The 72089-nt window shown below is 41.3% G+C and overlaps 4 protein-coding genes and 1 long non-coding RNA gene across 9 annotated transcripts in view; 2 read left to right on the top strand and 3 right to left on the bottom strand.

Annotated features, from left to right (window-relative positions):
• nras (NRAS proto-oncogene, GTPase) overlaps positions 1-1999 on the bottom strand; it is a 6045-nt gene extending 4046 nt beyond the window's left edge. Inside the window, exon 1 of the mRNA XM_076275664.1 lies at positions 1742-1999. The gene's annotated coding sequence lies outside the window, so the exon portion shown is untranslated. The remainder of the gene's footprint in view (positions 1-1741) is intronic.
• A 451-nt stretch (positions 2000-2450) lies between these two features.
• On the top strand, positions 2451-5197 carry rassf11 (Ras association domain family member 11). The gene is made up of 3 exons (XM_076276329.1): positions 2451-2523; positions 3352-3455; positions 3542-5197. Exons 2-3 carry the CDS (start codon positions 3353-3355, stop codon positions 4996-4998), a joined length of 1560 nt encoding a protein of 519 aa, XP_076132444.1. The 5' UTR covers positions 2451-2523; position 3352; the 3' UTR covers positions 4999-5197.
• Positions 5198-5835: 638 nt separating this feature from the next.
• On the bottom strand, positions 5836-25564 carry csde1 (cold shock domain containing E1, RNA-binding). 5 transcript variants are annotated; one of them, XM_076276325.1, is made up of 21 exons: positions 25491-25564; positions 22275-23043; positions 20554-20872; positions 17993-18191; positions 17569-17735; positions 16541-16627; positions 16057-16154; positions 15729-15810; positions 15323-15451; positions 14880-15005; positions 14216-14431; positions 13832-13972; positions 12673-12846; positions 11229-11336; positions 10607-10782; positions 10347-10459; positions 9993-10112; positions 9601-9776; positions 8560-8723; positions 8055-8187; positions 5836-7722 (listed from the first exon to the last, which is right to left on the bottom strand). In XM_076276325.1, exons 3-21 carry the CDS (start codon positions 20674-20676, stop codon positions 7675-7677), a joined length of 2580 nt encoding a protein of 859 aa, XP_076132440.1. In that variant the 5' UTR covers positions 20677-20872; positions 22275-23043; positions 25491-25564; the 3' UTR covers positions 5836-7674. The 5 variants fall into 5 exon arrangements, with proteins under 5 accessions (XP_076132440.1, XP_076132438.1, XP_076132439.1 ...); XM_076276323.1 differs by lacking the exon at positions 20554-20872 and adding an exon at positions 19063-19277; XM_076276324.1 differs by lacking the exon at positions 20554-20872 and adding an exon at positions 19063-19277 and having other exon boundaries at positions 17626-17735.
• A 607-nt stretch (positions 25565-26171) lies between these two features.
• Positions 26172-27003, top strand: LOC143114485 (uncharacterized). The gene is made up of 2 exons (XR_012984928.1): positions 26172-26535; positions 26631-27003. It is a non-coding gene; the product is annotated as an uncharacterized LOC143114485 (long non-coding RNA).
• An 8042-nt stretch (positions 27004-35045) lies between these two features.
• Positions 35046-59483, bottom strand: LOC143115146 (uncharacterized). Its single transcript, XM_076277053.1, has 26 exons — positions 59405-59483; positions 57545-57679; positions 57290-57435; positions 56233-56428; positions 54336-56119; positions 53909-54065; positions 51314-51370; positions 50999-51063; positions 48613-48774; positions 47491-47580; positions 46991-47140; positions 46536-46643; positions 45908-46043; positions 43205-43315; positions 42973-43014; positions 42798-42877; positions 42383-42495; positions 41737-41920; positions 41095-41179; positions 40696-40841; positions 40523-40598; positions 39556-39704; positions 38805-38890; positions 38599-38668; positions 37901-38019; positions 35046-37684 (listed from the first exon to the last, which is right to left on the bottom strand). The coding sequence occupies exons 2-26, from the start codon at positions 57666-57668 to the stop codon at positions 37549-37551; spliced, it is 4572 nt and encodes a 1523-aa protein (XP_076133168.1). The 5' UTR covers positions 57669-57679; positions 59405-59483; the 3' UTR covers positions 35046-37548.
• Positions 59484-72089: the final 12606 nt, after the last annotated feature.

Here is a 72089-nt window from a genome sequence, read left to right as displayed (position 1 = left end):
ATGCTGAATGACACTTTTTATTGTCATTGTCATTTTTTGAGGGAAAATATTTCTGTCCTTTAGATGAGCAGCTTCAAAGATGGATTTCGTACCATGGTGATGTACAGCCTATAATTTTATTATAGTCTTGAAGAGAACGCCTGTGCAAATAAGTGGTGGTAGAAAGTAAAAATGCAAATTAATGAATACATCCACAGATCCACACTGTGGATGTCTGCAGGTACATATGCACCAAAAGTGTCCCATGTGGCCCCTGGGTGCTTGAGGTGGGGGGTGGGATGTCCACCACCACAGTAGAGGGGACATGCCAAGGGTCTCCCCAACCCCTCATATCCAAGTCTCTGGTTCTTGGATTAGCTTTCAGTAATAAATCACACATTAACAGCTTTAAAAGCTGTCTCACTGTTGCCTCACAACACTGTGTGCTAAATAAACTGGCGTGACTCAAAACCAGCTGTTTTTTCTCAAATTATACAACCCCAACTGAAAGGGTTGATATGAATATGGAAGGAATAGCCTAATAGAACCTATAAAATGTAATTGCTTCCCTTCTGTGATGTAGGATTACCACTATTAAGTGGTATGAGATTTTAACCAATTACTTACAATTAGCCCATTTCACAAGATGGGGCCGCTGTGTAAATCAACTTCCTGTGGAAGAGCACTGTCCCATAGACAGCAAAAGAAAAGTCCACAGGAAAGACAGAAACAGGAAGACGTTTTACCCTGCCAATTAAGGTTATCCTTAACATCAATAAGGCCGGACACCTGGACACTGTGAAATTGGTCTGGTTTCATTGATTTGAAATTATTTCAATCATGAGGCAATGACTTCATCACGTAGTTTTGCCATCTGTTAGTACTCTGTTATTAAGTCTAATGACCTTTCAAACTTATCGTGAGAAATAAACTAAGATCTTAATTAACAAGGGACATCGGATTTTTTCCAACGTCGAAATTTCTCCGTTTTGTCCATGGAAAAGCGAGCTTATCTCTGCCTAAAGTACAGGATTTTTGCACCCCCTCGTGGACCTCCTTAAAAACCGATACGGTTCCAACTGATGGTGAAAACGTGACATATTCGCTTCTAAATTACGCTCGTTAACTTTGTATCAACTCTGGTAGCTAACAAAAATCTGAGCACAGGTCATGCCATGGTCATTCGTACATCAGATAAAGTGAACGTTTTGATATGACTTGCCAGTAAACGTTTGCATGTTGTGCAACTTGATTAACACAATTGACACTAGCACGTCCTTTGCTGGTGTGTAGTAAATGCAGTGAAGCCATTCAAAGAGAGCATTGGTTATGAGGTTTGCTGAACTAATCGTTTTTTCATTTTGAGTTGAACTCTACATCGAGTGCAAAAATGTTAGATGCATGGTCATCTCAGCTAACAACTGCCATTTTCCCCAAACACGTGTCCCAGAGACATAATGTGCCAGATACTTCGACCAAACAAATTTCGTACAGTCGACAAGTTGGTTTGCGAATGCAGTCAGCTGGGTTCGCATAATCCAACTGCTAACGTAAACTGAAGGGACTAAGTACCCGGTCAGGGTTAATTATTTAGGGCTTAACGTTACCTCAGTACCACATTAAGTAATGATTACGTGTGATTTAAGTACTGACTGCAGGGGATAGAAACAACACCAATCCTATTAACTGGTGCTTAAATACTCAAATAAATTACTTTTGTAAGAACACACCACTCGGGTGCGGAGCGGGGACGGAAACTCACCTCGTCGTCCGTCTTCGACGTAACTAGCAAGCTAGCTAAATATACAAATTAGCTGGAAACAAGTGGTGAGTGAGAGAGAGCCAATCCGTGATTCCACGACAACAAATCATGTATATTAGCAAACCGATAAAGAAAAGCAAACGAAGTACACGAGAACCCCCCCCCCCCGAGTAACCTTAATAAAAATATTTATGTTTTCCCCGCGAGCACAGTAGCCTTCGCTTCGTTAGCTAACCATGACAGTCTGTCACTTTTGACTTGTTTCGTTTAACTTCCTGGCTGGTTCAGGCAGACACACCCAGCTAGGTTAGGTCATCAGCGTCAGCTCTGACACAACACGTCACACCTCACTATAAATTAATAAGTTTGTCTCGCCGTTGACTTCACCCTTGTACTTATACACGAAAAGATAACATGCATTTATTGTGTTCCCTAAACAACCCCCCAGAAAAGTAATAAAGACATTGTCGGCAATACTGCTTAGACTTGTTGCTGTTGTAATAGCCTAACCAGAGCCCGTTTAGACATTCTGGCCTTACATAGACTTCAAGTTCAGTAGGCCTATGTAGTGCAGCCAAAGTAAGCTAAGTGTCTGTGTGACGCTATGGATGCAAATTTGTAAGCTACGTTCCGCTCCGATAGCAATCATGTCCTCTGAGGAAGAAATGCGAAAACACCCACACTTTAAATAAATATTGGCGACATGCTCTGAGGGATTGAAAAGTCGACCCGTTCATTAGGAAACTGTCTCTGCTGCAGAAGAGCGCGCTCGCAACAGCAAGGTAGGCTACGTCTTTCTTTTTGGTGCAGCAATAAGAGCAGTCATTGTGATGTTAGGGACATTTTAAAGTAGCCTAAATAATATATTGTTATATACAATCAAAGTGGATAGTAGGATAATACTACCAGCAATCTAAAATAAGAACTTTTAAGTGATTAAGTTGTTGCATTGGCCTTAAAAGTCAAATGTCCTATTATAACAGGCCCATTAGGCAATTTGCCTATGCAGAAACAGCCCCATTCAAGACAATTTGACATTACAATACAATTGTGACATACATCACAATTGTGATTTTATCGCAATAACCTTATAATTCGTTAAGTTGTTAATTTCAGCTTCACAGTTTAAAGCAGACCTAATAAGTTGCGGTCTACTCATAGCCTGTTTGCAATGTAATATTATACAAATGGATATAACTAAATTAATGTTGCATACTATTTTAATCAAGCAAGCCTGGCCCAATGTACAATCTGATAAAACTAATTACACTTAAATGAGGGAAATTTGTCTCAAGCATTTCCCTCTCAGTGTAGATAACAGTATTCCCTCAGGCCACAGTGACCTAAATGTCCTGGAAAATAAGTTTAAGCAACAACATTTAGTCACTTAACTTAAGGAGATAAGAAGAACTAGACCACCAAGAGTCTTCTAGGATGATTGGTAAAAAAAAAAAAAAACTTTAATTGAGAGAAGCAGGAGAAGTTGAGTTCTCACACAAAATTATTCTACTTTAAATGATACTTTGTTAGCCGTTAATGAAGACTTGTAGCTTGGATGTCTAAAGCCACTTCAAGGAAAACCCCCAAAAATCATATTTTTTCCCTTTCAGAATGGAAATAAAAGTGTCAGTGGACGGAATTCCACGTGTAGTCTGCGGGATCACAGAGCAAACAACATGTCAGGAAGTTGTTATAGCTTTGGCTCAAGCTCTAGGTAAGCACTGATATTTGATGGTTCCACTTTCCTCAGCCTTTTGGTTTAAAGATTCTAACCCGGGTCAACCATGCAATTTCTCTTAGCACGCACTGGCCGCTACACACTGAAGGAAAAGTTCAAGGAGTATGAACGCAATGTAACGCCAGAAGAGCGTCTTCTGGAGTCATTAAGGAAATATGGCGAGCAGGTGCGCGAGGTTCAACTCACGCTCCACCACAACGGGCCCTCTCTGGGTAAAGCAGGCCCTGGTGTTAACACAGTCCAACTGAGGGGAGGCCGCTACCAAAGTGGGGGTGGTGCCCAAATGAGGCGAGCCCACATAGGCCACGGGCACCGGGCCAGTGAGGGGAGAAGCCTGAACCGCCAGAGCCTCCCACCCCTGTCCCGCCTGAGGTTCCACTCTGATTTGGCAGCTGAAGAGCCCAAGAAGCCAAAGAGGAAGTCCCTAACACTAATGGAGGAAGCCCGGGGATGGCTGGAGAGCCTGGGCCGCAGTGGTAAACAGCAGTCAGGGCTCAGGGATAAGGCCAAAGGCACAGATGACAATAGCTGTGGTGGCACTAGCAGCGACAGGGGGAACAGACTCTCTCAAAGCATCTTTGACCCGACAGCCCAGGTAATTCCCCCTCTGCCTTTGCCACAAGGGAGGAATAGGAGGGAGAGAGGCCAGGCGTATGATGTGCCAAAAGTCATTAGTTGCCTTGGGACTCAAAGCAGTAAGGATCAGGTGGCTGACAAGAAGAGGGGAGCGGAGGCCAAGGCACAGAAGAGCAAGAAGAAAGGACTGCAGGCCAACCTGCCTTTCCTGAGAGTGGAGGAATTGCACATCAAGGCCAACCAGGAGGTCGAGGATGAGAAAGAGGAGCTGAGGAAGCTTATCCTTCGCCAGCAGTCCAGTCTCCTGGAGCTCCAGACGCAGGTAGACACAACAGATGGTCAGATCAGTGAGCTGGAGGAGCAGCAGGCAGAGGAATATGCTGCCCAGCAGAGCGCAGAGGCCCAGCTATGTCTGCTTGAGGAGGAAGCCGAGCAGCTGGACTTCTGGGAGAATGAGCTGAAGGCCGAGGAGGTGTTCGAGAGGGATCTACTGCAGCAGTTTCTGGAGCTGAAGGCGGCGGCAGCCGAGTGCAAGGCTAAGCTCCAGGAATACCAACGCAAGCTTGAGGGGCTCGACCTCAGCTCCAGTCTGGCAAACCTTTTCCCACAAAGTGAGGTTGGTCCAAAGCAAGACGGTGCAACAGAAAGACCAAACAGTCACACCAGCCACTCTACAGTACGACATGCTGTGCGCAACACAGAAATTGGTGAGCACACTTGTCCAAAACAGAGTGTGGAAAAGTCAGAGGGGCCGCCAGTGGCCACAAAGCCTCCTGTCTTTGTCGCCCCGGTTCAAGCTACAGACTCTAGGATGAGCGAGAGGAGCCAGCTCAGGGAGTGGTGGGCAAGATGGTCCGCTGGTCAGGGATCCACAGCAGGGACAAAACCCAAAGCCTTCCATCGCTCAGAGATCACCATACAACTTAACAGCACCCGGGTGTGAGGGGCAGGTGTTCATGGACACACAGATGTTGTACAGCTCAAGTTTAGGTACAGAACACGCTTTGCTCGGGACATCTTGTGAAATACTCGCTTAGAGAAGGGTATGTATGGATTTGCCTATTGCCTGTACACTAAAACCTGACTACACCTTTAAGAAATAATAAAAAAAAAAATAGGTAGCACACCTTTTAAAACATTTAAAGTATACTTACATTTATTCCAAGAATACACAGTAGATATCCCTGGTGTGACCTGTGGCATACCATAGTTTAACCTGAGTCATACCAGTGAATTGTGATTGTGCAGCAGGTTAGCCCTTCAGCAGGTAGTCACACTGGTGTGATGAGAAATATCTGGGTTCATTGAATTCAACATGGAACTTTAGAACCTTAAATTGTTATGGAATGGAATCTTTGATAGAATTTTTAAAACTCCGCTGCTGAAGACATGTCATGGTGTCCCGCTCAATACTTTTGGTACTTGTTTGAGGCAGTGCTGCCTATTGCACTTTTAAAAGGAACACGTCAACCTCTTGGGAAAAAAATGCTAAAACTTAATTGATTTTCCTCATCAGTGTACCACACCTCTGCATGTTAAACAAATCTGTTCTGTCATACATGGGTCCCACATAATTTTCAAGTCATAAACATACATTTACAAACTTAATTGACAAAATGTGTTATTTTTACCAAATGCACAAGTTTATCACCAGTGTAAATGCCACGTGACATTTTAAATAAAATCTGATAAGAAATAAAATAAGTATAACTGAAACACAAACCTCTGTAGGAACCATTGGGCAGACCAGATATCAAAAGCACTGGCGACAACACCTTCATTCTTTTCATAAAACGTTTATTTCAATTTTTTTTCATTCAAGACCATTAACAAAAGTATATAGGGGAGACCCCATATGCAGTTAAACTGGAGCTCAACATTCTCCAGCTTAAATTCAACTGACAGACAGCTCCATGTGTCTTCTGAAGCACAGCAAATCCCCACCAATGCCTCTTTAACCACACTTACTGAAATCCTTATGATTTTGGTGTATTTTCTATATGATCTTCAGCCACCCATTCCTTTGTTATTCCTCATTATCAAAGTCATGTTGTGATGTTTAGATTTCCCACTAAGCGAAAGCACACATTACATACAGTATATTTTTCACCAACCAGAGTGCATACTTGTGTTATTTCTACTGGAAACAGAAGCCATCCTATGATTGTTTTTTTGTTTTGTTTTGTTTTATTATTTTTTTGCGGTTGGCTGGAGTTTGAGGATATATCTAATTTTTTTGTTGTCGTTTCGTTTATCATTTTAGGCACCTTATTCTTACTTTAGTTATTTTATAAGCAGACATTTTGAGTTTAAATAGAACAGAGAAAGCAAAAGATGTGCAAAGAAAAAAAAAAAGTACATTGTATAAAAGTACTGATGAATAAAAGATGCCATTTGGAATTCTGCACCTGGGAAAGGAAGGTCTGGATAGGGGAACCTGGGAACACCTAAAGGCATCAGAATGTTCCAGAAATCCAACCAAAATCAGAAACTCAAAACCAAACTGAAATGAGACGATCGGAAAAATATAATAATAATAATAATAATAATAATAATAATAATAATAAATCAAAATAAATCATTCACATTGTTTACAAAACAACAAACATGAGCATTGACCTCATGACACAGTGCTTCCAGGTCAGGGGTCAAAGTTGACGAGGGTCAAGGGGGTGTTAAAAACTGCTCTAAAAACTGAGCAGGGAGAACGCGGCTTCCTATGCATAGAATCTCACGCACAATCGCTTTGCTTTGATTGATCTATGAAAACACCCAAATATGGGATATTAGTTACAGGTGAAAAAAAATGTATAGAAAAAAAAAGAGAAAGAGAAAAAGGATGATTCTTTATCTTTATCAAACACATACACGCGCACATAAAACTGACAGGTTTAAGCAGGTGCAGATTTCCACACATGGAATCAGATGAGTTTAGGTTGAGAAGAACACATCACCAGAGGAGACTACATCACCCAGAAATCACAGAGGGAGCAAAACCCCAGGCAGAGCAGTTTGTCTTGCTTTCGTTTAGTTTGTTTGTTTGTTCGTTCGTTCATCTCACGAGACAGGTCTCCATTCACATTTCTCACCCCTCTCATTAACATTTCTAAAACACCATGTCCACAATTCACTCACACAGACACACTCACACCCAAAAACACTCAAACACACACATGCGCGCGCGCACACGCGCACACACACACACGCGCGCACACACACACACATATACATACACACATGAAACTGAATCTCCATTAGAGCACAGTAATAAGCTCTGCAGTTTGCTAGTAGACCACACATAAGAGAGGGAAGGCTAAAGAATTTTGAGGGGGGGGGTGGAGAGGACTGAGCTCCAATGACTGGACAGGGACAGGTGTTATGCATGCCAATATGCCAAGCATCTGTAGTGTGTGTCTGCAAAATGTCAGGCTGGTGTGCATGTGTGTGCATGTGTGTATGCAAGTCTGTATGTGCATGTGTGAGTGAGAGAAAGAGAGAGGGTATATGCACACAGACACTATATATAAATGACTGCCAACCCAAACCCTGTCCTTAGCCCGATTGCTCCTCTCCAATGATATTGGTTGGAAAAGGTAAGTAGGGGCGGGGAAAACAGTCCTCAGTCGATGACACCAGGCTGACGTGGCTTCCTCTCAACACTGAAGCCCTGATGGGAAACAAGCAGAAGTACACGTGTAAGAGCCTTTGCTCTCACAGGGTGCCAAATACAAATGACAGGCAAAGTGCTAAGTCAAGCAACGAGCAAATGGTCTCATGCATAAATGAAAGCTATGATGTAGCGTGTGGAAACATCGAATTGACCCACCAGTGTTTGTGCTTAGGATCTTGCTCATGGCATTAAATGATCACATACATATTGCCTGTATTTTTTTAATTAGCTTAGGTACACCATCCACAATCAACTAAAAACGGTGTATGCCGTGTATACACTCTGAGAGGCTGTGCCTTGTCACGGGTTTTTGCACGAGTAAATGTTACCTTTGAATTGTCAGGTCCACGGGGTTGCCTAACGATGACTAAACGTGGGGCACTGGTGTCGTCCAGAGTGATGCTCTTCAGGCGGTTTACCAGGCGCTCAGGGCGGGGCGTGGCCACTGGTTTGGGGCCCTCACTGTGTGGGTGTAGACAGACCAAATATCAACACAAGCACCAACCAACAGTCGAATCCATACAACCATTTATCCTTCATCTAGTCATGCATTTATTAAATCAATCCATCTGTAAGTCCACTTAACAACTAACTAATAGTAAAGCATGGCATTGTACCAATTTTAACCTTCATACTGATGGCAAAACTATACTGCTAAAGCCTCAAGGGCTGATTATACTACAGCTGTAGGACCAAAACCTCATAACACTTAACACTTAAAAAGACAAGACATGACAAATCTTGATTAAACATTAAATTACCATGATCGAGGAGAAAAAAAAAAAAGAAAAAAAAAAAAAGACCTGGAGGAACCTTTTTTCCAGCCTCCCTCACCTGACTCTGCGCACGTTGCAGGCACTACACTTGCCGGTGCGCTGGTTGAGGATGACCGAGAACTCCACCTCGTCTCCCGCCTGCAGCTCAAGGCCGTCTTGCACCTCCTTCACGTGGAAGAAGAGCTTCTTGCTCTCGCCGACCTCATACGTGATGAAGCCAAACTGCAACAGAGGCAACATAACATCAGAAAAAGTCACATTATCTTCCTTGGGCAAAACAGAAGGAACTAGCCACATTTACATGGACACTTAATTCGATTAGAAGCGGAATAACTGTACAATAGGAATAAAAATTATCATATAAACACTTTAATCGGAATAAAAATGCCTGATCCGATCAGAATTTTAATCGGAATGAAAGAGGTGGTGTAGTCCGTTCCTATTTCGATTGAACAGCCATGTAAACGGTCAATTGGATTGCCTGCTGTATCTTCAAGGAAAAGTAGGCAACAACAGCTATTCCGATCAAAGATTTAGCTCGAGAGCATCGGAGATCGGAATAGACCGTACCGTAATCGGAATGACAAAAAAAAAAAAAAGTGTCCATGTAAACGTGGCTAATGTGCTGAATTCTTATATATATGTATAAGTATATATACTCTTTTGATCCCGTGAGGGAAACTTGGTCTCTGCATTTATCCCAATCCGTGAATTAGTATGAAATATGAAACACACTCAGCACACAGTGAGGTGAAGCACACACTAATCCCGGCACAGTGAGCTGCCTGCAACAACAGCGGCGCTCGGGGAGCAGTGAAGGGTTAGGCTTGCTCAAGGGCACTTCAGCCGTGCCTACTGGTGGGGTTCGAACCGGCAACCCTCCGGTTACAAGTCCGAAGAGCTAGCCAGTAGGCCACGGCTGCCCCAAACCAAAGAACAAAAGAAATTGGGTTATTACAATAAATATGGCAACTTGTTAGCCTGTATAATACCATGCAAAATTGTGATGCAATGTAATCACATTACATAGATCCACACATGCGGCCTCGTACACTTTTATACACACGCGGAATTCGGACAGTATAAAGATCTCCGGTACCTGATCTTTAACACTCTCCACTAGAGCTAGGCGCTGAGGAACGATGTGGCAGGCCATCTTCTGCCCGGTCTGGGCCACTGTGCAGAGCTGGAACTTCACCATCTCCCCTTTCTGCAGGCAGTCGGCTTTGCTGGTCATGCTAACGATGCCAAACGGATAGCTTTGCCCCTTAGTGCCTGGGAGACACACAGTTCCGCTAAAGTTTTGTCATACAGCAACACATTGCATTTATATAGCACTTTTTCAAGACAGCCAGGGGTTGTGACTTGATTGAGGCTGAAGGGCCATTTATTTTTTTGCCATTATCGCTACAGTTATTGTTCTTGGTGTGAATGGCCCTTAAACAAAATCTACAGGAGTTGTTTGAAGTGAGATGAAGTAGGATGCCTTACCTTCCTCAGTGACCTCAATAAGCCCCTGGTACTCAGTCTGAGATGGGTCCACACTTCGCAAGGGGCGAGTCACTTTACCCAGTAACACTGTTGTCCCCACGTCCTCCCCAATACTGTTAACTGTGAGGGCAGAAAGACCAGAACTCAGCAAAGGCATGAACACAGAACAAGAAAACTAGACAGAAATACATTGCAGGTTATGAAGAAAATCACAATCCAGCTATAAAGTGGTCAATAAGGCACTAGACATTGTGTGGGAGATTACAGCGGAAAAGAACAGAGAGGACTGAGTGAGTGAGGCAGGTGGGATTCTGGGACAGCGAGAATGCAGAAAGAGCTTTCAGCTCTCCTTACCAGGAGCCACTTTGGTGACCTTCTCGGCGCTAACTTTGTTTCCTTTTCCCTTGGACAGAGTGTATTCCACCGTATCGCCCAGTTCCAAGCTATCCACGTCGCCACACATCTCACTAAACAAACAAAATTAGCATTACGACCACCATCACCTCACTAAGACAACAGTAATACTAGATATGACAGATTTATATTTCTTTCCAAGATAAGCTCATGCACAACTTCACATGGGAAGTTACTAAACATGAACAAGTATTAAGTACCTGTAATGAAAGAAAATCTCCTGGTCATGATTGGCCGTCTCAATGAAGCCGAAGTTGTCCTTTAGGGTGGCGACGTAACCGAGCAGTCTCTTGGAGTTGACCGAGCGGTTGAGAATCTTGATGGAGACGGCGCTTTGCAGACCAGTTCGCTTCACTTCACTAATGCTAAACTCCACCTGCAACATAATTCCACCAATCAGATACAGTCAGCCAAAACACCGCTTAGGAGACATCAAACAAAGAAAGAACATAATGCACTGCTAACCAGAAGGTAAGGATTTGGTGCAATATCACTGGTGGACTCAAATGTATGTTGTTTATATGCATTTGGTGGATACGCTTAATATTTCCTGCTGGCACGATCAGCCAAACCACATAGACGACATACAGTAATGTGCGGCCATTAATCATGTGGCACCTAACTAGCTTGTTTGGGATATTTTGGCCACGTCGGATACCATTTTTAAAGATAGCAGCATCCCGCTCCATATATTCTTGTCTAAATTATCTAGCCAAGCACTGGTCATTGAAATGAACAGGGCTGAAACATCCTCCCTCTCTCCAGGTTTAATACGTCCAAGCTGCTAACACACATTCTTCCCAGGACTTCCCAGTTTCCTACCTTGTCTCCTTGCTGAGGGATTGCAGCTCCCTCCAGGTCTTTGATAAAGTATGCTACGGTCAGCTTCACACCGCAGTCTTCATAACCGATAATACCTTCTTCAGTATCCTGACAAAACAACAGCACAACTTCATTTCAATCGTCAGCATGTTGGGACACATCAAACAAACATTTGGTCTTGGACAGTCTGTAAACACCAGAGAGAGAAGACGGGGCTCTCTGGCAGAGTGGTGCAGGTGAGCAGCCAGCTTGTGTTTGACGGCTGAAAGTGTCCCGTAAGTACAGGTTAGCCACGACAGGCTGAACACACCAGCGGCTTTGGAAGGATTCCCACAACGCAGTTCGCACAGTCGCACTTTCACACTCACACGATCTATTCACACACCAAGTAGAGTATTAAGAGTTGTATATTCTCTAGTTGCCCGAATCAATCCCAATTGAGTGTTAAATAGTGTTAAAAAGGCACAGTGTCTTAGTTTAAAAGTAATTAATAGTATGTTACATTTTACAAAATCACACGCTCTCTAGTGGTTTGCAACTACATGGGCCATTCCCATTAGTGCATGTAACGCCATGCCACCATCTCTGTTGAGAGAGATCGCATCACAGGTATGAGCCGTGCACACACTCACAGGTCTATTACCTTGTCTACTTTACCCTTCAGAGACAAAGACAGAGAGATGGCAAATTAGAGATCTGAGCATTTCAACAATGCTGCTCTGTACTGACTGACCATGCGTGTGTGTGTATACTGTATACACAGGGTTGGAGTGTGGCTGGTTGTAATAGCCCTGCAGTGGTGAATGGGGTTGAAGAAATAGATATTGTAGCAAAGGGGCAACTTTTACACAACATACTGAAGGTAACCCATTTATGTTCATACCAAACAGTGTGAGCAGGTTCGGTTTAAGAAAATAATTTGTTGTTTGAGGGTTAGCCTGTCTACTCTTCTAGTTATAGGAAATAATGAAAGAAAAAGTAAAAAAAAAAAAAAAAAAAAAAAGCATTTCAGTGAAAGGCCTGACCAATGAAGCGGTAATAACAGCATGCACAGAGAGGCATCCTACCTTGTCTTTTTTCTAACGGAGGAGAGAAGTGAGACCCAAGAGGGAAAGGGAAAAAAGTAAAAAGTATTAGGAGTGGAGAAAAAGAAAAAAGGAAATAGAAAAGAGAAAAACGCCTGCACTGTCTTAATTATCTCATAATCCATAAAAATATATCTATTTTTTAAGTTTCTGCTGAAAGGCCTCTAAAAAGCTAACAGAAAGATGTCCTCAACAGCACGACACGGAGAGACCACAAACAGATAATACAAAGTGAACAAGCCAAGGTCTTGCTTCAAAAAAAAGAAGAAAAAAAGAAAAGAAAAAAAAGAATGAACAAACCAACAAAGAGAGACTTGAGGAAGGGTCCCCATCAGGTCCCAACCCTTCCCCCTCCTCACCTTCTCCTTAGCCTTGCTGGGGCTGGCGTTCTTATTGGCGGCGGATGAGGCCGGCATGGCCTCCTTCTCCACCTGGCCCACAAAGCGCTGCTCCGATTGGACGTGGAAGGACACGGTTCCCTTGGGCAGTTTCTTGATCCGCACGGCATGGTTCCGCTGGGCAGACAACATGTCCTACAAGAACCCCGCAATGGAAACTTTATTTTCATTAACCTAATGCCAACTCATTTTCCTCACAAACTGACATTAACCTTACATGCTTCCATTAACCTAATGCCAAACTACTCATTGAATTACCATGAGTTTGCTTTGCTGATGTTTTATGGGGTGGAAGACACTGAGAAAACACTGTTGGGTAATTTACTGCCTTATTTCTTACCTTGCTTGGCCAACTCACCCTGTCTTACAGTAGAAAAACCTGGTTTTGAGCTCTCATCATCTCACATATCCTCACAGACCTGCTTACCTTATCTGCAAGCTCCTCACTGCCTGGCCTGACCTCTTCCTGTCAAGATACGAGACTGTAAACATGTCACCTGCTTCAAAGGCATCTGAAAAACACTCTCGGTCAGGTCGTTGGGAAGGCAGGACCTTGAGCATCTCACCTGCCAGGATGCTCTTTAAGCTCTTAATGGCCCCTCTACACTGCCATGTCTACACATCAGTCTGCACCCCACAGTGATGGTGACACACTTCAAAAGCAGCTCTGGGCACAACACCGTCTATCCCAGACACAGAGGTAGGGGATCTTGTTCAAACAAGTGCCGTTCTGTGGCTGTACGTTTTTGTTTTTTTTTCCAACCAATCATGAACACAATTGATGAAACCCATTTGTCATTTAGTAACTGCACCTAGCCTAACTGACTACTGGGTTGTTACAATGGGTGCAATCTGGTGAGAATGTAGTCAGCCTGACAACCAGGCACCACACAGGCCCTTTGTGTGTACAAGAACCCTGTCCCTGCCATGGCCCTGTCTCTAGATATCAGTCCCTTCTCAAGTCCTTAGTCCCAGAGCCAGGTGTATTGGATCGTGCTCTTAAAGAGATGCCCCTGAGACTCATTACCTGAAACAGGTGACATTTCTACTAACATCACTAAAGTAAAGAGAGTAAATCTCCAGCAGGACAATGGACAATGTTCCATTCAAGCGGACTCACGGGCACAACGGTGAACTCCACTTCGTCAGAGATGTGCAACGGGCTCTCTTCCAACACCTCGCTGAAGTGAAAGAACATCCGAGCGTCCCGGTCCACACACTTGATGAAGCCAAAGCCGTCCCGCATGGCAGCGATCACACCCTGCGTGGTCAAGGTGAGGGACCAAACACACTAGCCTCAGTCCTCTAGCATCAGGAGCTTTCACGGCACTAATAAGAAGCTACAACTCCGTAAGAAAACGACAAAAAAACGGATCTACACAGGTATCGATCCATTTTAAACAAACGGATCTACACAGGATTCGATCCATTTTTAACTACAAAAATGAGACTATTTTTGATCCAGAAGATATGGAAGATTACAGGGGGGGGGGGAAAATCTTACCATCTCTCTTGACTCCTTAGTAAAATGGAAGGTATCGGGGAGGATTTCAATGTTGGTGGCTCTTTCCAGCTTGTCTCTGCGGTCCACAGAGATGTTGAAACGCACATGATCGCCATCCAGAAGGGTCACCTTGGACTTGGTGTCCTTCTCACCAAACGGAAGCTCCTTTTCAGTGAAGTTGACCCTAGCACTAATACGTCCAGGCAATGGATCATTCTGCAGAATATTAATATATTGAGACATTTTAGATACTTCAAAGGTATAATAGAGCATAACAAGGCAGAATGTGACGCTGTGGTGATTCTGAATATACTCATATTGACTATTGGCTACTGGGGCTAACAAGCAGGGTTTAACAGTGTATATTGCAAATAACAATCATTTGGTAAATTACCCGTTTTGAAACCGACAAAGCCTTTCAAACTATGGGGATATAACCACACATTCACAAATTATACAATCAGAAATTAAATGATCAAAATCCTACAGCTTTGCTAACTTAAATCTTTAAAGCAGTCACCTTCAGTGATGTGTAAAAAGATAAATGCATGGCTATTACAATATAAAGCAAATGTAATATGCCTGACTAGCCATAAACAAATTGTTTCAAACACCCCTCATGTGCCAATGGCTCTCTGCTTCATCAGGCCAATAAATACCACACCTGATTCTTGGTAGGGACCTTCGGTATGACTTTGGCGACAGTTCCATCAAAGTGCTCTATGCTGATGTCCTCAAAGATAACCGTTCCCTGAGGGAGCAGTCTCACGTCGGTGGCCACCTCCTTGCCCTGGTAATAACATTACAGAATGAAATTCAGCGTTTGGAGAAATGCTGACAATATAAAAAGAAATCCGCTATACAAACATACTAACGAAAATAGTGTTACAAGCAGCCTGCCACATTACTTGACTTTTGACACACCATATAAATTGATAATTAGTCATATTTGCGTTAGTTGAGCAAAGTGAATATACGTTTGAACTTTTTTCAGAGTTCCTTGAGAAATGTCATGCTCTTATGTCTGATGTGTAACTCTATGCTGCAGGAGCAAGATGTACAGGAGCAGGCAAGTTCACTGCACAAAGATCACATGTAGTCCCATACATTTCTCTCTTTAATGGTAAATTCCACATCATCCCCAGCCTGCAGTGCTTCAAGGTCTCCCTTGAACTCGCTGTAGTGGAAGAAGATCTCCTTCACCACGTCTCCACGCTCGATAAAACCAAACGCCTCCTGGAAAAGTGACGGAAGGGTGAAACATCAATATCAATGATGACAGATTCTAAACTACATAGGCCTAATGATTTACTCTTAAAAGTGTTTTAAACAAATAAATGAACATTTATTCTATATTTGGACATAGCATAAGATGGTAAAATACAGTAAACCATAAAAATGGCAAAAAAAAAAAAAATAGCAAAACAATGACTTCAGGAAAAAGGTTTTCAGGTTTACAATATGGCAGTGCCATATTTCTCCATGAATGTAAATGCACAAACTATGAATTTACCTTGGTAGCACAGACCACTCCCTGGCACCTCATTTGTTTCTTCTTGACCAGAACAATGTTTCGAGCGCTGACTGCGCCGGTACTGCCAACACAAAACAGGAGATGGGTTAGAGAGCACTGGTGACTGAACAACTGACCCACAGACTGACATTAGAGAGCACTGGTGACTGAACAACTGACCCACAGACTGACATTAGAGAGCACTGGTGACTGAATAACTGACCCACAGACTGACAAACTGATAGCCTGATAGATAACATTCCCCTGGACATTTCTAGAGGTGAAAGAATGAAGGACGAAAGAGTGGATGGATGAAATCCAAACATACTGTTTATTAGTCTCCATGTAAAAGCTGACTTTGTCTCCAGTGTCAAGGTGTATGTTTCCTTCCACATCGTCAGGTGTGTATGTCAGGTAGAAAACCTCCTACGAGGTGAAGGCACAAACAAATTAGCACCAAAAATTAGCTCACTCACAGGTGAAATACCATCTAATAAAAATAAATGACCTTAGACGGCAATTCTTAAATATGCATCTACAAAAAAATGCTTTATGCAAGCAATCTTACAGTCGGACTACACCAGGTGTGCAGCTGAAGCGCTCAGTTAGCGAAGCGTAAAAAATAATTTTAGAAGACTTTCAAATTTCACATCTGGTTCAGCCACTTGCATTGTTTACAGTGTAAGAACAGTTAAATGCCTGATGTAGCCTGCCTGTAAGACAGCATGTGGCGCAATATCAACATCAATGTGCCAATTTAAAACAGACAGGAGGCCATGAGATGGCCGCTGGCCACTCAAGCCATTACTCACCCCATTTCGCTCATAGCACACACTACCAGTGGGCATCTGACCTGGTGCAGACTTCCCATCCAGATGAGTTGGTATGGCTGAGACTACCTACAGACCAGAAACCACCACACAGGAAAGCATGGGTTAGACACCACAGACTACACACATACAGATGTATAAATGTAAAAAAAATATGAAAAATACAAAAAGGACAAACTGATAACGCAACACAACATGAACAATGCCACTTGATGAGCTTGATAAGATTGTCTACTCTCCACAATGATATCCAATTTGATGCCATGTGAATTTGCTTAAATCAAAACCATGCAAAGCCCCAAGTGAGACAGAACATCAAGACATCACAAAGTCCAAGACGCTCAGGCCCATTGTAAACCCAATTTAGGCTGGGGCAAATACATGGTAGATAAATTAGCTTTTTTTCCCGTCTGCATAACAGCCTTATGCAGCTTTAAACTATAGTTATCCCCCGGAGATAAAAAATACTTTATTTCTGATTGGCTGCCAGGGAGCTATTAATTATATTCATCAGAGCACCTATGAAGTAGGTTTAGTCCCGATTCCATAGCAATGCTCTTTTGAATGGTTAATTCAAAATAAATAACAAATATAGTAAACAACATTTGAACTAGGAACCTTCTCAACAATGGAATAAACTGTAACCAAGCTAACTAGCCACCATTATCACTGTCAGTAACCAAAGGTAGTACTACAACTGAACAAGTCGGCTTCTATTTAACCTGAAATGGAGGCAACCGGGGGATAAACAGAATGACTGCCTTGGAGGTGTGCGGATATACGGAATTAATGTTCTTTGCCTCCGCCTCGTCCATTAATTGCATATATCTGGACACATTGGCGGCCATTATGCCTCACATATACTGTAAGTCTGACATCAGATTTACAATGAGCCCGAAAAAACTACCAAACAGACAATCCACCACACAAACACACACACATACACTCCACATACATAAAAACACAGACAGGACAAAAAACAGAACCAAGAGTAAAATGTGTTCCTTAACTGGATGTATATAACCATGCAGCTTAGTAATGGGAGAGGCGTGCAAGTCAGGCCCCACCTGCCCAGAGATGCGCTCCTCAGGCAGCACCTCAGGCTTGATCTTTACCAACTTCACAGCTATGGGCTTGCCGGTGCGCTTGTCAAGCGACACCTCAAACTCCACATCATCTGCAAGAGGGAAGGAGAGAAACAGATGAGGGTGAGACGACTCATACTCGTATGACTCAAATGTCTGTACACCTGGAATGTGATTCATTCTGGAATATACCCAGTATATACTCATGATTAATTATTAACTATGAGCAATAAAATGATGCTTCATATTTCATCAATATTGAGAAAACAAAATAAAGTTAAGTTACATTTAAACACATAAGACAACCCACACTTCAACCAAGAACCCCCACCCGCCCCCGACTCCTCACCTCCTATCTTAAGTTCCTGTAGGTTGCCGTTATACTGGGAGCAGTGGAAGAATAGCCGGGCCTGGCGCTCAGAGCACTGGATGAAGCCGTAGGATGTCAACAGCTTCTCCACTACCCCGGTCTCCCGCATGCCCACCCCTGAGCCATTAGCAAAGGCAGTGTGGCCATTGTTGTGAAGCAAGCTCGGATCAAAGCTCATCTGTTCAAAGGAGGGAAAAGGAAGGGGTTGAGATGCTTGACAATGGGTGTTGAAGCATGTTGAAGCACTGGTCAATTTCATTCAATAGTATTATACGGTCACGGTATGAGTGGATATGACCAAATGAAAACTGGGAAATATAGATGAGGATCCTCTTTAAAATGTTTAAACTAATGAAAAAAAAAAAGAGGGTTCAGGATCTTCCCCTGGACAACACTGTGGTCCTACACCAACAATTCTCAAGGATCTCCCCCCCCCCCCCATATTACAAAAAAGGGCACACAGGATCAGCTCAAACAAAATGGAGTTAACATTTATTTGACTGACCCACAGAGCCAACAGATTTGGCCACAGATTTCCAGCACGGTCTGCCTGCTCCACACATGAACAATGCAAACACAGTTGGCTACCCTTTCACACGTCTTCATGTTGAATCAGCTCATACGGCTTCAGCCGACAAAACATGCCACACCACGCAGTTCTAGTGTGTTCACCACAAATTCAGCCATTGTTTGACATGCACGGATTATCTTTAGAGCTGCATATTACTGTTAGCAAATAATGATGCAAACAATTGTTGACACATGCAAAACCCAAACACCAGTCCAATTCAAAGACATTGGTAAGAGAAAGAGAATTAACACTAGTCACAATCAGAAGTTTCAGATTCAATTGAACACCACAACTTGCAAACACAAAGCTTTGTCTTCACACCACGGACCAGCAAAAAGACCAGTTACGCTCCAATTGATCCAAATCTCTGGGTGGAACTCATGCAGTTAGCAACCAATCGAAAACCAAACTGTTAAGCAAGGGCACTCGTGAGGGTGTCTAGGAGGCATTTCAGACCTTCCACCTCATGCCCACTTACTGATCTTGGGAACGTGGCAGTCCGCTGCCGCTTTTTGCCCCCTGCTGCCCGGGGCGTATGGCAGGACATAGAGGCCGAACGAGGGATGCGCATGGGGGTGGTGGGCATTGCAGGGGCAGGGGCAGAGGTGGTGGGGGATGCCGAGGCATGGGCAGAAGAACGGGATGTAGGCGGTTCGGAAGAGCCCCGCTCCATCTTCAATACTGGGGCAAGTTCTGGAAGGCACGGTCAAGGTGGGGCAAGGTGGTCACTTTACAGGACCTCATACTTTTTCACATGCGAAAAGCTGACTGAATGGTTGGCTCCCATTCAAAATGTGCAAAGCAAACAGTACAAGGTTTTGGGGAAAGACCACAAACACTTTAATTTATAAAAAGCCATTTGCCCATATTTCATTTCAACAACTTTACTCTACTGAGACACCTAGCTCCTGATCAGCCGAAGGTAACAAACTACAGTAAGAAAAGGAGACTTCTGATCTTTCAGTAACCACAGCATTCACTGCAACTTGTACAACCTCAGAAGAAAATCCCACCGCCTGATTGGACCCCACTCAGACGAAAGTAAAAGTATAGCGATCCACTCTCCTTCGCAAGGATGGCCAAGAGGAATAAGAGGGCTAACCAAACGTGGCCATGGGGAAATTGAGAGAGAATGACTGATAGAGAGAACACAAAAAGGGCATTCCTGAAATTATAGCCTAAGGACTACAACAATGTTAAGAGAGGATAGGAGAGGCCGTTTACTAAGTCTGACTAGAGGGGAGGTGTTTAGGTGAAAGGGCCTAGACCAGCCTCGACCATGTGCCCTCAGAGATAATCGCTTTTCGAAATTGAATACCTCCAATCATAGAGTTGAGACTTAACTGTAAAATTTTGTCCCAAGTTCCCTGACAAAATTGCAAATGTATGTCATATCTGTTAATTCCTAGGACAGATTCTGTCTGTAAGACTACTGAATGTCCATAAGGTGTCGACCACTAAATCTGGGAGATCTAACGTTTTTCATTTTGAGGTTTAAGGACAAACTTATTTTAAACCATTTTTTTTTTTAATAAATGATTTAAGGCTGACCACACATGCACCCACCTAAAAATATGAAAAGTACAACAATACATCCTCAAGTGTGAGGCCCCAAATTCTTACCAACTGCTGTGTTGGCGTTGATATTTCAATGTTTGGCTGGGCACTACAGTAAACTGCTGTGTGGATACCGTTATAGGTTGTCCTAGCACATCCTTCCCTTCCCGTCCCTTAAACCCATTCCAATCCTGAGCTTTCGGCCGGGCCGAGGCCAGTCTCTGGGCCCAGTGGGATGGAGAGGTTTGGCCAGACAAGAGCAGCAGAAGGGAAGAGGGCGGAAAAAGTGACAGAGTGTAGGATGGGGAAGGAGGGAGGAAGGGAGGTAGGAAGAGAAGGAGGCAGGTGGAGAGGTAGGGAGTGGGCGGTTGGGGACTGGGGGGAGGGGTTTCGGGTGGGAGGTGAAACTTACGGATCGGCCATACGGGGACAGGCTGAGTCCGACGGGGGAGTTGCTCAGGTCGGCACTAACAAACGCAGTGGGTGGAGACGCAGGCAAGGTAAACTCAACAAAGCCTTTCCAAGGACTGCCCATATTGTTCCATTAAATTCTGGTCTCTCCACCTTTCAGTTGATTTTTTTTTTTTTTTTTGCTTTAAGTAGATTGCTTGTTCGTTAAGGGTGCCCCAAGACGTGATTTTTTTCACTCTTTCTCTACAAATTTCAATAGGTTAATTTTTTTTTTCTTTTTTTTTTTTCAACTGACCAGCCAAGGCCACACCTCTGGATTTCTGCAAAGGTGAAGAGGGAGGGGGAGGGTGGGGAGGGGGCACAAATAAAAGGGTGGGGGAAGGGGGGAGGCAACAAGAACAGCCATTGAGCAAAGCGGAACAGTCATGGTAATGGACTGTGGGGTCCTCAGAGGTAAAAGGTCACTAGAGGTAACACAGTGTAATGAACCCTCAATGGGACACTACTGAGGATATATTGAATCAATCCAAGCAGTAATTACCCATCATTCATACTCTTGACAGCACATCATTTGTCCAAAAAACTAACAATGTCTGGGGACAACTCTCAGAAATGTTGGCATTTGACGGAGGTCAAACGAGAGGCAAGCATTATAGACTGTTACTTTACAACAGTCCTGCTGGGAAGAGCAGTCCCATTCCGTATTATTCTGTATTAGGCATATTCGATCTACTTAACAATCCAAACATCCTCTAATTGTTTCCCGTCCACATTTAAGCCAAATTCATCTGTGGTTGTCCCCTGACAGTATTATACATGCCTGGTCCCTTGACACAACTACCCATCTTGAAAATATGATGGCCATTGGCCACTGATATATGCCCATCTCACAATATAGTGAACAAAGTTATTCTGAAGCAAACTCCATCACCATATGACTAGCGATATTAATTTTGTGCTAGAACCCAGATCCCTACCCTTGGTCTCTATGCATTTAGTGGATCTGAAATGAATCAAAAACCTTTGAATCTTTGTAAAATGCATGGCTTTAACAGAAAACATTTGCGGTTTCATTTTCAGTTACATCTATTCTGCAAGCACTGCTCAAGTACTCTAGGATGGCAATCTAACAGGGTCATGCCCTGGAACATCATGTGAATATGATTCTGTTCGTATCATAGCTATGTTATATGGTTACTTTATTTGGGTTTGCTTGAAGCTCACAATCACATGCCGTAAGCATGAGTGTGAAGGTGACTGTTGAGAACAAGGGACATTAAAGTGTAATGTTGGAGAAAGGCTGGCCAGTGGATGTATATGATGCACTTCCACATAACACAACCAACCAGCTCTGGTCTATCTACCATGGCACTTGAAGGTTCAATGTGCAGAATGCCTTCATAACCCATCATCTATCACTGGTGATATTGTGCTGGGGTGAAAAATGGAATATTCCAAAGGGAGTATGGAATACTCCTAGGCTGAGGAAGGGAAACCGTAAATATTCATTTAAAAAAAAAAAAAAAAAAATGGTTGGCTGGCAGGCATGTACCAGAGCACACAGGTCCATACAGACCTCCAGCATTTGGTTTAACACAAAAATTAGGAGTGTTATAGAGAGAACATACAGTACAACTATGTTGGTAATACGTTATATGATTCACTCACTCATGTCAACTGTCAAGACTAATGACAGTGAAATTGAAACAAAGGGACACTTACCTTGAGGTCTTGTTGTGTTGTTCTGTCTTGGGACACCAACCGTGGCACTGCTATTGCAGACTTTCTGTTCACAAACACGCACACGCGCACACACACTCGCTTATGTCAAGTTTTCTGGCACGTGTTCAAAAAAAAGTTGCAAAAGCAACAACAACAAAAAAAGAGACAAAAAAAAAAGAGAAGTTGAGGAATTAAAAAGGAAAATATATAAAGGCCAAATGTGAGGACAGCAGCTACGCTTCCCACAGCAAAAGAAACAGATCTAGTAGAGAGAGAGAACAGATGAGGAAGGGACAGGAGGAGGTAACGAAAAGATAAAACGAGCAGACAGCAGCCCTCTCCGCACCCCGGATGAGAGAGGTGCGGTGAGGATGAGAAGGGCTTGAAGCAGCGTTGGGACGTGTGCTTTGTCAAAGCTGTTGAGTAGGCACAAACTTCTTGTCTCAGATCAAGTATTGTCTTTGCAGGTCGCTTTTTGTTGGTTGTCGTCTGTGGCTTAGGTTCGTTGTTTTTTTTTTTGTCTTCGTTGTCTTCTTCAATTTCTTGTTTCAGTTGGGCTCACAGATCTTTGGTTACTTAGTCTGGTTGCGTCGGTTTTCCCCCCGTTTCTATTGAAGTGAAGTTGTTATCCTTAGTCTTCGGAGTTTCGTTGCACCAGATGATTTACTAACTTTTGGGATGTTTTTTCCTTGAATTGTTACTTCGGTGTGATCTGAACTTGAAGTAGCAGTTTCAGGTGGTACAAAAATCAGTTCTGTTTCACTTCATACTGTCAAAAAAACAAAGCAAAAACCAAGATATTAGCTGACAGCCTTAAACAGAATTGTCTAGACACACCTTCACTTTCTCAAAGACCATAACACCATGATTATGCCAGTAGAAGATGCATCAACTAGTACTCAGTGGAGATGGTGACAAATTAACAACATACCAAAGATCATAACCACTGTGGTTACAAAGTATATAGAGTGGCAGAACATGACATATGAGGAACAAATATAAACAGAACTCCCACAGGTCCTTCAGAGCAAAATTACACATCTATTGTGTGAACAGAACCCTTGTGTTCTTTACCCACAACCCCCCACCTAAAAATAAAGTGTGTACAGCTGCCCCCTTCTACTTGAGCACAGGCCCCTGTTTTGAAGGACCAGCTGCCTTGATGCTCCCTGTTAGGCCACAGATCAACAAGTCGCTGTGCATACCAGCCGGTGTGAGAGGATATTTATGGAGGACTGCCGCTCACTGCTGACCAATGTTTAATTTCACCCTGTTGATGATACACCACCACCCTCGTGTGTGTGTGTGTGTGTGCTGCTTACTAAGTGTGTTTGAAAAGTATGACGACAGTTCTGAACAGAGCTTTGCTATTTGATAGCCTTCATTTATTCAATTTCAGTTAGTCCTGTTTTCTTTCAACTAGCTTGAGGACATAACACTCAAAAAAGAAAAGGCTGTCAAATGACACCTCGATTAGTTTTGTAACTAGTAGCAGAACCACAGCATAAGGCTCATAAGCATTCAAAACAAGGCCATGGAATGGGGTCAAACTCACAACTAGGGAGTGGAGTCTTAAAGGAGAACCAAGCCAAGCCATGATTTCCATAATTAAAATGGATTAATTAATCATAAAAGTCTACATAATAATAATATTTAAAAAAAAATACAACGAACATCACCTAACAGTTGCTTTGGGATAAACACACGAATATATGTTTACAATATTTGAAGGACGCCTATATTCAAGGCCCAATTTAATAATATAATTTGAAAATATACAAATGAGAAATTAACAGTCAGGTTTACAACAGCGTTGAAAACATGAGGAAAGGGTAAATGGTTAGAAGGATCCAAACTGAAGTGGGGCAAAGGTCTGGGTGGCATTTGTAAACATTTGCTTCAGCGTCAGACCCTGGACAACATCCAATTTCAATACTTTCCACACACAATATGCACAACATATAACAAAACCTACAGTACGAAAAACACACAATAGCATTGGAGAAAGTTGATACGCTATACTGGCTAACAGCATCAGGTCGGAACCTCAGAGCGCGTGTTTTCTAGCTGCCCGTGACGCAGTCAAAATACAGCCGCATACCGAGTCCGCCCACAGGAACCGTATCGGGATTGGTCGTTTTAAGTGCTGACAATGGATTAAAAGATTCCTTAAAAGTAATAAACTCACATGTCAAGGCAGACGCAGCCAACATTGCAAGATTTGTCGCAGAAAGCCACTGTAAACTAGTGGTACATTCGGTAGAGACGAGTACATATTTTGCTTGTGTGCAAACAACTCGGTGCGAGAGTTGCAACATCACCCTAACGTTACAGGGTGCTGCGCTTCATGAACCCCACTGAGGCCAAGAGCAAAGCAACGGGTGATCTATCTATAAAATACGACAGACCTTTGTTAGTTTAGTCCTTAACATCGTGACATCAAATCATTTCACTTAAAACTAAACCATCCTGTGTAGATGATATTTAAAAACGCACCCTAGTTTCTTTCCAGTCTTCGTCGGGCACATTTAAATGTTCGACTAACGTGTGTACCACGCTAGCTAGCTCCCTCACTGTTGTGCGGGGCCCCTAGCGCCCAGACTAACGTTAGCCTGCTAACGTTGTCTAAAATGAGGGGGATTAAAGTGTGACAAACGGTCATAGGTGGTTTTATAGTTGGGATAGGACGGTAAAGAAAACGCTATTGTTTGCCACGCTTGTTAAAGAAACAACCAACACATTTAAGCCTTCAAATTTCTGCCTGAACCACAAACAAAGGAAATCAAAGAAAGCGATCAGTTCATCCAGTAGATAGCTAACGTTAACTTAGCCTGCTAGCAATCACAGTGCTCACATGCTACACAGCGTAGAGAGAAAAGCTAAGCTAACACGACAGCTAACGTTGTCGCTCGTGTAGACACCATGAAGTCAATTATATTCGACGCAGTCCTTCAGATATTAGAAAAAAGAGCATGATTTCTTCCAACACAATTAGTCAACCTTTAGCTAAAACTAATACTATCGTCTTGATTTATGATGGAAAATGGAACCCTGGAAACACTGCCCCCACCCAGGCCTCGGCGTCTTGGAGAAATAAATAGTTATTTTCACATTATTACATATCAACAGACTAACATAATCGATAAGCAAAGTGTGACCTTTTCCATGAGTACGTGTAAACGACGATATATAACGATTAATTCACCAAAAACTCACCCCAACAGCTTTCAGCACTGTCACCAGCGCCGCCATAAGCAGCACGGCACATTACGTAGTGAGAGAAGCTGCGACGTCTCGCGATATTTCCAATGTGCGTTTGCATTCCTGGATTCATTCTAGTAATATTCCTGGATATCGGTGGTTTGTTTAATGTTGTTAAAATTATTGAAAAACACATAGTCAAATCTCCACAGCACAACAGTCAGAAACGGGTAAATTAGCGTCTGTTCTAGGGGATATTTGTTGCAATACAGTCTGTTGTGAAATATCCCTGACAGCACAGTGACCCAATCTAGACTACGAGTTCACAATTTTTTCTATTCTAACCATTTTCTCATTATGCACAATAGCCTAGGATAATTCTGAGTCTTTTAAATGAATTATTATAACTGCTTCAAAAAAGGCATGTGGAACGAATTATATATATATATATATATATATATATATATATATATATATATATATATATATATATATATATATTATAGTATTGCCAACTTTGTTTATTAGTTTAAACGCGTAGTCTACAATGTACAGAAATAACATATTTCTTGTTATTTTTCTCCAAGTGAAAGGCCTATTTGGTACATTTGGGATAGGATCCATTGCATCGATTCTTCGCAAGGGGGCACAACCATCTTTTCTGTCCGTTTGGTTTTGAGCTGTCTGTGTCTGACGTATGCGGATGCGGATATGTTTTTGTTCGGTTCTTTCAGAGAATGTCTAATAAATGTTCTTTCCTTTCCACGTACTGTTTCCATGGATGAAGAGTAAAAGAAAGGTCCTTGGTGTTTCATGCATAGTAGGCTTTTCAAACCTTAAGTTGTTTTTGCTTTGGAATATTCAACCTAGGTGTTGTAGGCCTAGGCTACGCGTTCAATCATCTCGGCAGCAAAAACTCAAATTAAATGGAGTCTGTCTACCACCGATTCAATTCTTATGACTTCGAGAGCAATACCAATTTTCAGGAAGGTTTAAGAAGTATCCAAGAGAACAAGGGAGCAGAAAATATATTGAAGCTGAAATTGTTCTATTATAATAGGTTTGTAAAGTCCTCAGATTGCAGAACAGTCTCTTACAGTGTGTGTACAGTGTGCTGGCTGAAATGTCTATTTTCCTTTTTTTTTTTTAATACAGATTCGTCGAGCCTGTTGATTTGGAGGGTTACAGACAATGGAGTCGCTGTCATAAATCGCAACCCGTCACCGCAGCTTGCTTTGAATCCCGTAATTTGGAGGGCATTAATCAGGTTACTAAACCCATGGGGCAGTCCGACCACGAACAAGCGCTTCTCGGTTCCCGTCAAAGCGAGGGAAATGACAGTCTGTCATTTGCAGACGTTCTCCGCCTGATTCAAGCCGGTGAAGAAGTCCCAGGGATTGAGAATCTGGATATTAGGCCGTGCCAACAAACACCAACAGTCTCACAATTGTCACGAAGGTTAAAACCATGGGAAAGGGATAATTCAGGCATTTCTATGTCGCTAAATGAATAAAAACAAACAAATAGCTATGCTGACTCACACTTCTGTCTTAAACCCAGTGTTGTGCATTTGTTGAATAACTGTCAACAGTCTTTTAGATGGCATGTAGTGGGGGGCCTTAAGCACATTTTCGCGCAAATTCCTCTAAAAGCGCCAAATTTGGTACTAGTAGCTTAGGTCATACTGAAATGATTTAGCTAGGGCGCCGGAGTCAGCGACCCTTGGGGCCAAGATGGCGGCCAAATCCAATATGGCCGCTGCGCGAAAAGGGTTCCGGCTATAACTTTTGAACTACATGAGTTACAAATACAAACTTGATATCTTTTTCAGCTTAATTGATCATGGGGAATACATAGGAATGTTAATATTTATGACCCGGTGCATCTGGACCCCTTATTCCTCCAATTCTAATATGGCCGCTGTCCAAAAAAGCAGTTTTGGCTGTAGTATGGGGCCTTACACCCCATTGTTTGTGCAAATTAATCTACAAGCACCAAATTTGGCACGGATGCAGCTGAGGGAATAATGAAATGATTTAGCCAGGCCGCCCAAGCCAGTGGTCCATGAGACCAACATGGCAGCCAAATCCAAAATAGTTGTCGCCTGAAAGGGATTCGGCTATAGCTTTGGAGCCAGATGAGATACAAATACAAACTTGATGTCTATTTTACCTTTTTTGATGATGGGAAACCCATAGGAATACTTACATTTATGATTGGGTATATCAGGACCCGCCAAATTCCCTAAATTCAATATGGCTGTCCGAAAAAGGGTTTTGGCTTCAAATTTTGAACCAAATGCGTTACAAATGAGGATGTTGTGTTTATTTTTAGTTTATTGACCACAGGAAGGCCATTGGCATATTTATATGTATGCTTGTGTCAGTCTGGAACCTGTATTCTTTTCAAGACTTTGGTTGAAAATCTTTTTTTACCACAGCTTTGAAGGTTATTCTCAATGTGGATTCATTTCCTTATAAAAGTGAAATGCTTTCAGTGTACCACAGGTGAATACATTTCGAAATGTAATCATATAAGAAAGAATAAGACACAATTATTATTGCAAGGCATGTAGTATGTCAAATTGTTAAAAGAATAAGAAAATAGAATAGACTATCTAAGAGAATAATAGATAGTCAATTTGTCCAAAACTCTTCAAAGGTTTGCTTAGCATATAAAAAAAACCCAGCAATAACATAAAAACAACAACAGAATTCTCATGGTCTCTCTCATGAATTTTTGCCTGAAGAAGACCCAGCAGGGTCGAATCGTTGCCTGTTGTGCATTAAATATATGGGAGTCAAAAGCAGTGTTGCGGACATTATATTTTTTCAATTGAGTAAGTTTTAATTTGTCCTGCACCTGCCAGAAGGTGGGATGTGCATACAATAACTGTTTGCTCTCTCATGAATTCTCATTCTTATGATCTCTCTCACAATTGTAGTCATAAGAACAAAACACTTATGGAAAAAAGTACACCTGGTTAGGAAGGAAGTTGGTAGGAAAGGAAGTAGTTGGCTAAACACTGTTGTTGGTCATCTTCTGAGACCACAGGTGACTACTACAGTACATGGACCCATTACAATTTGCATACCGTCCAGAGGTGGGTGTGGAGAATGCCTTAATCTACCTGCTTCATAGAACACACTCTCACCTGGACAGGGACTGGCAGTATTGTGAGGATCATGTTCTTTGATTTCTCAAGTGCTTTTAACACCATACAGACTATGCTGCTACGTGACAAGCTTTGAAGGATGCAAGTCGACACCTCCACAACTTCATGGATTACTTATTACCTGACTGACAGACCACAGGTTGTGAGAATGAAAGGGTGTGTGTCTGAACAGGTAGTCAGTCACATAGGAGCACCAAAAGGGACTGTGTTGTCTCCTTTTCTTTTCACACTGTACACCTCAGACTTCCAGTACAACTCTGAGTCATGTCACCTGCGGAAGTTCTCAGACAGTTCACAGACTGCAGTTGTGGGGTGTGTCAGTGATGGTAAGGAGACGGAGTACAGGCAACTGGTGGACCACTTTGTGACATAGTGCAGAAACAACCACCTTGTCTTGAATGTGGCTAATACAAGGGAAATGGTGGTGGACTTTCGTAGGGCCAGGCCTGAGCTAAATACCATTTCATTACTGGGTGAGGAAGTTGTTGAGAACTACAAATATGTGCGGGTTCTTATAGACAATAAACTGGATTGGAGGTACAACACTGAGGCTGTATACATAAGTATATATACTCTTTTTGATCCCGTGAGGGAAATTTGACTGCATTTAACCCAATCCGTGAATTAGTGAAACACACTCAGCACAAAGTGAACACACAATGAGGTGAAGCACATACTAATCCCGACGCAGTGAGCTGCCTGCTACAGCGGCGCTCGAGGAGCAGTGAGGGGTTAGGTGCCTTGCTCAAGGGCACTTCAGTTGTTCCTACTGGTCGGTGTTCGTACCGGCAACCCTCCGGTTACAAGTCCGAAACGCTAACCAGTAGGCCACGGCTGCTCCAAAGAAGGGTCAGAGCAGACTCTATTTTTTGAGAAAGCTTAGGTAATTTAATGTGTGGTCATGGTAAAAAAAAATAGTTTTCATCTGTAGCTTATTCGGTTCAAAAGTTGTAGTCAAAACCCTTTTTCGGACAGTCACCAGATTGCATTTGGCGACTTTGAGGGTCCACATATACCCAATCATAAATATTTTGTGTTTCCCATAGCCAGAAAAGGTGAAATATTTTCTAATTTTACATTTGTATCTCATCTGGTTCAAAATATGCAGCCTACAGTAATCCCTTTTCAGGTGGCGGCCATATTAGATATGGCAGCCATCTTGGTCCCAGGGGCCACTGGCTCCGGCATCCTCACTAAATCATTTCAGTATGCCCTCAGCTGCATCCATGCCAAATTTTGTGCTTGTAGATAAATTGGCGAAAACAATGGGGTGTAAGGCCATATTGGAATTGGAGGATTAAGGGGTCCAGATATACTGGGTCATAAAGATGAACATTTATATGTGTTTCCCATGATCAATTAAGCTGAAAAAGACATCAAGTTTGTATTTGCAGCTCATGTGGTTCAAAAGTTATAGTCGGAACACTTTTCGGGCAGCGGCCATATTGGATTTGGCTGCCATCTTGGCCCCAAGGGTCGCTGGCTGTGGCGCACTAGCTAAATCATTTCAGTATGACCTGAGCTACATCTGTGCCAAATTTGGTGCTTGTAGATAAATTGGTGCAAACAATGGGGTATAACTACAGTCAAAACTGATTTTTTGGACAGGGGCCATATTGGAATTGGAGGATTAAGCTGTCCAGATATACTGGGTCATAAATATAAACATTCCTATGTGTTTCCCATGATCAATTAAGTTGAAAAAGACATCAAGTTTGTTTTTGTAGCTCATGTGGTTAAAAATCTAGTTGGAACCCTTTTCGGGCAGCGGCCATATTGGATTGGCTGCCATCTTGGCCCCGAGGGTCTCTGGCTCCGGCGCCCTAGCTAAATCATTTCAGTATAACTTGACCTACATCTGTGCCAAATTTGGCGCTTTTAGAAGAAATTGCGCGAAACAACCTATTTATGTGCTTAAGGCCCCCCACTAATGGGCGTGATGCTGCTTTTGACATACAAAAAAAAAGTTAGATTAGGCCTAGGCCTACACTGGTGTGCACAGTTAGGCTACATGAGAAAACATATTTCAATGCTCTCTAGAGTGGCACTTCAAACAATAAGCTTGAAGAACATGTCATAATGAGTGCCCTTAGTGTTGTAGGCTAAACGTAATGCAACACCCTAAGATGCTCCTTAAATGGTCTATAGGCCTAATTGCTAGCAGGCGCGTAGCAAGCGTGGGGGATGTGGGTGTTATAACGTACACACTTTTCCTGGAACACGATTCTATCCCCCACACTTTTTGTCAGATTAAAACGAAAGTAAAATATGGAAATAAACGCTCACGTAAAGAGTTGGAACCGTATGTCTAATAAGGGTGGGCTCTGATAACGCACACACAGAGAGACACAAATAAGTCTGTTGATTTGATTGAACGGTCATCCAGCCAATCACATCAAGTTAGCGTCAGTGAATAACCCGAGCCGCTCTGATCAAATTCAAAGTGTGCGTCTTTCAGGGCTGCTTGAGTCTGCATTATAAAGTCTGCAGTGATCAGATATGAGGTAGAATTGAAATGATAATTGTTACCACATTATTAGTAAACCAAAATTCACTGTCTCTCTGACAGTTTTTGTCACAATGTAGAAATGCACGAGTCAAAGTGAAAGCGGGGGTGCGCGCACCAAGGGCCTTGGCTACTGTTCTCATTATTCTCTGTCTATGATCTGCAGCTTTTCTCAAACTATGGGCCTCCTCAACAATTAGCTTACTGGTCCACGTAGCCGCGAAATTAAGTTATGCCTGGTGCTTCACGTCTGATAATTTGCAGGAAGATTGGCTAAAAGTTTCCCAAATCAGAAATAGCCTTCTTATTAATTTGGTGTCATCAACTATATAGACATCCAGGCCAGCACATATACGTCTCCAAGACGCTTGGAAAAGATCTGAACAGCTTACATCGCGTTCCATTTAGAACATCTTATTTGATCTTATTGATCTTACAAACGTCGGCGGCATTTCACTGTCAATGTGTGTCGTTCTACATGTACTACAGATATCAATGTCTTAAATACGATCGCATTCCATTTAGAACATCTTATTTTGATTTTACAAACAGCGGCGTCAAGACACATTTGAGTTCTACATCTGAGAACTAGGATTTCCAGCATGTAGAACTCAAAGAACGCGTATGAGCGCTCATGCAAAGTGTGCGTCCCTGCAGCAAGTGAAAGGTAACGGGCTACAACACTCGTTTAATCAACAACGTGGCTTCCTGTAACTATTATTGAAAACAGCATAGAAACTGCTAATCATAATCTTTAAACTGACATTAATTAAGCTGGCTATATGCAACACAATTTATTTATATTCCCTTTGCATATGTTTGGGTAGACTTAAAACGTTTTTGAATTTGAGCTTACAGTTCTGTCATTATTTTGTGTCCTTTACATTTATACATAGGTATTATATTAATAGTCCAGTGATACCTCGAAATTAGGCTGTTGTCTGTTAGGCAATTTATTGTAGCCTGCTAACCATATGCACAAAACATAATTTCTGAAATGATTTCTTCATTTATAACATGAGATATGTCTCCATGTAGGGTAGTGTCAAATAGTGAAGTGATAGCAGGTAGATCATGTAGGCCTACATGTCACATGAGCCACACATATGAGGGGCGCTGCTTGTTCTGTCCCTGCCAAACTGCATTAAAATGGTGTATTTATTTAGCAATCAGAATTTCAAAAAAGTTTCGGGGGAGAAACTCCCGGATACATGCCAATATAGTCCGCACCCCTCTCAGAAAATACTTACAACGTCCCTGTAGGGAGTTATTTATAATTTGGCCGGATTGTTTCACTTCCCTATCCCACAACCCCCACACTTTTAAAAAGCTTGATACGCCTCTGATTGCTAGCCTAGAAATCTAGCTACCTAATTGCCGTTTCCTAGTGCCCTTCCATTGGAAGAGGGTGCTATTATGGAGTGTGGTGCCCTCTATGCTGCCCCTACATGACTGTGTTCCAAAGGGTGTAATTTCCAGTACAGAATGCAATGGAATGCAGCCCTATACATCGTACTACATGTGAAAGAAGTGCCAACGCAGGTGCTCTTTTAGTGAATATAATGTGATGCAGTGATGCGGTGTCCCCAATTTAGGGAATTTTCCGGATGCCCCTGCAGTGGAAAATGTAGTAGATGCCCTTAAAATGGAATATACTTGAAGTTCCCTACAGGTGCCTTTCTGAAAAAACATGAAAAAAGTACCCTCTTAGGTAGCATTGCAGCACTATGAAGTGCCCTTGCAATGGAAAGGAAAGCAAATCCTAGTCAAATAAGATGTAGTGCCCTACAGTCTTCCTTACCATGTGCCCTCTAGGGAAGGTTTTCCCAAAGATCTGAAATAATAAAGATGTTACAATACAGAAATGTAGCTTTCCCAAGCCTTTAATCTTAGTCTGGTTCAGTAAAAGACTTCTGACTTGACAGTTAACTCTGCATTTGAGATCTCTGTATCAAGCTACAATTACTTCCACATATGTAGTGTGGCCCTGTTTCAATAACGAAGAATAGAGGAAATTGAAGGACACAATGAAAGGTCATGGATGTGTGTTCATAATTTATGCAACATATGGCTCTGTTCCAGATGTTTTTTGAGTTTGTTTACAGTATATTTAAGAACAATGTATCCAAGTGCAAACATATCTGACGATTTCTACTATTCATGCCTCAAGAACAATCTAGGAAAATTCCGGGTTTAGCACTTTAAGGCCCTTTTCTGGTTTGTTTTGGATGAACTAGAGTGGTGGACACCGAAATTTTGACGATTGGTCCTGTCTCGACTTTTCTGACTCGTTTTGAATCGCCTTTGACTTCTCAGGGTGGCTGGCAATGGGCATACTGTAGGCTACTCAAACATGTCCTAAAACAACCATTAACGTTCGTTTTCAAAACTGTGCAACTCACCGAGTGGTTAGTGAAGTTAGTTAAGAAGCATGTTATTTTTTGACAAGCAACACATTACAAGTAGGATGTTTGTGCAGAGTGTATGCATCTGTAGGCCTTCATTCATTTGAACAAAATTCTACCAGTACATTGTACAGTACATGCACCTTATATATCTTTCAAGAGTGATGCATTAACCTGAAAATTTTGATAAAACTTTATATTGTAAGCAAGGCTACTAGTTTCATCACCTGGATTAGTCTGAAATGACGGCATTTAACAAAGAAAAAGTAATACTGTGTCATATAGTGAGAATACCATATATGATTAATAGACAAGACAACATTCACAGTGCAGGATATTTATTCAACATCTTGCAAACACAAGGCAATGGCAAACACAGCCATGTGTTCTAACATTCTATTGCAAATAATTAAACACAGACAAACCAAATGTAAATAACTAAAAACAGTAGAAAATATCCGAGTAGCACCAAGACATTCAAGTTAATTTAAAACGGTAGAAACTATGGAAATAGCACCAAGTCATTCAAGATAGTTACAATCATACACAATACCCATTAACTGCTGGTGCTTCAGGGCCAGAGCCCTGTACACAGAACATGATTAAATCATGTGGCACAAATCACTTATTTATAACTACTGAGATAGTGCTTGATTTTCTTTCTGATTACACACTACTTTGACTCACACTCTCTTTTTGAAATAGTACTTTCCCTTGAATATTCTCACTAAAGATCACTGACACAATCCTTTCAGGCACTTGTTCAAGGAGATATTAACATTGTTGATGCAGTCAGCACCAGTTGTATGTAGTAATTCTCTTTTTTTTTCCAAAACCACAATTGATTAGGGAACATGCATTATTTATAATGTAATTTGCAACAAGTATGAGTACTACGATTAAATTAGGCCTACAATGTGTCAATGTGTCGAAGTTTGAATGATTTGCAGTGGCTTGGAGGGCAACCTGATTTTTCAAAGCCCCTGTGAGCAAAGAAAGCTGGAGGATGGTCCCGGTCAAGATTAATACAATTATTCAATTTTAAAATGACTATTTTTTAAAAATCGTAACACTATAGACATTTCAATAATTAAAATCAATCATAAATAATAGCTAAATATTTTTCACCAAAATCAAGTCAAATAAAACAAAAATACTGAGGTAGTGGATGAGATTTTCACCTGGGGCCGTATTCACAAAGAATTTTAAGGCTAAAAGTAGCTCCTAAGTGGCGATTTTAGGAGCAACCCCTAAAAATAATGGGCGTGTCACTCCTAACTTTAGGACTCCTAATTTTTTTCACTAAAAGTAATTTACGAAGCATTTTAGACCTAAAAGTAGCACCTAAGTCTGGGACAGCTTAAAAGAAGTCGATAGGACTCCTAACTCACTAAGACCTATTCACAAATGGCTTTTTGTGGCATTTAACGTTGCAATGTTTTGAAATGCGTATGCGGCTACAGGAGCTTCCAATCATGAGGGAACAATTTCGCATTGGAGGCATAAAAGGGATGCAATAACGCAACCAACAACAACCAAAACTACTCATTGTCAACATGTAAATTAAATGTAACGTTTCATTGTGAATCAAATTAAAATGTTCTCCTCTTTGCAAACGTAGGCATATGGTGACAGATTAATTTAATAATGTTGCAAAGATAGCCTACTGCATCAATCCATGTTTCATTAGGCTACTAGGCTATTTGTTTTGCCTTACTCTTTATTAATTTAGACTAGGCCTTTTTATTCAGTTATTCATCATCTTCCGTCCTTGTGTAGCGCATGCATTCTCAGACCTGTCACTCATCATCGTAAGGGAGGTGTTTGGAATCATTCCTGCGTTACAATCATCAGCCAATCAAGGGTCACTTCAGTCAAGCTTGTGCATGAGTAATGACATCATCCATAGCAATGAAGACTCACTCTTAGTTTAGGAGTTGTCATTTTTCCTTAGTAAGAGTAGGTCTGAAAGGCTTTGTCAATAACTTTTAAGAGAAAACTCCTAGCTAAAATCTTTTAGTGTGATTTAGGAGTACTCCTAGTGGTAAGATAAAAGGCTTTGTGAATACGGCCCCTGGTCTATAATTCACAAAACTGAAGAGAGTCGAGGTCTAACACCGTTTTAACTTGTGATATTAACTCTACACAGGGTTGGGTCAGATTACTTTGAAATGTAATCCATTACTGACTACAAATTACATGCCAATTTTTGTAATCAGTAACGTAATCAGTTGGATTACCAAAAACATGTAACGTAATCTGATTACTTTAGGATTACTTTTAGATTACTTCAATAAATATGTCCGTAAAGTAAAAGACACCACCACTGAATTGATGAAAGAATTCTCATTCTATTTTTCTCTTTCTTATTTCATTACATCTAAGAAATCTCTTTGCTCTGAGTAAAGCATTCCTGTGTGAATTAACTGATCTTTTCCTCCAAACATCTTAATGTAGCCCCTTGTTTTAGTGTTACTTTGAGGTCACCAGGTCCCACTGTCTGAAAAACACCCCAAACTAAAACATTTCTTTAGCTATTCTCCACTTTGGGGGTGGTGTTTTGGTGGTTGAAATTTTCACCCAATCCCAAAATTGATCACTTAGTCATCATGGATGTGATCATGGATCACTATTCTCCAAACATGCACAACTCAGCTTAACCTTTATAAGGGCACACCTGGACAATGAATTTCGCTTTCGCTGGATTTTTGACCCAGGGACATGGCCTGAGATTGAATGACACCATATCCATTTCAATTGTGGGGGTGAGAAAATTATTCCTTTGGGATGTTTTTCAACCAGGGGGATCTGGTGACTTTCTCAAAGTAAACGGTAACACTAAAACAAGAGGCTACATTAAGATTAGGAGGAAAAGATCAGGCAGTGTGCCGAGAGACCTGCCCCAATAGTAAATAAGTTAGTAAGTAAGTACTCTTTTTTGATCCCGTGAGGGAAATTTGGTCTCCCAATCCGTGAATTAGCGAAGCACACAGAGCACACAGCGAGGTGAAGCACACACCAACCCGGAGCAGTGAGCTGTCTGCTACCGCGGCGCTCTGGGATCAGTGAGGGGTTAGCTGCCTATACTCAAGGGCACTTTAGCCGTGGATGTGGGCATGGGAGAGCAGTGTTCAACCACTTCCCCCGCCCACATTTTTTCTACTGGTCGGGGATCGAACCGGCAAGCCCGAAGCTTGTCAAATTAAAAGATAGCTAGGCTTTCATAAAAAAGTTGCATTGTTTGCATGATAAAATGTAATCAGGTAATCCCCAACAATGTAACTGTAATCTGATTACACATTTTTTTTTTATTGTAATCTGGGCTGATTATAGTTACTTGATTTTTGTAACCTGATTACGTAATCCAGATTACATGTAATCCGTTACTACCCAACCCTGATTCTACATACAAATACAATGTAACCGTTTTTAACTGATATGCTTTGGAAATATAAGAATGAAAAGTGGCTGTGCATTCACAGGACCAAAGAAGACTTGGTCACCAAAATAAAATAAAAATGGATAATTGAAGACAAGATTCACCAACAGAAAAAGACAGAAATGTACAAAGGCAAAGAATATTTAATTTTCCCCAAATCAATGTAATTGTAGCTTACAGAATCTACCAATGGTGGTTTTACACTGCTGATTGATCCGCCCTCACTGTATTTCATCAAGTCACAGACTTATATAAAACTTTAAAAACACCTCTAAAAACAACTTTAAAAGTACGGAAATATACAGTATGTTGAATATTGTAAGTGTTAAAAAGTTAAAAGAGACAGGTGAATGATGACTACATTAACACCTACACCCAGAAATGGCAACATTTCATAATTAATTTAAAACTCATGAACCCTGACACTGGTAAAGCCATGTTGGCAATGTTACATTATTGATTCTGGTGTTGTTTGCTGGTTTTTGTTTGTTTCATATTGTTTTGTTTGTGGAGCTATAAAAGCAAGGCACAACAGCAATAGGTTTTTCCTACTCGCATGCAAAATAGTCCTTGAGGGGAGCCAAGAGATTACGTATCACTGGAACACTCCACGAGTGACCCAGGAGCTGTTGCCGCTGTCCCCGGCCCATATTGGCCACGTCCGTGTAGTGTTTTGGAAACACCCTGTGGGTCAGACCACAGAATTAATGACCGATAACATTTACTCCAAGTATGAACACTGACCATCATTTAACAATGATTCGGATTGTGGAATCGGCCACTGAAACTGCTTCAAAAGGCTGGACCTTTCAGTCACACATTTTACACTTGCTTTGCCTTAAATTTGTAAACCTTTCATACGATTTTTTACATTCAAATGGTCAGGTGATGGTCACTTACTTCTCCAATTCGCTGCACCACAGGTAGTCCTCCTTCCTATTCATAGTAGCCGACAGTGGTCCCATCTTTCCTTGTTTGATTGAGTTGGACTTGGGGGAGTTGGTTTTCATTTTATTGAACTGCAAATAAAATGTAGACATATTTCCAAATTACATCTGCAACTTGTTGTGCACTTGAATTGAGCTCAATGCAAATCAAACCAGCTAATAGGCTAACTGAAATAAAACCACCTATATGATAGCCAATCTATAGGTATGGTGAAGGGTATGTGAAGCTGTGGGGCTATTTTAATTTCAAAGCCCAAGGGAACTTCATCAGGATGCATAGTATCCGGTATCCATGAAACAACTGGCCTTTAAAAATAAAAATCTGCCTCCCTCTATGGGAATTTAACATAGGGGTATGCATACTTATGAGCACTTGTATTTTAAGGAAGAACTTTTATTTATTTACAATACATAATTCATTCACAAAAAAAATTGGGGTCTTTAAATGTTGGATTTTCCTCATTTTTTTATTAAGACATTAATATCAATTTTCAAAAGATTATTTTTTTATTCCTCTTTTTAGTCAACACGGGTATGTAAACTTATGAGCACAACTGTAAGTGAGAAAGTGTAAAAAAATCTTCCTATAGAGCAGAAGTGTACTACAGCCCACAGTCCACACTCTGGTGAACATTAAGGGTTCCATCTCACCTTGGCCATCTGTCCGATCTCCAGAGAGTCCTGTAGATTAACTCTGTCACTTTGAGAAACACCCATAGGCCTGAAAAGACAACATAGACAGGGACAGAGATAAACATATTGAGAGGAAGAAAGGTTTAGACAGGTTTTAGATGCATGAGGGCTCTGAAATTTAGAAATTTTAGACAGAGGGTGTGTGTACATCTGTATGTGTTCACCTGGACATTCCTGGAAGGTTTCCCCAATGGTATCGAGCTCTGTGAGCTGGGCTGGCATTACCGGCATCTATCATGATGGGGTTAGACTGTAAACACAATGTGGTGAATTATTATAGACAACAGACATTGCAGTAGGCTACACCTAAAATGCTTTACATACTGCATGCACAGAGAGGGATCATGCAGAATCACACAAACAAAACAAAAGACCACAGTGAAATATTCTTCCTTAAATAATTCTAGCAGCTAGAGGCTACTAACTTCACATGAAAATAACTGGGAGAAAACTTGGATGTTTGCCTCCGAGACATCAACTCAAGGAATAATGAATGCTCCTCCACCATTGTTGAGGGCCCATTGTTTGTTTGGACTGATACTTTTATAATCATCATCATTAAGTACAGTTGCATTGGTAGGATGACTAATTAAAGGAAACTGATGGCATTGTAGGCTGTTACAGAAAGAAATCGATGGTTACGTATGTAACCGCGGTTCTATGAATTTCGGATGACCGCCAGAGCTTGGCAGTCACTCGGAAGGCGGACGAGAAGATTGCCAAGAGGTCACTTCCGGGGTGAGCGCACCTTAAGTACCAGGGCGGGGTCATGCGTCACCCCATGTCACGAGTGACTTTGTTGATATAAACACTCGACCTGCACGTGCATGTGATGGAAATCCAGGTGCTGAAAGCACCGCCTCTGGCAGTCAGTAGAAATGAAATAGAACCACAGAAACACAACAGTTTTTATACCTCCAGGAAGCGGGAGATGTCGGTCTTGTCATTGGCACTCATGGCCACCATGTTCTCAAAGAGCCAGAAGAATGGGCGGTCATCATTGTCCCGCGGCCTCATCATGGTCAACATGCGGTAGTACTCAAAGAACAGCCGGCCAATGCCCGCTGGAGAAGCGGAAGAGGAAAACAAGAAAGTGAATTTAGTTTCATGAAATTTAGGTGTCCAGCGAGTTAGATAACATAACATTTTAGGATTCTTCCTTGGCCTATACAACACCGACAAAGGATCCACAGACAAAAAGGAATCACACCGAAAACCTGACCTCCACCAAGGAAGTCACTAGCACATTATGTAATGCAGAAAGCACGGTGTGCTTCATCTCTGTGTAGTATACACCCTAGTCCAGTAGGAGGCAGTAAAGCACACCCAATTTACATAGAACCCAGACCTAAACCAAAGGTTATATACTTCCTAAAGTAATCTAGTGATCCGTAAAACAAGCTTAGGAATGCTTATAACAATTTCATGTGACTAGGGCTGCACAATTAGCGCAATAATTTATCGCAATATGAACCAACGCAATTATCTAATCACAAAAGCTACAAATAATTGTGTTAATCTTGTCACATTTATGACTTTTATATTCATGTCATCCCATCTGACTGTGCTAGTTCTGACCGGTGAGCATGCATAGCGCGTAAGAAGCACAAAACCCCTGACCAGTGGGCTTCACAGTCAATCAGGAGTGCCATGCCTCCCACACACCAGGCTCGCCCCCCAGCCAGACGTAGCACAACTCAAGAGAGACATTTGGAATATTGAACTGAATCAAGTCATTGACATTCAAAAATCATCGCAATTGACATTCAAAAATCATCAAAAAAAAACACAAACCTTTGACCTTGATCGTTCTTCTTGATCTTTGACCTTGATCTTTTCAATGGATTCAATTTACAAATTTTACAAAGATTTATTTACTTACGAGCTGGATTCACCGTAGACAGATCATTACAGGGGTGTCTACCAATCAGAAGGTCGAATGGGCCCCATTCAGCCAACTATAAAGTAAAATCACATGGGCTTTAAAATAAATTTTACTTGTAACTTCAGTAGTGTTTGACATGATTTAGTGTGGGTATGTGTGTGATTGCTTACATTTTTGCGGGTGATGCTGCGTACATCCTTGATGTACCCGATCTTTCCGTCGTGTTTGACGGCACCCACAGTGATTACATCATCAACGATTTCCCCAGCTAAGTAAAGGTCAATCTTGAAACCGAGCTCTTTCAGCACAAGGTAGCCTATGAAAAATACAGACCGTCATTAAGATGCAACTTAAGTGTCTGCAGAAATCCAATCCAACTACTGTGATACTTGATGGACCAAAAATGGAGGAATCAAATATTATTTGATTAAGTGTAATATTATTATGGTGCATTAAAAGATTTTAGCCATTAGACGCCCACATTTATTCAGGGATTGTAGTGACTGGCAAATGAGAAGCTTTAGCACTGATCTTGGATTATCAATAACACATATGATGGAAAGACAGACCTGTGGCAATGCCGTCAAAGATAGACAGGACTCTGATGGGCCGACGCAGGTGGGCAGTGATGGATGGATAAACACGCTGTGGCTTCTAGAGGATGCCATAAAGAGTCAACCGTCAGAACCGGTAACCAATTACACCAGAACACAAGATAATTCCTGAATTCCTGAATGACAGAATGAATTCACATTTTCTGTCCTCTTGTCTTAATCCCCCTTTTCTTGACCTCAATGGAAAATGCCATGAGGCCAAAGAAAGATTTGAAGAACAATTCATAAGAAAAGACAACTGACGTTGATTGGTTGTTATTACCTTGCGTAAGGAATTCTGGAGTGATACAATCTGCTTTCCTTAAGGATGCTTTAGTGTACACTATTCTAAAGGAAGCTTAAAAGGAAGCATTGAAGCACCTATCCTAAGCAATTCGAAAATTTGAAGAGCTTTTATCAAAAATGCTTCCAGATCATTTCACTTCATTACGAACCTTCATAATTAAAGAAAAATCTGAATGCAGCCCCAGAGAGTCACAAAGCAACAGCTCATGAAAGCTAGACAGTACAAAGCATGCAACTGACAACGAAAGCTGAGGGGCCACCATTATGAGGAAATGTGACACAAAAATGACACCAAGAGAAGGTTTAACTCACAAATGGCAAAAAGCCGCTGTCAGCGAAGAATTCCTGGACTCGTACGCTCCAGTCGGGCCGCAGCATCAGCGCGCCAAACTTCTGAGGGGGGCGACACATATAGCAGCTCCATGGCTCTACCTCCTTCAGCTCGTCGAACGTGCCCGGGCCCACCAAGAAGTCCAGGCATTCCCTACAGAAACATCTGCAAACAGAGAGAGATTGGGAAAGGGTTTGAGGAGAGAGGTACATTTAGGAAATATCCACACCGTTCGGTTTTTCGATTGAATCCGACACACAAGTTACGTTTCCACCTATACACTACAACAGTGTTTCAGAAATGTGCATGAGGATGGAGAATGTATCTAAAATGAAACTTATTAAAATGAAAACGGAATGGTGTGGATGTCGTCTTAAAAGTGATACAGGGTAATAGGAAATGGACTGAACCATTTTTTAAGAAAATGGACTGAACCATTTTTATTTATACTACTGATATTTGCAAGTGGTTGAACAGAGAATCAAGTCAGGAGGCAGGGGTGAGAAAATGGGAGAGTCCTGAAGGAAGGAGAACAAAGGAAAAAGGAAAAGAAGAGACGGCAAAAGATAGAAAGAAAGGGACTCAGAAGAGTAAAATTGGATGGGCTTGCATGGATTGCTGTCTCACCTGCAGCACTTGGAGTTGCTACACAGTAGCACCTCTTTGCCATAGCAGCACACTGTGCAATAGGACTGATAACCATCGTCATCGTATCTATACAACGTCTCCATGAAGTTTATCTGCAGGGGACAACAGCAAGCACTACTAAGTACACAACATATCACAGAGCTGTATATTCTACTACTCAGTACACAACATATCAAAGCTACATATTCTACTATTTACACCTTATAAGATACAGTGCAGCAAAATAAGCCATGCTCTTGGTGTTGGCACCATCACCGGGTACTGATTGAATAATAAAAGACTTCACAAATGATTACCATCACAGTTCAATTAGCCTAAGCACACACTAATCTATTAGAGGAGTTATGTCATTAATCAATTACGGGGGTTCTGTGATTTGAAGTTTAAGGTTTACCTTGCACTTCTCACATAGACTTCCTTCAAACAGCGGGTGCAAAACCTCTGTGTCAGTTGATCCACATGATATGCACCAATCTTTAAAAGCAGAAAGACAAGTCCAATTTAACCAACACATCTTTTTAATCCACACATGAAGATAAATGTTGATATTTTCAAACATGCTTGCTTACTTTCAATCTTTTTTCCTTTATTAGCCCCTTGGAGGATATGCTCTGAAACAAGATGGAATAATAACCGCTCAGCATGATCACTAACACATCATAGGGCCATCGTAGCAAATACAACATGTTAAAATCACAAGATTCAATCTTTGTAGGACAGATTATGAGAAGATGTGCTTTTCAAATGGTTAAAATGCTAAAATAAATCTACAGGTGCATTTTCAAAAAGACTGAGGCTTACCTCGCCCCTTTGGCCCAACATAGGATTTGTTCTTGGAGACGTACTTCCTCTTGGCTGGGGGCTGGTAATCAGACATGGACGAGTCGGAATCCTTTGGGTTGTCTGCATGATCTGGATGATCATGATCAGTGAAACAGAGACCACAGTAATGATAATGATGCGCTAACAATACATAACCTCCACTTCACCTGTAGCTCAGCTGAAAAGGCTCCCAGATATCTCTTCAGTGAGCTGTATAATTAGGGTCCTGTTCAGACCTTTCAAAAACTACAACACAAAAATCACATTCTGCTCTCACATTGTGATTTATTGATGTAAATAAACCTATTGCACACAATGAACAAATAGAAAAAGAGTAGAAATGCAGTGTCATTTTATGGCAGTGTTTCTCAAACTTTTTCAGCCCAAGGACCACTCAACCAATACAAATAAACAGTAGACCTATTTTAACAGTATATTGCACAGTAGGCCTACTCACTGAGCCACCTTGCTTATTGTATTTGCGCCTTGCTTATTGTGTCAGAGGATTCATATGATTTAAACTGGCGTAGCTTACAAAAGCAGTGTTGCAGAACTGTTTGGATTTACATACAAGTTGGTTCAATATTGCAAAAAACGTATCTAATATTTTACCATGTTTGCTCATGGACCACTTGGAATAGCTTGCAGACCACCAGTGGCCCTCGAACCACACTATGAGAAACACTGTTTTATGGCCTATTCTGCCCTACTAAGGCAAAAGACACCAGAGTATGAAACTGAGAAAAATTACTTTAAAGTTATCTTAATGTCCTGACAATTGAGTAATAGGTATACTATTGTAATTTTCGCATTCTGTAGTGTTTACCTGTATTAATCTATCTACAAAAAATGTTGAACTCAAATTTGACCTTTGACCCTTGACCCTTTTTTGGAAGTTACTGTATTCTGCCTTAGTATTGCCCACAAAATGACAATCGGTCATACGAAGGCAAAATACCTTAACTTCTATTTTATAGCACAATGTTATGATAACAATGATAACTTTTACTTAAAATGTAAGCAATATTAACCCTATTGGACTCACTATGATAAAATGGCTTCACATTTATCAACATCATATGAAAATGATTTTTTCATCTGAGACTTGCAACCTGTTTCATCATGAAAATGATATTTTTTTTCTGTATTTCATACTCATAGTAGCCTACCACACAAACAGTCACTTCTGACAGATGTCAGAATTAAGAATGAGAGTGTTTTGATGTTTTATATATAAATCATATTTTTCTGTTTGGATATGAGGCACTAATTTAGATTCATTGGCTTGTTTATTTTGATAACCAGCCTAGAACAGCAAAAATATTTCAGAATCATCCCACTCTAGCATCTTAATGTCTGCTGAAAAGTTTCAGTGAAAACATAGGAATTAATATTTCTTGGGATTTTACTTGCAGTATTTGCATTATTATATTGAAATCAGGAAAACATTTTGATGATGTGTGTAGGTCTTTTCAAAATTATGATTAAACACTGTAGCCTAGGCCTATACATTTTCCTGGATAGAATGGAAAGTTAACCAAATGCAGATGATAAAACAAAGTTCTCCCACACAAATTAGGTAGATTAGGATGTGATCGGTTGCCTTTATTTGGTCATTTTATATTACTGCAATTTAAAGCTGCCTGCTTTGCGACTAGCTTTAATTTCCCAACTAACCCGCAGCTACACTAAACTTTAGGATTGCATTGGTAGAATTGACAGCTTGTAACAACTTGGGAGTTTTTACTAGCCGGCAGCAAGTTTTAAAAACTCGTGGCAGATTTAATGGTAATTGCTTTCTCGTTGGTTGTTTGGTATGGATTTTAACCAGGGTTCAACAAAAGATAGGCTCTAAATTACTACATTCCTGCTGCTGGTGTGTGTGTGTGTGGAAGGTGTGTCGTTGCTGCTCCAACAAACTCGCATAGTTTTCAGTCAATGACTATCATTTGCAGGCGAGAGCTAGCATATGAGAAAAATTTTTTTCCAGTTGACATGTAGCCTAGTATTACGGGCTGTGAATTAAGATATCCTAGGCTACAAGCCATGCTCTAATGCACCGCTTGTTACTGAATATGTTGTTGAGTTTAGGCTTTTAAGTTAAGCCTATCTTTAATGCACCAGCATAATCATTCCTTGATCTTGGCATTTAGGCTAGGCTACGTTTCAAAGCCATCAATCAAACAAAAAGCAAGCACTGCAAAACATGTAGGCTACTGTATACACTTTATTGAAGTTAGTGTGTGTCTGAGGTGATTTAATTGAATAATGTATAGCCTAGACATAACGCCAGCCTGCAATACAACTTCACGTTGATGGTCGGTCAGAAGGCAGCTTGTAATAACTTCGCACCGTAACTTCAATCTAGTGTTCAGTAGCAGCGTGAAAGGAAGGCATAAAGCCGTATCTGATGTTACGGGCTTCTGCCACAGTGTCCCCTAGGCTTTTTGAAGTTACGGCAAAAACATAATCTTATTTCTCCCCAAAAACAACCGAATTGAAACTTGATGTTTGTCTACATGATAAAACTTATGTTTATTGTCCTAATAATGACAAAAACTAATTTTCGCCAAAAAATTCGCCAAAGTTACGACCTTCTGCCTTAGTGCGGCAGTATAGGATACTGGTATACAGTACATCCCACACTCCTGTTCTATCTGTAGAATGGTTCCTACTTCATACCTTCAGAGGACGGGAGGAACCCATCGGGTCCAGTGGGCTGAAAGCCCCCGAAGGCCCACACCAGCATGACCTGCAGCTCGTCCCCTTTGTCCCCTGAGGTGGAGGAGAAGGACTTCCCACAGCGCTCACCGGCCAGCTGAGGACCACAGAGAGCAGCACAGGTATCACTCACAGGCCTCATAATCATCCAAATCAGGGTGCTGCATACAGTAGGCCCTGGGACACACAGCCTGCGTTTCATGTGCATTGTTCCGTGTGCGGAACGTCTTGATTTTTACTGAATTTCAATAAAGGCATAAGTTTCATCTGAGACTTGCATCCCACACAGGCAGTGAGCCTGCTTCAACCTGTTAATATGCCATGTGTCCCAGGGCTAAGTTGTAGCATGTCCAAAGAGGACCACTTCAGTATTTTTCACATTTTTCCACTTCATGATTTCACACATATTCAATATTATGGCATGCTCACAATAATCAAACAATGAAACAAAGCAATTTAATTAATCCAACAATAAAGTCTGCAGAAATTAACTCTGCAGAAATTATACATGATTTAGTGTAACTATTAAAAAATATTTTTCATTCAGTAAGTTGTTCCCTTTACCACATGAAGGATAATTCCACCTTACCTCTAGAGCCTGGTAAATGGCATGTTTATACAGTGGCAAGCTGGCATAGGAGTTGGTGCAGAAACACTTTGCAAAGGCGGCAAACGGCAGTAGTTCCCCTGTATGGATCTGAAATTCACATATTCAAAATCTTTTGTACCATCTCTGCACCATGAGGCAATCACATACAGACAGCAGGTTAGCACATGCACTAATAATGCTTTTCTCCAGAGGATTTGCCCGTGTCTATTCTACTAAAGTGTACTGCCTCTTTGGAAACAGTTTTTAACATTCCATTCCGGGAAATTCAGGTTGTTCTTCCTGCATTGTGCGTTTCTTAGAGACAACTGGACCCATGTGCACACTAACATGCACTTACAAACGCACGCAGCCGCAATACGGCACACAAATGAGCAGCACCTTTTCACACCATCATGTTCATTTCAAATGCAAATGTTTTCAGTCTCTTCCCTCACCTGTGAGAACATGCCATCTCCGAACCATTCCACTCTCCTCATGGCCACGGGTGCCCTCTGGCCTTTCCAGAGCACCACTAGGCCGGGCCACCAGGAGAAGTCCTTCCCCTTGCCCCAAACCAGCTCTCCCAGGCTGAAGCCGTGGCCGTCCTGCATCCCCCATCACACACACACACACACACACACACACACACACAGGTTGACTGGTTAGATATTGGCAAATAGAGTGGGTTGGTAGAGGGGGAAAGGCAGAGAGAACCAAGAAAGGGACAGAGCTATGGAGAGAGAGGGTGCTGACTACGGAAAGACGAGTGGTCAGGGATGGATACCCTAAACTAAAGAAGTAGGAATGGACAGGATGCAGGAGAATTAGAGGGATATGAAGAGTAAAATAAATACATTGAGAAATATGTAGATGTGTGAACCGAACAGTCAGGGGGACAAATGAAAGGTCTCTGCATGACTACAACAGCAGGGCACGGTCATCCATCATACCATACCTGGTACATTTGTCCCTTCTTTGCATATCTGGAACTAGGACTTGCAGAAACAGGTGTGCTTGTCGCTGTGGCTTGTGGCACACTTCTTACCTGCAACACAGATATTTGATGAACGTGTTAAAACAGTCCAACACTAAAAGGTACTCATAAAGTGCAATAACGAAGACAAGGATCAGCTAAACTGCACACAAACTAACTAACATGAACATGAAACCACATGTAAGCCACAATTCACTTTAATACATGGATAGAGTATAATAGCTGAAAAGACTCCCCGCCCCCAGTTACTCAAGTCCAAGATATACATTTTTGTCATTTAAGGCAAAGAGGTTCTATGATACGTTTATACAGTATGTCTTAAGTTCACTTTGAATTATTGATGTTTATGTCCTGAAACACAGTAGATTAATTTGCTTATTGTGTTACTTTTCTTGTTAATTTACCCATTCCTGGATTTTATAAATGTACTATAAAAACAACATATTCTCTTTGATTGCTGGTTAATAGGTTTTTGTTTAATCTTTTACAGGCTTGACTTCAGAGTTCTAGCAGATTAGCATAGATTAGTCTTGGTCACAGCTGATTTTGAAATATACAACTAATAACAGGACAAGTACTATAAGGAAAGATAAAGGCACACTTTTGGAAAATAGGACATTAGAAAACAAAATAGGATGTTTTTTTTTTTTGCAAATCTCCTCTGGGAAGTCCTCTGAAGGTTGTTGATATCTCAAAACAACAGACCATTGAAAATAATAAAGAATAAGAAAGTACCAATAAAAGTGAGAGAATGTGAGTTAAAGAAAGGTGTTAGAATGTGGTGTTGAAAGTAAAATTGCATTGAAAAGAGAAGAGACAGGCTTGACAACACACAACATAGCATAGCACAGCACAGCACAGCACAGCACAACACAGCACAACACAACACAGCACAACACAGCACAACACAGCACAGCACAACACAGCACAACACAGCACAGCACAACACAGCACAGCACAGCACAACTCAACACAACACAACACAACACAGCACAGCACAACACAACAGGAGGTGTTAAGAATTGTCCGCCTCAGCCCAGTGGCCTTCTCTTTCCCCAAAAGGGAGGCCACTGGGGTACGTACCGGCGATGGCGTGGGCTGCATCGCTTTTCCGGAGTCCTTATTCTCCTTCTCTAGACTCTTTGGCTCAGACCATGTCCCCGTGCTTGCCTGAAAGACGGTGCGGACAGCGGGTCTTTGGCGCAAACTGCTGTCCCACCCGTGTAAGCCCCTAATACCACCGCCCTAAAAGAGGACCATACACACGGACCACACACACACACACGCACGCACATACGCGCACACACATCTGCTCTCAGGCAAGGCATCTCCCAGTACAAACCCCACCCAAGGGTGAGTGAAAGAGGGAAACAGTCAAGCGAGAAATTAGGAGGGGACATGACAGAAATGTTAAACATTAAGGGCCTGTTTTCTGTACATGGAGTAAGCTTTGTCCTGGAGCTTTCCATTGAGAAACTTTTAGTCTAGGACTTGACTTGACTCATGTGCAGGAAACCAGGCCTGAAAGAGGTTTGGGTTAGCAAAACGACGTAGAGTTAGAAGACGAGAAGAGAGAGCATGCACCAGAGAAATGGGCAGCTTTCAGAAGTTGTGATTTGGTTAGGCATTGTTTTTCCTTTGTTCCAGGCAAGGTTTTTGTACACACCCTTTGCTCTCCATCAAAGTGATGGCTATGAGACAGTGACAGTCGAAGCCACGGAAAACACTTCGGGAGAGAGATTATGGTTTGACTGCTAAAATCACTTCAGGATATTATTTTGATGATTTATGGATACATATTACCTGTGAGTAAATTATTCTTTGACCTACATATATCCTTAAAATTTGCAGAATGGTCTATGAGATTTGATGATATCATTTTTTCCTGTAGCAATCTTACAGGGTCTGATCTATGCACTGTTGTACTGTTCTCTGTCACCAGCTTAATTCCATGCAATATTGGGCAGAAAAACCAGTCTGCAAATGGACTGAAGTGGGTGGGAAGATGTTCTGTACATGCAAATTGAATTACTAAAACAGGCCAACATTTCCCATGCAAGATGGCTGCACCCCTTTCAATGATGCATCAGCATAACCAATACATCAAGACCATGAACAGTTACCACAAATATATCACCACTGATCGCAGCTGAAAGCAAGCATGCAGTAATGCTAAATCAGCATGGAAAACATCATTCAACAATCACATCAAAAAATCATTAATTTCAGTCGCCTACAACTAATTTAACTTAAATTTTAACATCTGTTTAAACAGGCAAAAATTAATTAATTTAATTTTAATTAAAAAAATGCAGTGATGACATGCATGTCATTATGCAGTCAAAATCAGCCCTTGGAACCCATGGAAAAACAAAGAAAGGACAGTAAAGAGGATGAGAGGGATTAACCATAACCAGAATGGCCTTGGGTGAAGATTAAACAAATTACTTTCACAGTTCCACATCTTGTGTGGTTGCTACGGTACTACACACACTGACTGTTCTTAGTGTTATATTCAACTAAATTCAGTTGCATGTTAGAAAATACAGCTTGATATATGAATAAATTGAACTGAAAATAGAAATGACCATTATGTTTAGTGTGTCAGTCAACAACCTCAACTGAGGTCCAAATCAAAAACCACAGGGTTTCTGCCTTATATTTCCCGTTTGCCCTTTATGATCAGAAAAGTCTCTAGAAAGACTGACTGAAGGTTCAACAATGTCTATTCTTTGAGAGTTGGACAATAAGGCGAACATGCTATTGGTTAAGGTTGACAACATAATTTAATTGTGATATTTTATATGATTTAAAGAGTTTCATATATAGTAACAGGGACTTTCTAATGAGGAGACACAGCACTCAAAGAATCCTCCATAAATGTATGCTGTCTATACATATCCCGCTACTTCCTGTAATGTAAGTAACCAACCAAATTTTTATCCTTTTTAGCCTTGTTTTAGAGATTTGGGGGAGATATGTATATTGTTCAATTCAGAATTAAACACAGATTCACCTGATGTACTTTTTATGTCCTATGACCTCCCTTACGTATGCCTCCCCATTTACTTGAATACGAAAACAGCTGTCTGATAACTGCCCAAAGTGCATTACCAAGAAGGCCGCCGAGTGGGGGGACTTACCTAAAAGGACTTTAATAGCAAGCAAGTACATTATGATTATTCTTGCTATTCACGTCCCAGGTTTATTATCATAACTTTATCTACTAATATATTATAATAATATATAAGTCCACTCAATAATGAAAAGTAGCTTCCGAACACATTACAAATGTCCCAAAAACTGTTCATGAAGAAGGACTGATATTTGACAATTTAGTATAATACTGATAATAACTGTCAAAGCTATAACTGGACAAATCGACCCCCTTCTCTATATTCTACTATATATATCAGTATTAATTGGCCTTATATCATTCTATGTTGTAAGTAGGGATTTAAAAAATCACCTCAGTGCTGGGCGAAATGGCATCATCCTCCACGATCACCACATCACTCTCAGTCACAGCCATGTCTGCAAGGAGAATAAATAGGAATGTTATCCAAAATAAAACACAGTACACAGATACACTCTTGAATACAACACAATAATTATTTCCAATAATTAAACATTGCATAAAATATTCAAAGGAAAAGAAGAATTTTAAGGTTGACACTTGACACTTATTGCAAAGCTGCCTCTGATTGTAAAGCATTTCTGGTTATGAGGTAATCAGAAGCCACTTAAATTGGATTTAAGGGACCCTTCCACTCATTTCTCTTACTGGTTATCCTTTGAAGTCGCACCGCACAGGGCCTCAATGGGCATGCAAGGTCATTCACTGGAAGACAACATCAACGTAACTGACTTACGATTATCAGTATACACTAGGTTCATAGTGCACAAAAGCATTTAAGTGTTATCATAGGAGTGTGTTTACAAACTTCAGTTAATTCATAGTAAATGTATGTATGTGTGAAGCATTTTTGGCAAGTTGCCCTAACCCAATGAGTGTGCCATTCCCTTTAGTTTTATAACAAAAGACTTGGGTAAGAGCTAACCAGACAATGCTTTGACAATACTTCGGCTACAGGTTAGACGGGCATCAGTGAAACTTCGCCCACAGGTTAATTTCTTTCCCTACACTGTATTATAAAGAGAAATAACTAGCATGGTGACAGTTTAGCAAACGTCATTGTTCGCTTGGTAAGATCACAGGAATTCGACACCTCTTCCAGTCTTTAGCAGCCATCTCATGGTCTTGGACATTGTGCTGGCAAATATAAACTGGCTCCTAACCATGCACAAGTAAGGTTTAATTCCATGGTAAATTAGAAGATTCTTTCACGTAAACGCTACAACACGTCCTTAGTAAAAACAACATCATGGACTTAGCAGTTAGGCTAGCACTAATGAGTATTGCTATTTGTTAATGTCTATCCTAATGTTATGCTAGTTGTTTTCTTTAACGATGCTAAATGCTAGCAGCAATGGAGGAAACAAAGATACTTTAGCTTTATCAACCCTCTCTAGTCGAAATCACTTCGAGTGGTTCCTAACCGCTCGACTTCATCCTATAAAATTCATCCAATACATTTATTTTACGGTTATAAGCCTACTGCAATGAGATCGCTATTATTTTCTTACCACATATGATTACATTCTCCATTCCTGCAGTGTGCATAAAAAATACTGGGAACGAGACCAAAACAATCACTTCCCGAAACTAGTTCTACCAAAGATAGAACTCCGCCTTAAAAATCTTTGGTTCTACCTCCAGCGTGAACTCTGATTGGTTTGCCGGTGCTGCTCGTAAATAGAGCCGAAGTCACGCCCCTTCCGTTGGGAATCTTTCGAAGAAGTATGAACGGCGAACGATAATTTATTTTCTGGTCCCAATCAACTTGTACCTTGTATTATGATGTTTGTCAATTTTAAAAGCAATTTCTCATCTAAAGACGTTTGCAGTTTGTTTCGTCACTATGTGAAAGATCTACAAACCCATCAGTCGCGCTAGTGAAGTTATATGGAGTAAAACTTGTATGGAGTAAAACTTGTGTCACCTTAAACCTAATTTGAATATGAATTTGAGCAATTGAATTGGAAAAACAAATTTGAATAGTATATGTTGAAACTGAATTCATTAGATTGGAACTGAATCCCAGTCAACTTGAAATTGAATATAATATTTTGAAATTGAACTCATTTGATCTGATACATAAATTATCCTGACTGAAAATTTCGCTCTTGGAATTTTCACATTCAGTTCTCACAATTCAGTTTCAAAACGTGAAATTCAATTTCAGTCTACCAAGACAAAAACAGCTGGTAGCTAAGGAAGAGCAATCGAGCGCAGAGCTATTGTGATCGCGTGACTAGTGCCGAGCGCGAAGCAAAGAGCATAGTGTGGGCACCTGGTTTGCACGGTTATTAGATCTGCACGATTCATCCTACCTACCGTTTTACATTTTTTTTCAGTAGCCATAGGTGTGTAGATTTGAACAAAATCTGGTTTGGTTCTTAACGGGAGCATTTACTGCCTGAAATATCCGATTTTGTTAACCACGCTCGGAGTTATAGTGCTGGCCTGATGGGTCGCCTATTTACGCCGTTTCAACGGCACATGAACGGTTAGACCGAGAATTCTCGTCAGGAAATTAAAATTCCACTGGAGCTCCAAACGGTTGTGTACACACAGCTTTACAACACTGTTTGCAGCTTTTCGAGTCACGGCATGTCATTTTTGGTACATAGCTAATTTAGATACACCTATGGCGTGGGTGGTTGCGTTTCTTTAGGAGTCCGCCGTCTTGGTTTGTATAGAAATGGATATTACACACAAGACGGCGGAAATACGGGACCGACGGTAATAGGAGGAGTTCCGATACATCGTTCGAGAGGAGAGATGTAGTTTACTGAGCGGATTCGCACAAAACTAACATCGAACTAATATCGAACAACAGTACTTTCTTGACATAAAAAATTAGAAATAAGAAATTCATGGCACAATTCGAACGGGACCAAAACATAATTGTCTCTCCATTGACTCCTGTTCATATTTTTTTCGAAAGATAGGTCCCATGGACCGGAAGTAGAAGGGCGTGACTTTGGCTCTCTATTCTCCCTTCTACTACTGTACTAAATAGACCAAATCAAATGAAAAAGTGCAGTCATAAAAGGAAATTTTGTTATGAAAAGGTGATGGAAGGTGATAAAATAGTGTCCCACATTTCTGCCAATAATAGAATAGGCCTAGGCTACGTCTTTTTAACCAATTGTGTTATGGCTTAACAACAATCTTGTGAGAAATAAAAATGTGAAAACTACATATTATATTGCCTAATGCAGTGTATGCAGTATATGATTAATGATTGCTTACCTTTTCTGCTGCTGGGGGATTTCTTTTTCCTTCCACTCCTGATTGGAGAGCTAACACTGTCTGAGTGAGAGCCATCACTGACCATGTCCACTTTCATGACCTCAGTGTCACTTACCATACTGTCATCAGAATGGAAACTATCCACGCTTGATGCAGCCTATGCAAAGGAGCAAATGAACACACAGGACATTAAAGCATAACATCTTGGTATACTGGGAGACTATGGATGTTATGTTTGATTTATTTAAACTCAAGGAAACTTGAGTACAATAAGACACTTTATACCGTAATTGTTAAATCTGGAGCTAGGAATACCAACTGATATTGATAAAATTATACTACCACATACCACCACTGCAAAATGTGTAAATCTACAGATAAAAGAATAAAAAATGTGTCATGAAACATATCTATTCAATTGCAATACCTGGGCAAAAACCTTCTCAGCCTCTAAAGGTGGGCAGGGGAGAGCCAGCAGGCTCAACACCAGTTTCCTGAAAGTAGATGTAGCATCTGTGGTCTTTAGATAAGTGCCCCAGTGCTCCTCCAGAGACAGTGTTGATGAAGAACCAAGACATCCATCCTCAGAGCCATTCTCACCACCGCTTGCCTTCGTCTTTCCCTTTTGTTCTTCCACAAACTGGTACTGAAGGAATTCACCTGTAATCTTCAATGATTCTTCCGGAGTGCTGGTGAGTCCGAGCTGCGTGGCGAGATCTGTGACAGCGCTCTCGGTGACCTTTAGCCTTCCCTCTGGACTAAGCAGCTGGGACATGCTTCTCAGCACGCCATCACTCAGGGGAAGGCCCTCCGCAAGGCTTGCTGTGATGGTAGCATAGAAGGACAAACACTTTGTCTGGAACGCCTGCACGAAGTCCGCCATGTCTTCTTCATGTTCTGACAGGAAGTCCTCAACAGCTGTCCCGCCCAGATTCTGCTCAGGTGTGGAGAGGTAGAACTTGGGGTCTGTGAGGAGGGCGGCATTTCGCTCCTTAAGGAATCGCATCACAGCATGGGGTCTCAGGAAGCTGGAAGCATAAGAACGCAAAAGGCCGCTGGCTTCACGCAAGATCTGTACAAGATCGGCGCGGGCAGTCCCGTTGCGTGTCTCTAGTCGGTCCTGAAAGGAGTGCAGGGGCCCTAAAGCATTGTCCAAAAACATGAACATGACCCTGAGTTTGGGGTTTTTCAGCTGCGTGCTAATCTCCTCAAACATACTCTTATCCTCTCCAGAGGCATCCCTGCTGAAGTACGAGACGAGCTTCTGCCACATTCCAACAACCCTTCGAACAAGAGTCGTAAAGGCCTGGCACAGTGTGGTTTGGGGACACATAGCCTGATCAAGTTCATGAACTCCAGTGAAGAGTGCTTTGAGGTCGTCATCGCCAGAGGAGAGGGTGGTATAGTGTGCGTGGATTTTGAGAATCAACTCCTTGGCTTCATGAAAGTGCACAGTTACACCTGCTTGGCAAGCAGCATCTGGTAGACTGTACAGCCCACCAAGGGCCACTATGTGTGGATTGAGTTGCTTCAACTGAGAGGCTATTTTCTGAGAGTGGTCCCCCAACCCATCCATGTAAAAAGCACACATGTTTTGGCTGGTAAGGTCAAACTTTTTGAAAGTCTCGATCAAGAAAGTGACCACTGCTTTCTCTGAATTGTTGCCCGAAGTCTGAAAAGCATCCAAGAACCGAATACGGTGCTTCGCTGCCTTGTCATCAAAAAATCCCACTAGTACCACTAAAGTGTGTTGTCCAGCGGCCACAGCTAACTGTCCATAGAGGTAGACACAGTAAGGGGTTTTGCTGCAGACTGACTTGATGTCCTCTGGATAATGTGGTCCCAGGACAAGCTTTGTTCTGTGGTGAGACACCTGATCATTATCACCCAAGAGGTCAGAGACACCAAGCGTCTGGATGAACTGCATAAGAGCCACACTCGAGGAAACGGTGGCATCAGTGGTGATGTTGCCACCAGACATTTTGCTTTGATTTCGAACATGGGTTTTCGATTTCTGGTGTCGTCTAAGGTCAAATTCGCCTGAATACTGGATGCAGAGGTTGATGTCGCAGATACTGCAGAGGGCATAATTTTGTCCAAGCTTACTTGGCATCACCCAATTGAAGGTAGTCTTCCACTCACCATTGTAGACACTGAGGGTTCTCTTAGCACACGTATCCTCATCTGTGTCAGATTCAATTACAACTGATTCTGCAAAGAAAGCATTTGAAAGATAAAAAACCTTGCCTTGCATTTTTGTATTTTATATCATGTTCTGAAAAAAGGTACTTCCATAGAGTCAATGTGACAAACCAGAATCTCACCAATACTGTCTGCTGGTTCATCTGATTGTGAAAAACGGGCATAGGGACTTGCAAGAACCATTTCCACTCCCTTTCGTGCTGTTACCGGGTTGTACTTCTGCCCAGAGTTGTTGACAGTGAAGAATTTCTTGAACCATTTTAAGAAATGAAAGGTGGCCTTGAATCTTCCTCTAACGAGATCCTCCACGGGAACAGCCTACAAAGACATAAAAAGAGCAGTCATGCAATTGCAGGCCCTCACCATCTCACACAATATTCACTGAAGTCAAACCACATTCTAACATTTGTATTCTGAGCCATCCAGATAACCATATGTATAAAAATGAGAAATCCATCAAAACAGTATTTCTAAGTTATGTGAGCAGGTGGACACAAGCAGACAAAAGGATGGAACATATTACAATACCCTTTTCCCCTACTAGGGGCGAGATGAACATAATTGTTACTCTGGAAAGTATTGAGGAATAATTTTGGTCCCTATACCATGTATCCTATGTTCCCACAGTGGGAAGATACACTGGGCAAGTTTCGCTAAAACTGAATCTAACCAGACAACCTTGTATTCATTAAGGGAGAGGGCTTAATTGATTGTGATCAGGTCTAATTACCAACACTATTACATTTATCAATCACTTTCCAAATGTATCTTTGTTAATTTCAAAGTACGTCATCATGGAGCTATAACAGTGTCCCACCAATACTAATCTAGACATTACTGCCCAGTAACCATAACATAAGACAGTTATGCTAAAAAGTCTCAGATACACAAAATCAAACATAATTATTCCTTTGAAATTGTTACTTTATAATTTCTTCTCTCATAGTAACTAGACTAATGTGGCATATGTGTATGCGTATCTGGAGTATGCACACACTTTATTTTAACAGAGGAAGGACAGAAAAAGCACCATTAAATCAGATTGTATTCAGTATTATCCAATGATATGATATCTTTAATGTTTCATGAATTTCATTCTGAAATTCAAAATGTCAAAACAACTGGTAGTCTATTCAGTGGTGACGGTGTACAAAAATGACATGCCAATCAGGCCCTTACTCTGTTGACACCAGTCTTTACAAAGCTATCCTGCAGCAGATGATAGTTGTGGATAAACTCCTCTTTTTCTTTTGCTTGAAATTTAACTTTTTCCAAGTCAATGGATTTTGGAAACAGACAGTGCATCAACTGGCAATAACAAGCACCTGCAGGAAAAACAATGGAAAAGTTTATTTTTATCAAATTTGAAAGGGCTATATGAAATACTTACACTGTCTTGGACAGAATGTAAAGGAGCATTAACTTGGGTTATACCTGAACATGTTTGCTCCACCTGGTTGAATTCAGTCTGTAGACTTTTATTCAACCATTTTAAAACGTCAAAGCGGCTCCATTTGTTTTCTGTGAGACTTCCGTCTAGACTTACATTTGTTGCCATTTTTCAGATGCCTTCAGATGTCATGATGAAGAAAAAACACATTAGACTACATAATATATCAGTGCACAGTAATTGATCAGACATCAAATTGTGACAACCAAGTTTTTTATTGCATGCAGACCTTAACATGTAGCCTACACATCTTCCTTATTATTCAAGAGTATCAAAAGTGTGATCAGATGCTGGCCCAAGTGGATGTCTGAAAGATGGTATCCTCTTAATCTCACTTTCAGTCCACCATGTGGCCATGGGAGAGCTATCTAGGCGGTCTTCACACCGCCAAAACCACGGCGTAGCTACTGCGTCGTGACCCTTTTATGTTTCTGGGTCGGGTTGCTTTGCATCACGGTGTATTTCACCACCAACGCTCGGTGCCGCCTGTGTCTGTCGCTCACCACCGAAACAATAGTCTGTTTGACCGCAACGGTACTCAGAATGGCAAATCCCATAGATTGTCGTGTAAATAATCTTATTTGTTTGGCCTTTTCTTGCGAAGATTTTGTAAAAAGTATCAAGAAATAGACACAGTCAAATCCATTGACCTAGGCTACTGTAACCAGCAAATAAGTTTGAGGTTATTTGCGAGTTTAAGTTATGGTAGCAACTTTAGCGCAACTGCCCACAAAGCTACTGCTTGCTGGCGAAGTGCTAGTTCTAATTTCAAAATGACTTTACAAACAGATAACCCCGTCATTGTAACCAAAATCTGAGTTTATTTGCAAAGCTTAGTGAGCTAGCATGTTGCTAACTCCCCACAGTAGGCTGTTTGAAACACCGACTTTCAACACACAGGACGAGTTGACTAATCGCAGTCCTTGAGGCTTGGAGGTGGACGTCAAGCTACGTCGGAGGGGTCGGAGAGCGGTTCGCGGCGACGCAGAGGCGGGGGATTCGACGCAGAAGCAGAAAATAGTGGTTTTGCGCCAGTTGTTTTTGTAGGCTATATTGTTTGCCACCATCAGTGTGGCTTCAAGAACCATTTGATTTCAAAGGGGATGGATACATGACCAAGATGCGAGCATGCTGTGAGTTATGCTGTAGAATATGTACCAGACACGTTGTGCAATTCTGAGCAATCTCCTCCCACTTGATCTCGATTATGAGGAAATTCTGGCGGGGCAATTTTTGCCGCTTAGTAAAAGTGTTCGGAAGTGTCATTCCAGAGTGCACAAATTTGAGAACAGTGGGACAAGCTCAGCATTAATTGGGCTTATCCAACAGACAGTAACATGAGCTTGCGCAGCACTGAGCCATTTACCTAGGGTACGTTATACACTCCACATGTATTAACAAATATATAAATGCCAATGAAAGAACTTGCTATGTTCCCTCACGTTTGACACTTGTATTCGATTCAACCCGAGTACATTTTTTAAAAAACGGAGAGGACTGAGTCTGGGTTGCTTTGTTTGGTGTATTGTTTGATTTTCGAGTCTAGTAGTAGGTAGCCCATCTCTGTTTTGAAACTAGGATCTATGTAAAACAACAAGCAGGCATTGTAACACGCATCGCAACCCCATGCAAACAGCAGACTGTTACAGCAAAAATAAGTTTTTTTTTAACAATTGCCTTTGTCGGTTTGAGCATGCAATGTACACTTGTGATCAGAACATAAGAGCATAGAATATGTTCAGAACAACTACAAAGAAGATGATCGGTTACAGTAGGCTACCAGTTACAAGACTGGTCTACATATGAATTATAGGTCGATACAAAATAAGGTTTATGCCACCTACCTTTATCGCCCCTAGATCCCGCGCATAGACACCCCGCGTAAAAGCAAACTAGCAGATTTTCTTTTCGAGCACACATGAGATGACGTCCGCTGGTCTTGCTAAGGTTCTTAGTCATGATTGGTCGACAAATCGACAAGGCAATCCTCCCGTCAACGCTCAACAAACCATCGTTCTCTGCTAATTCGTGAATCTCACAATCCATAGGCATAAATCTATCTAGCCTATATATATATATGTGTATATATATATATATATATATTTTTATTTTTATTTTTTTTATTTTATTGTTGTTATTGGTTTAATGCAAGCATGTTTTTCTTAAGCCTAATTCACTGGCAAGCAATTCATGAAAGGGTCCAATGAATAAACGATTAGGCCTAGCCTATCCCTCAAATTTCGCAATTATCATTCGTCTGTTAGGCTACGCTAAGTGTAAGAAAGCATGCATAAAATGTAGGCTACACTATAAATTGATTACAGTGACTTTTGCTATAGCTTATACACACAATAGCGTCACTTTCTGGTGCTAGTCCAGCTCAAACTGGGCTTACTAGGCCTACTACTCGAAGTGCAGAAGTGAAGAACCTGCCTGATTTGCCTAGCATAGGTTACGCACGTAATTTAAAACCATTCCAAAACTAGCCTTAAACTGCTTAGATCAGACCAGCCCGCTGTGCTACAGTCTAGACGCGAGTTGTAACTTTGTAACATTGTAACTTAATGTTGCTTTGTTTCCCTTCCGGAAACGGATAACCTCATGAGCCTATAATCAGCATTATAGCCTACATGAACAGCTAGAGTAGCCTTCTTTAATGGCTTCTACACTATTTGACGCAGTTTAGCGTTGGGTAGCCGAACGTATCCTAATGCAGTAAAGCTTACGAAAAATGTAGCACAACAGACCAATGGCGTTAAACGTTCTCTTGCCCCAAATCACAGACTAGGCTACTTCCATTAGCGTGACTCTTACATTTTCAGGGTTGCTTAATATGTAGGCCTAGTCGTAACCTACTTGACTGCATTTATTGTAGGTCTACGCTTTCTTATGGGCTAATGTTACAATCGTATATCATTAGAATTAACAGGTCAGCATTGAAATGGCGGAGGCGCCAGATTTGCTTCAACATGGCCGGCTGATTTCACCGAGAACGCCCTACGAAGACTTAAGTTCATTCATTTCTATAGGAAATGAAACCCTGGACATTTTGAACATGTTGGAGAGAAAGCAATGTTTATTAAAAAATGTAGCTTTATGGTGTCGGCAGGTGATATTGGAGCTAGACTACTAGCCTACAACTAAGCAAGTCAGGATTTTTGGCAACATTGGCCAAAGGTTTACCGAGTAGCAGGGCCTGGGGATAAAAACTTTGAATTTCCTTAGCTGACGAAGGAAGTAGAGTCGTTGTCTGGACTTCTTTAGAACATATTGAGTGTTAACAGTCCATGTTAAGTCTTCAGTAATGTGGACACCAAGGTATTTAAAACTTGTGACTCTCTCTACAGGTTGCCTGCTGATCATTAGTGGGGTGTAACTGTAGTTCTGCTGCTGCCCTCTGTAATCCACTACCATTCCTTGGTTTTATTATCCAACTTGTAGGGCTCAGTTCAAAACCCAGCATCTATAATGGAGGTGTATTAGTGCCTACGACATGGACATCTTGCACATCTGGCGAGGCACAATTAATTCTGATCCAGATTTTGAACTACATATAATGCCATCCAAACAACATATATTTTATACCATACCTTATACACTGTAACAAATAATTCAGAAAAACAATGCCAAAATGAATTATTCTGCACATATTACATATGACTCCATAGAATAAGAGTCCAGGTGCTAAAATGGCCTGTCTGCAGACCAATCATGTAAAATTGGGCATATAATGGATGGAACTGTTGAGCAGTTGAAATGCTATATCAGGCAAGAATGGGACAACATTTCACTCTCAAAACTCTAGCAACTGGTCTCCTCAGAAACATTTACTGAATGTTGTTAAATGAAGAAGTGAAGCAACACAGTGATAAACATGCCCCTGTCCCAACTTTTTTGAGATGTTTTGCATTTTCCATAATGTAGTCTTACCATACTATTGTTATTGTTATTATATTATTGATTGAATGTACATTATTGTTTATTATTGCTATTTTCCCTTTTTTCATTGTTTATTTCATTAGACTATTGATTGAATTGACATGGTTGTTTATTATTGCTATTCTCCTTATTATAGTCTGACCAATATCTTAATTTGTTCCCAAATTTTAAGTATTGTTTTGTATTTGTATGTCGCTTTGGACAAAAGCGTAACCATAACCATAACCATAACCATAACCAACAAATTCAAAATGAACATAGGCCTATATTTAAAACAATATTTTTTCCTCTTTCCACAATGTAATCTTTGAACTATTCTTAATTAAATAGAGTTCACATAATTTACAAATCATAGCATTTTGTTTTTATCTACATTTTGCAGTGTCCCCACTTTTTTGGAATTGGGGTTGTAAAAGTAGGCAACAATAAACCTACAATCGTTGTTACTCATGACCTTAATGCCTCATATAACCCCTGGTTAATAAACTGGTTTTGTGTGTTTGTTTCACAGGGATGCTATCCAAAGCAGTTGTAATAGAGAAGCTATAGATTTTATCAGGGTGTGCATTTACACACATTAGGGTGTGTAATGTAGACACATACGACACATAGGTACAACAGTGAATTAACTATGTATTTATCTATAATTGTATAACACTGGCACTTTATACACCAAATGATCACACTTTGAGCTATATAGATTGCATGTTCCTAGCTACCCCACAAAAAACTTCAATCCCATGACCAAAAATTGCAATCACACCTTGTTTAGTCTTTAATATCTTCAAGTTCATATGTTGTGGAGACCTAGTAAAGATTATTTGTAAGAACATACTGTATACAAATGTAATTTTACCTGCATTAGCCTGTCTCCCTCATATTTGCATTAACTGCTGTACTTGGTGAAGACCCGCCTCGACCATTTGCAAATCAAGTCTTTTGTCATGTACAACAACCCAGCTTTTGTCTTATGGCAGACTTCACCATAGGTGGTCGGCGCCAATTAAAGGAATTATCCGGAGTAAAATGCACTTTAGATCGATTTCCGGATGATTGGGGGTACATACGTTGAGTTGACATCAAAATTATGTCATTCGGATGTGTTTTGAGAAAGTTCGATTGTACCGTTTTCAGTCACAACTCGTAGCCTGGAAGTGAGCGGGGCATTTCAATTGCGCCGCTACAAAACGCTATTTTAATACCTCTTCTACAGTTCCAAACAACATAACACTTACGTGGTAGTGAGTAGAGGGTCCCTAAAGCCAAACCGAAGTATCCCGAGGTCTTTATGTGGTCGAATAGAGAGTCCAGAATGAATTTCATCAAGCCAGTACCTTTCCGGAAATGTTGCCATCTTTGCCGCCAGCTTCAGGGGAAAGTCCGTAGGAGTCTTATTGCTGTGTAACACGCTCTGGAAATTCACAATTTCGTCGCCGTTTAAAAAAAAAAAACATAGTCCAGTCCATACAACTTCATTTCAATTTCAAAAGAAATACTGGACTATGTTTTTTTTTTTTTTTTACAACACACTCAGCAATAAGACTCCTACGGACTTTCCCCTGAAGGTGGCGGCAAAGATGGCAACATTTCCGGAAAGGTACTGGCTTGATGAAATTCATTCTGGACTCTCTATTCGACCACATAAAGACCTCGGGATACTTCGGTTTGGCTTTAGGGACCCTCTACTCACTACCACATAAGTGTTATGTTGTTTGGAACTGTAGAAGAGGTATAAAAATAGCGTTTTTGTAGCGGCGCAATTGAAATGCCCCACTCACTTCCAGGCTACGAGTTGTGACTGAAAACGGTACAATCGAACTTTCTCAAAACGCATCCGAATGACATAATTTTGATGTCAACCCAACGTATGTACCCCCAATCATCCGTAAATTGATCTAAAGTGCATTTTACTCCGGATAATTCCTTTAAGCACGCATATGTCCGGGGCGTGTCTGAACTTTTCCACTGCCACAGACAAAGACCCTGCTAACTGAATATAAGGCTGTGAGAAACTACAATCGGGAGGTGACTTGAGGCAACTTGTTTCATGTTTCTCCTCCGAGCCGGCTTGTAATAAACCTGGGAACGTTTCCCTTTCTTAACACATCTCAGCACGGTTTTGCTTCCACGTCATTTGTAATTCTCACCACACTAACATATTGGTACAACATTAATTAAATATTGCATTAAAATTTTGCAGACAAAATACTTATTGATTCCATGTGTGTACAAAAAAGCGGCTATATACCCTTATACACTCTTCACTCTTATAACACACTATCACTATTTGTTCCTAATCAAGCGCCTTTTATTCAATGGGCATACATTATCACCTTTTAATGGTTATGGCGTACAGAGAACGTGTTTGTCGTCCATCCTACAAGTTTTGTCAGGCTTGGAATACTACTTATTAATGCCCAAACATGCTTCGAAGATAAGGCAATTTTTGAGAGTGTAATAGCTTAAGAAGGTCGAAAAAATACAAATACACTGGAATTTAACAGTAGTATTCTACAGATGTTCATTTTTGCGACCTAAACATTATGTAGACAAGTTTCGAACAAAATCCAAAACGGTTTGGCAACCATTTTGTTGGATTCTGTTTGACACAGAATGACCCTCCTGTGACAGTTTCAGCTGTAGTGTGAGGTGAAGATCTGATACTCTCTTTGAATCAGCATCATACTCTACTATGTACAGCCATACTGCATGGGCCTGAGGCTGAGGCCTGTAATTTGAGCTGATACTCCAGGCACCTGGTGCTGCACTGTCAGCCTGTGACCGGCGCCACCTGTTTCAGTAGGGAGTGCTGGTCGCGATGATCCCTCCCCACTCGGCTGTCCATGTCTAATCTTTACTTCCTGCCTTTTTCTTCCCTTTTTTCTCAGTCTAGTCTTGCTTCATTTTCATCATGTCACTGAATCACTGGGGCCTCGAGCGTTGGTGCATGTCTCTGCACCATGTCACTGCAGGGACTGCACCATAAGGACAATTTTCAATAACGTTTACAGGTGCGAAATCAGTCCATAGGGTAGGTGCATCCCTCTAAAAATTGCTGGGTGGGGCGTGGTGTTGACTCGGTATCGAGTATATCAACTTGGACTCCAAGGTGGTGGGTATATCAAGTTTGTATATCAAGGGGGACTCCAAGTTAACTTGAAAGAGAGTAGAATAGGAAATGGCGTGCCTGTGGTATCAACAGCCATCCATGCATGCTTCTAAAGCCAAGCCACACAAAGTGTAACAGAGCCCTTGCATGATCAGGTGGTGGGCTGCTTTCATGGTGTTGCTCTCCAGAGATTAACATCACTTTAAGGAGAGCCAGGGATGGATTACTGCACGGGCCTACCGGGCCCAGGCCCAGGGGCCCAAGGGGTCAGGGGGCCCTGAAGCCCAAGCCTTTGCATGGAATCACTGCCTCAATATCAACAAATCAGGATGTAGGCTATGAATCTGATTGAATTTAGTATTGGCCATCCCCACAATGCACCAGAATACAGGAAATCACATCAAACAAATTAAAAATGTTCTGGGGGAGGACCCCCAAACCCCCCTCCCCACATATGTGACAATTAGTGGGGGGCCCTTAATGGATCTGGGCCCAAGGGCCCAAAAGTTCATAATCCGCCCATGAGGAGAGCCTGACCAGATGTGGATTAGACTATGGGACTCCACAGACAATTAAAACAATGCTTTGAAAAGGCTGAAATGACAGTGGCCCCCAATCCTCATTCAGTAACAGCAGCACTATTACAGCCCTCCAACCCTAGGAGACCAGACAATAGAAGTGGTGGAAGGTGGGCGGTTTCTGAACCCTCAGTATGCTGCAACCAAACTGAACATAAAATGGGTGCAGGACAAAAGTTTGGACAATGGGAGGCTAAGCTGATGGGAAACCTTGCACATTAACCCCATATATATGAGGTGGTAGATTGAGGCACTGGAAATGGCGATGGTTTCTTTTTTAGTGGCAACTGAAACAGGAAACAGTGACACACCCAAGGAATTGGTTCCTCTTTTCCTTTTCACCCTGATCCTATCAGTTTAACAAACCATTAAACAAAACATAAATCTTGCCCAGCTCTAAATTTTTCAATGTCAAAGGGCATAAAACATGAAGCATGTCTTTGCTGAATCTATGGTATTAGCATGATGGTATCAATTTCTCTTTACAGTATGAAAGTGATGTAATTTATATAAATCCATAGCATTTCTGTAAAATGCAGCACATTTTCCCTTTGGTGTCCATTCAGTGCGTGATTTGAATAAACCCTGTTGTTCCTGTATAGTCCTGGCTCAAAGTGGCTTGGATTGAGCTATGTGCTATTGTAGCACGTGTTTGGGTGTGTTTGGTTGGCAACACATTTGTGCCATGATCAAGGACTCTACCTTTAATTCAATTACAGAGTCAAACAAGTAGGCTTGAATAATGAGAACAGTTTTTTCAAGCCATAAAAAAACAGTTTTTTTATGGCTTGAATACCATTTTTTGATAGCCTGGGCCCAGTTGTTCAAAAAGTTTAATCTGGATCAGAATGCTCCGGATTTGGAAATGGATTTCAGGATCCTTTTTTCCTTTTGAACAACACATTTTCAAAATTTGATCCAATCCGATAGCCGAAATCCGATCAGATTTCTTTTGAACAACTGGCCCCTGAACTGTGTGTTCTCTCAGATTTTACTTGGATCTTTTAACAGTGTTACGGAATGAATATAACTTCCACAATTTGTCTGATGGTCCATTGGGCAATTGGTCTGATGGGCAACAGCTGCTGGTCAAATGATCCAGAGGAGAGTGTGAGAAGTTAGGGGAACTAGTAAAGATGTCCTCCTCATGTGGGGGCAGCTTTGTCCTGAAAGTTCAAAGGTCACCCAGTTGGATTCCAATCTAAGATAGGGGGGAGGGGGAGAGTTCAGTCCTGGTCCAGAACAGCAGAAAGAATCACTCAGCTACATTTAAAACAGGTGGGGGAAACTAACAAATATGATGTATCGTCATTTACACGATGTACAAATTGGTGGCTAATTCTGTCTTTCCTGTGTGAATCTAGATATACCTCCTTCTCATTTGGTTAATTATTATCCGGTTAGTACAATGACAGGAAGATAACCAGTCAGGAGCAGGGGCTTGTGTTTAGACTTTATAACACTCTGTGTGGTTTATGTGAATTCCAGAGTAAACATAACCAGGATCAAAGTGAGGTTAGAAAGAGGGCTGTATCAAAGGAGAGACAAGTAAAGAGATAGAGAGAGAGAGAGAGAGATAGTCAGGGATGTTGTTGGCATGAGTGAAAAGGTACACAGAGAGGAAGAGAGAGAGAAAGTGTGTGTGAGAGCAGAGGTCAGGGAAGGCACTGGGAACAATGGGCAGCACTCAGCTGCTGACAGCCGCGATCAGACGCATGGCCCATCCACCTCTGTGGGGATGTTACCGCGACAGCAGGGGGCCACTGTGAGCATGTCAGAGCCAATCAGAAGGATCAGCCAGAACCGCAGTCAGTGTTTGCGTCTTCCCACCGTGAGTCTGTTACCAGCAATTTATTTACTGATGCCAAGTGTGACAGACAGATATTGAAATACATGTGACAGTGGAAAACAGCGTAAAGTAGTTTTTATTTTATTTTAAAAAGTCCTTTGGCCTTTTGCTTGTGATAGATAGCCAGATACATAGCGGGCAGTGGAGTCAGTGCTACCGACAATTGTATGATGGAGATGTAAAAGTTGGAAGTAATTGGAAATGAGTATATCCACACTCATAAACACAGAATTATAGTTTTTGAATTAAGAAATGTCACACATGTCATGTCACCTCATCGTGTATGAATGAGTGTGTGCCTGAGAAATCTCATGAAAAGTCAACGTAAACATGTTTGTTATGCACTATCTAAAGGTGTCTTTTTATTAAGGTATTTTTTCACACTGACACACTGAGTTTGTGTATATACAAACACATGCATTTTGAATGCAGTTTGACATGGAGCAGTCATGCTGAATTAAATTACACACTAGTCAGCACATTATCCCAGATACCTCACTCATACGTGACACAGTAAGCGTAAGGTATGGGTTGGTGGGTGAGACACACACACACACACACACACACACACACACACACACACACATTCACACACTATTTTTGTGTGTCGTTATTGATCTTCCTCTTTTGAAGGGCCTCAGAGGGGTTAACACAGGGTCGTCAGGAGAAGACTTTTCTCCAGTTTGTTACACTGCTGGATATGCACTTATAAAAACCTAAATTCTCATACTCGTTTAACACCAATGTAAACATCAGTGATACATCATTTGACATGGATGTCCCTACCTGTGCCCTTCCTGCTTCCCATGAAGCAACTCACCATAGAGGTGTTGCTTGGGGAGCCGATATTCTGGCATATGGATTAAGTGGCCTGCCCAGGGAAGCTGTGACTGGATGGTGTGGATGCTTGACAGGACAGGTCAAATTGACATCCACACATCTGTTCCCCTGCAGACCATTTCACAGTGTATCACAGTGCCTCCAATCTTCCACACAGCGGATCCTGCTACCATCCATATCCCAAGTAAATTATATGACAGTCGGCACATTTACTTGGTTATCCACATCAAATAAGAAAGAACTGGACTAATCAGACCAGACGCCATTCTTCCACAGCTTGAAGGTCCAGTTCTGACATCAACGCCCATTGGGGACAGTTTTTTTTTTCTGTGTCCAATCTGTTGATTAAGAAAACAGACCATTCATTTCCCCTTCTCTTATATCCCTGACTTGTACCTGATGAATGCCATTATCAAAGTAATACATGTTATTGACTTTATTTCTGAGTGGTTCTGGCCCATTGGTGTACATTCATTAAATGTAAAGGTCCACTGAGAAATAATATATGATTTGTTTTCACACAATTTTTGTGCAGTGGCAAGATATTACAAGGTTAATGTTATTAGAGTTATTGACAACCCCAACCATCTGGTCACTGATTAGAATCACCAGTCTCTGATTTCAGGGAATATTAAATGGCATACATTTACCGCCACCTAGTGGACAAATGACAACACTCCAAAATCATAAGATTGGACTTGGTCAGCAGAGCCCTACTGGATTTACAACCAGTTCATTACATTCCATATCCCTGTTTAATCTCCTACTTTAGAGGTTAGAAAACAAATTCTATCACAATATGGTTTCCTTTCTAAGACTTGGCTACAGACATCAGCCTCTTTTTTGTGTGCAACCTTTTCAGCTTGACATTTCTGTGGACGTGGTAGCTTCATGTCTTGAAATTTGAGTCAGGCCAAGTTCTACAGGTGTACAGATATTAGTCTTCTGGAGAACTATGTTGTCATTATTAGAGTGTAGAATATGTGAACATGACACGTACGATCACTATTTTCTCTAAGGTTTGAAAAAGAATGTACCTTATAAGAAACCGCACCCCATCAGAAACACTGAATAAAAGTTAAGACTGTCATTTGGGGTGAGGGTGAAATTGTTAAGAAATATTTGGACTGTATCAATCAAATGTGGTTCTCCCTTAGGACTGCTTTGTTCATTGTTAAACCGTTGTGGCACGTGGGCCCTCTCTGCGATCCTGCGTCTACGCGCACACCCCCCACGCCCTCAGGAGTCACACGGCCAAGCCACTGACCTTGGGTTACCATGGCAACCCTGCTGCTCCGCATGAAACTTCACTTGAGTAAACATGCACGGGCACTCTCCCTTACACACACACACACACATGCATGCACGCGCGCACACACATGCACGCACACACACAGACATACATGCGCACACACATACACAAACACACACACACACACACACACACATATATGTACTTCAAACAACACTTAAAATACTTATTGTCATTACATTGTCAATATTGTGCACATAAGAATTCAAAGCAAGGCTTAAATACTTGACTGTGAATTCCCTTGAATGCGGACAAGCATGTACACACAAAAAAAAGCCGCTCTTTGGAGATGTTACATGTTCACCTGTATTATGTATGTGACTAGCGAAACAATTGTGTGAAATCATGATGCTCCCCCATTCGAATTCTATAGAATTTGTTCAACAATTCCGGTCATGGCCCTCTAGCCATTCCCCTGTAAGTACAATGTGTAAGAGCCTCCACAGAGAACACAAGATCTGTATGGCTGGAAGGATGAGTAAACACATTTTGTGACTGATCTCAATCAGTCCACAAGATCAGAATTTGAACGTGTCTCAAGTAATTAAAAGGATTAGCCATTCAATATGGTGCTCCAAACCCGTGGAGACACAAAGACTTACTGTCTCTAAGTATGCAAGGACAGAAGTTGGTTTCCAAGACAACTGTGGTGGAGGAATTGAACTAATCAAACCATCCTTATTTGGAATTGCCTTCAGTGACAAAGAAAATTTCTTGGCTATTATGGATAAGTATAAAACTGAAACACAGTTTCCGATTTGCACTGGCAACAGGATGTATATTGAACATAGAATGGTAGGACTCTTTTTGTTCCTTTCAGTTTTGTTTCCCACCTCTTTCTTTGTCCATCTCAAACAGTAGCGCATTACCCCCACTTCGCAGATGAATTGGACATATTGAAAATAAATATTGATCAGTCTTTGCCTTCAGGATGGGAACCATAAGAAACGACATAGATGTTCATCTGTTTCCAGGACAACAACCTGGGCCACTGTGTTATCTCATGCCATAATCCTGGCCCCATCTGCATAAAATTGCGACTGAAGACACTACATCTGCCAATCTATCACAACCTTATGCATGTGCACCTGGTCCACCATAAGGCTTTGACAACCCTACAACACCTAGCCACTGGCTTATATTGTATCCACCCTGTTTTAAATCCAGGTTTATTGTGACTTCTTTACAAAGCTAAAGAGTGTGCGTGGCAGCAATGTGATTAACACAGAGAAACCAAATAGATTAAAAGTAAGAGGAACGATGCACACAGTCGACTTTGGCATGGAGAACATAGCACACTTGGTTGTTTTCAAATGGGGTTCACGGGACGGGTGTATATAAAAACTCCTCATGTAAAACTGTTAATAACGTATGGCCTCTTGAACATGTCTCCTTAGAGAGCTCTTTGGTAGAGGATTCTTGGTAGTCTATTAAGGGTCCATTGTCAAGGGAAGTCAGAGAGCTTGTAAGAGTACAACCTTGGGACCCTTTTATAACATGGAAGACCAGCTTTTGTTGGGGAGTTCCTGACAGGTTTCAATGTTAATCTTAAAATGATGTGTATTACATATAATCTGATCAAATGTTCAAAAAGACATATAAGAGAAGGATCTGGTGCACATTGTATTATCTTCATCAAGGAAATTACCAGTTTTAAAGGACTTCCGAGTGGAAATATTATTGTAACAGTGTGACTAAAAAAGATTTTTTATTCAAAATGTTGAGCCCACTGGGACTTAATTCCTATGATGCAATATAGCTACAAAGAGCATGTTTTTAATTTCTTTTGTTAAATTCCCCACTCTGAAAAATGGCTTTTGTCATTAAGCTTAAACATGAGCTGTATACTCTCACAGTCCAAGGCTGTATGACATATTTCAATGTCACTCTTTTTTGTTCTCAGAAACAAGCATGATTCATTTTGGCAACTATTTATATCTGTATTTTTTTCAGCAACTTCCAGCGACCTTAGCAGAAGAACTTTGAAATCTACTGACGAGTTAGCTGATGAGATGTGTAAACATGCCACCAAGTTTTAATTAGTGGCACCATGTCACAGACTTAAATAGACTGAGATAATTGTCAGAGCTGGTAGGTGTTTATTGCTTAATTTGTCTGTAAAGTGGTTTGGCTGCGCACGACTACAGTTACCAACTCCTCTTAGAAGAAGGCTGAAGGAGGCAGCATGGTCGCCATGGTTCCTCATCAGCGATGTCACTCCGCGGACATCTGTGTGGGATCAAGTTATACTGGGCCCATTATGGAAGTTCCTGCAAGGTGACGGCAAATGCTGCACATTTTTCATTATGATCATGTTCTTTGTACACCCTGATTCACATACAGTGTGGGTTTGAGACTTTTAAATAAAATATTTTGTTGCTACATAAAATCACATTTCCCTTTTTTCATATTGAACATGTAGGTTTTTCTTTGTTTCTACCTGTCTATCTAAAGCAACACCAAAATCCATTTTCGTTTGGATATCTATTGAGTGTATGATATGATATGAATTTCCCCTTGAAGATCAATAAAGTATCTATCTATCTATCTATCTATCTATCTATCTATCTATCTATCTATAATAAAACTGCTAAAACTTCATCCATTGGCACTCTGTATTCTTTAAAATACTTTTAATTTCTAGATTTGCTGCTCTACATGCACTAGGACAATATCTGAAATTGTTTGTTTGGTAAAAAGTTAGTAATTCTGTCAGAGTAGTGACAGAAGAATTTTAGATATTGAAATGTATTTAATGATGTGAGTGTCACAAAGATATTAATAAGTTGAACCGACTGTATGATTAAGTTAAACTGATGGCAGTTCTGGTGCTGTTCTGGATCCATGCTGAATATGGACGCCCGCTGTTTTTACTGAGCAGGCCAACTGATGCTGACAGAAC

Source organism: Alosa pseudoharengus, unplaced genomic scaffold (genome assembly GCF_046254945.1).
Source record: "Alosa pseudoharengus isolate Yale_2024_CS ecotype anadromous, Long Island Sound unplaced genomic scaffold, YU_APseudo_1.1 YU_APseudo_1.1_scf_9, whole genome shotgun sequence".
Classification (NCBI taxonomy): domain Eukaryota; kingdom Metazoa; phylum Chordata; class Actinopteri; order Clupeiformes; family Clupeidae; genus Alosa; species Alosa pseudoharengus.
This window is presented reverse-complemented; position numbering and strand designations above follow the sequence as displayed.

Coding starts and splice junctions, on each gene's coding strand:
- rassf11 (XM_076276329.1), top strand. CDS start 3,353: ATGGAAATAAAAGTGTCAGTGGACGGAATTCCACGTGTAGTCTGCGGG. Junction 3,456..3,541: donor AGCTTTGGCTCAAGCTCTAG/GTAAGCACTGAT, acceptor AATTTCTCTTAG/CACGCACTGGCCGCTACACA.
- csde1 (XM_076276323.1), bottom strand. CDS start 19,257: ATGGAGCGGGGCTCTTCCGAACCGCCTACATCCCGTTCTTCTGCCCAT. Junction 15,811..16,056: donor TACATGGAGACTAATAAACA/GTATGTTTGGAT, acceptor TTGTGTTGGCAG/TACCGGCGCAGTCAGCGCTC. Junction 10,783..11,228: donor TCCCTCAGCAAGGAGACAAG/GTAGGAAACTGG, acceptor ATTATGTTGCAG/GTGGAGTTTAGCATTAGTGA.
- LOC143115146 (XM_076277053.1), bottom strand. CDS start 57,668: ATGGCAACAAATGTAAGTCTAGACGGAAGTCTCACAGAAAACAAATGG. Junction 51,371..53,908: donor ATCCCCCAGCAGCAGAAAAG/GTAAGCAATCAT, acceptor GTTGTCTTCCAG/TGAATGACCTTGCATGCCCA. Junction 38,020..38,598: donor AGATCGGACAGATGGCCAAG/GTGAGATGGAAC, acceptor TTTTATTTGCAG/TTCAATAAAATGAAAACCAA.